This window comes from Phragmites australis, chromosome 5 (assembly GCF_958298935.1).
Source record: "Phragmites australis chromosome 5, lpPhrAust1.1, whole genome shotgun sequence".
NCBI classification, from domain to species: Eukaryota; Viridiplantae; Streptophyta; class Magnoliopsida; order Poales; family Poaceae; genus Phragmites; species Phragmites australis.
This window is the reverse complement of record NC_084925.1, coordinates 7558796-7628972: the sequence shown is the minus strand read 5'-3', so window position 1 is coordinate 7628972 and position 70177 is coordinate 7558796. Positions and strand designations below refer to the sequence as shown.

Sequence of the window (70177 nt, the reverse complement as noted above, 5' to 3'; positions counted from 1 at the left end):
CCGTCGCTTTTCGATGCCATTAAGGCGCTGACAACTTCAGTACCTACCGTACATAGTGGCCGGTGGCTACACTGCCGCGCTGCATGTTTTTCAGTAGGTGGCCATCGCGTTTCTCAACGGGGAGCACATGTTGCGCCAGCTCTTCACCTTCGCCTCTTTCTCCTCCTCTCTCTATTAAAGAGGAAGCCCGACCCTCCTTTTCTTCTCTTTTCCCTAAATCCTCTCTTGCCCAAATCTTCACAGCCGTCGTGGCCTCCCGCTCAGAGTTGAGGAGCAAGAAGGAGGAGGTTAGCTAGACCGTGTTGTCAGCTTAGATAGAGAGTGCTGCTGCCCGCCCCCTCGGGAGCGCCACGTCCTCGGAGCCCAAAGCAAAGGCCACCGTTGTAACCTCTGTCGTCGGTCACCTTCTCGCCCCTTCTAGCCTCTAGTGAGGACTCCCATGCCCCCTTCATCCTTCGGTGTTGCTAAGAGCTTGGAGTTGTCCGCCTTCACGTGGTTTGCGGGCTTGGAGCCAAAGTTGGCAGTGGCGGTGAATCCCTCATCGCCGGTGCTCCTTGCCCCCATCTCTATCCGGCCTTCAAGCTGCGTAATTGTGGCTTAGTTTATGTTGTCTTGCAGGTGGTCTAGAGCCTTAGGAATAGGGTAGGCACTACCTTATTTTCCCAACACCACTGTGACCTTCAGTCGCCGCCTGGGCAAGCTCTTGCAACCGCCCATCAGCGGGGACCGACAAAATAGGTTCGTGAGCCCGCATAGACCACCAGCCCCTATCCCTTGTCACAGCTCCAGTCCCGTAACTAATTTCGGCGAGAAGATCAGTGAGTCATCGCAGCGGAGCTGCGCCTGAGTCCTGTGCGCTGCTCCTTCTCTCTACGCCGGCAGTCGAGCAGCCCAGCGCGCCAACAGCTCGAGCCAGCCCATCATTCGAGCTAGGCTAGCCTGGCCTTCACCACGGGCCAGCCTACCTATTATGCCCCAGACCCAGTCCAGCCTAGGCCCAGCCCAGCCCAGCCCAGACGAACCCAGCCTAGCATTATACAGTGGGCCCACCTAGGTACTATATATTGGGCCCCACATAACTGTTTAGTGGGTCCCACCTATGGGCTCCACACATGAATAGTATCATTTTCTAATTTCTCGGTTTAATTCTAGGTCAAATCTTTTAGGAGTCATAACTTCTCCGTTATGACTCTAATTTTGGCGATTTTTTTTGCCTAAATTCATCTAAATTCAAGATCTATCTTTCTATCATAGTGTAACATTCTTTAGGGATCATTTGGTATTCAATTTAGTATTATTTGATTCTTCTCTAGTATAGGTCGTTGTTGATCATTGTCGTGTTTGCAGAACTAGAGGAGTTCGTTGAGGAACTTGAGAATCCTAACTTGACCAAGGGTTAGAAGAAGACTTCAGAGAAGCAAAGTTCTATCTCCATGATCATTTTAAGCCCATGTCTTGCAATAATCTAATTGATCAACTTAAAACATGACTTATTACCGCATGTGTTATGTATTGTACTATTTTCAATTGCTTGAAGTAGTTACACCCTATCAAACAATTGCCATGCCTTAAATGTCTTATCTAGAATACATATCACCCTAGAATTTACTTATCATTATATATATATATATATATATATATATATATATATATATATATATATATATATATATATATATATATATATATATTAACATCAGACGACGTCTTGCAATCTAGCATGCTTAGAATGGAATACATCTATTCGGAGATGTCGCTAGTGGAATACATGTCTTTGGAGATGTCGTTTCACTGTTTAATCAATTCAACTCATATGCCATGAATATTTGGTGATCATGGAATATTGGTGTGGGATATGACGGGTGGTGTGTAAAATAGGTGAAAACTGTTTTGGCGGGGGTAAGTAGAGTAGTCCTCCGGTAGAGGATACTCTTAGGGCTTGAGTTGCCTTTGTAGTATTTATTGCCAACTGAAGATGCATGTCCTGGCCGTATAAGTACTAAATAATTGTGCCGTCATGCTAAGCCACCCCATTGCAACCATGTTTCCTGTATGCATAGGACATAACTTTTCTTTCTCCCGATCGAGTTGGACATTCTACTTGGAGGGCGATGGCCAACGAGGACACAAGTGACTATCTGGCTCTCTACTTGAGGGTTATAGGAATGGTAAAAGTCTAAAGGGATTTGGCATCGGGTACGAGGTCTTTGGTACTTGACATGTCTCGAAGTAGTTATCTAGCAAGGGAAGGTGATTGAAGTATCTTGGTATGATTCGCTCCTGCACTTGCAACTGTTGGAGGCTGAGCATATCGTGTGTGTACAGTGTACAACATCTATAGAGTGTAAATCTATTCGAATAGCCGTGTTCACAGTCATAGACATGTAAAGCAATGATCTCACTTGGTTAGACTCGGGACATGTGTATATTTGATGCGTGAGTGTGCGGACTAGATGTCTGTGTGATGAGGTTATTGGCTCAATCAGCCATGAGCTGTGTGGTACTAGAGGTATACCAGAGACAATGATAAAGATTGTGGAGTGAGGTATAGCCCTTCCCATGACCGAAAATCCCCAGATATACATTGTTACCTTGTTTAAACAGTTTCAAAGTTATCAATAGAGAATACAACTAGATATCTGCATGAAAACTACTTTACATTGAAAACTAAATTGTAAAGCCTTATCCTTGCGAAATCCTTTATACATCTATCAAATCCCTTGCAATAGTATAGGACTTGCTAAGTAACTTCTGTACTCATTCTTGCTATCATTCAGATAAAAAAGTAGATACCAACTTCACTAGAGACGAAGGCGCAGATAAGGAGTAGATTTAGTAGTCACGTTCACATCCTAGCTGCATGTGGCTTTAGGTAGTTGTTCCGCAGTGCTTTTGATGGCCGGTATGCTAGGTTTGTATTATATTGTATGGTTTGAAGATATGTTGTACTCTGTAACCTTAATACTTTTATGTACGACATATAACTGTGATGTCACAATTCTTGTACTATGCATATCAGTTACTTGATTCAGAGATTAATACAGGAGGCATAGTAGATCCTGGGGAAGGGGTCTTATAGTCACCATGCAATGCCCTTGAGGTAACAGAACTTGAACTTTGCATGTTTTCCAATATGCCTTTCATCACCCTAACCATAGGATTCTTCCTCTTCAGGATATCATTATTGAAGCTATCCTTTCTCTTCAATGGCTTGCCATCCTCCTTGTTGAGATGGTTGTCCTCTTTGGCTATTTTCACAAGGTCATCCTCATCACTCAGTACGTTGTTGATATTATCTTCAACACCTTGACCCGAATGCATGTAGAGGAGCCATCTACATTACTCTTGTTAAACATGATCTCAAGCTCCTTGAGGTTCTCAGGTGGACCAATACGAAGCTTCTTCCATTTAGAATGTCCCTGAAAAGTGAAATGCATATATATTTTTTATGTGATATAAAGGTAGCCAATGTATTGTTAAATTGATGAGCACAAATGTGTACCTTTGTGTTCTTTGCCCACCAGTCCTTATCAGCCACTACCATTCCTTTGGATTGATCCGATCCTAGTCCAATTGCATTACAAGTAATAGAAACCCATAAGCCATTACAAGGTGCATCGTAGATGGAACCCTAGCCGTTGTCACCCTTCCTGCAAGTTGGATCGAGAGAATAGAAGACGAAGGGGGTGGGAGAGGAAAGATGGGCTACGACCTGGTGTATATAGATGGCAATTGCGGGTAGTTTCATCAAAATTCCAATGGCAACCTCATATCGCAGCCCCCATAATCCAAAAGCCAGAATCCATAAGCACCTCTGGACTGTATTTTGCCCCGCAATACAAATGGAGAGGTTGGATTCTGAGAAGCGATTTTAAAAAGCTACCCATTTGTTTCAGCTTCTGCTTAGTGTGGTAGAATCCATAATCACAAAGCCGAAACAAATATGTCCTAAGCTTAATCACCCAAGATTAAACTATGTACCACATGTCACACTAAACGCCACACATGCTTGTCCAAAGGCACACATCCACCACAAATGTGACAACCACATAAAGGGTTAAATCTAAACCACTGTTTAGATAATCTCAACACACTGAGCAGACTGTACTCACACACCCACCACACACTAAGCATATGACATGAGCACTTGATATCATGTGAGTTATGAATCCAGTAACCCCTTTTGATAGTACGGCTGTCAATCCTATAACCCGATCTCCCACCAAGCATCTTGAGACCGGTAAAACTAAAAAAACCTATTCTAGTTATACCTTTGCCTCGAGCCATCCCGTCGAACTCCACATCATCCGAGTCCCGATGCTTCTTCTAAGCTTGTCATCAACTATTCACTTGAGCTTGATGACGATGTTTATCCTCGCTTCCCATCTCGATCATCTCTTGATCTTTCAAAAGCTTGATAAAGTTCACTTCATTGCTTTTCATGCACCAAGCATGGAAGACTTCTCTCTTTTCACATCATCTTCATCCAATTCACTACTAAGACATGAACTATAAGCATCAAACATACAAGTTGTCCACTAAGATTATCTTAATATTGCTCTTCAAACTAGGCATATTGAATATCTCACTTCAATACTTGTCTTTATATGGAACCTATATCCACTCACTCAAGCACATAGTAATTTGGTTAGCCCATAAAAGCTCAATTGACAATCTCATACCTTTAGTCACTTGATCTCCACAAATGACTTAGTTTTCACGCTTATCATCAATCTTCTTGAGTCCACCCTAGCTCGCTGATGTGTCTTTTCACTTAAGCTTCTTCTTCATCACATGAGCATCACCTAGAGCTCAATGACTTCGATGCATCTCTTTGATCTCATGTCATTTCTCAACGAATACATAATTTATCACTTATGCATCTCCTATAAACAGCCTACTAACAATTCTTAACATAATTGTTAGTCCATATGTATTATCACCATTTACCCGAGAATCACCTAAAGCTCATTCATCTTGTTGCATTTCTCTCGATCATATAGCATTCCTCAATGAATCCATATTCAATTATCTATGCATCACCTATGGAAACAATTCTTAACATAATTATTAGTCCATATGTATTGTTATTAATTACCAAAATCATATTTAGAGGCTAGATAAACCTTCAGAAATGCAATATACAGACCCTATAGGCTATAGTGGTGAGTTGTTGGCCCAACAAGGCAACAAACAATGAAAGTGAAACAATGTCGACCACCCGTCGCTGGCCTAACTTAGTTCTTCTTCAACCACTAGACAACGAGACTACCAAATGCTGAGACCGACCGCCAAATCCATGGGGCTGCCAGGGGTGAAGGGTTCCGCCACCGGGTGTCAGACCCCTTTTTTAGGATCTCATATGCCTCCTATATTAGTCTCTAGATCAAGTAGTTAATACACATAGTATAACAGTTGTAGTATCACAGTCAAATTTCATACATAAAGTATTAAGGTTACATAGTATAAAAAGGTTTATAAACCATATTGTATATTATAAACCTGGCCTAACGGCCAACACAAGCACAACGGAAGACAACGACCCAAATCCACAAGCAACTAGGGTGCGAACGTGACTTCTAAGTCTACTCTTCATCCTCGCCTTCTCCTCCAGCGAAGTCACCTTTAGTCTCCTCATCTGAATGATAGCAAGAGTGAGTACAGAAGGTACTTAGCAAGCCTTATCTACTTCAAGTGTTTGATAGATGCATAAAGGTAGTTCAAGGATAAGTGTCGGAGGATTAACTCCTGTCGCAGGGATCCCGAGAGACCCCTTTTTAGAGATTCGGCCGGGGGGATTGTCGGTGTATCAGGAACCGGGGGTCCCTGAGTCCTGAGGCCAGGCCAGCTGTCCGCCACGTGGCACCACCCCGCGAGGTTCCCCCCGCGGGGTGAGGAAAGTCTAAGTCCCGGGAATAAAGTGCTCGGGGAGGCGCCTGGTCGCCCCCGAGCACCCTAGTCCCCCGACGATCAGAAGGGCTAAGCCCCGGGAGAGAGTGCTCGGGGGCTGCGCGCAACAGCCCCCGGGCGCACGGTTCCCCGAAGGTCAGTATAAACGCGCAACAGCCCCCGGGCCCATTGGCAGGCGATGGCACGGAGACTGCGGATGGGCCCTTCGTCGCGAACGAGGCCGAGGCTGGTGTGGACGCCACATCGCAAGCTTTCGAGAGGTGGCCCTTTAGATCCGGGCCTCCAGTACGGCCCAACGGGGAGATGAGTGGACGCGCGTCCATACAACTCCCGAAGGGCATGACAACGGGACGGGCGGCGCGCTCGGCTGCCGCGCAGATCGAGGAAAATACGTCTGGCAGCCGCTAACGCCGCAAGACCAGTGGGAGATTCGCCTGGCAGTTACGTCGACCGAGGAAGCCGTCCCACCGAGCGAACCGTTGGCAGGCGACGTTTGAACCTTGAGATATAAAAGGGGAAGAGGATTGATCCGCCCCCCCTCTTTACGCCTTCTTGCGATCTTGCTCTTGTCTCCTTCATGCTCCGGAGGCCTTAGAAACCCTTCAGGCGATCGGAGCGCTTCTCCTCCTTCCTCTCCACCACCAGACAACCTCCCCTCCCGTCGAGATGCCGAGAGCCGGGGGAGGTCACCGTGACAGGACTCCGGACAGCGTACTGCCGGAGTCTTGCCTGAAGAACGAGGAGGCGGCGGAGAAAATCAGGAAGCTGCTGGTCCCCGAGGGCCAGGAGGGGGCCGCGGTGGTGACGCCGGCGAACTTCCCGCCGGCAACAACCGTTCCCGAGCGCATCGTCTTGTTCACGTCTTTTGTGGCGGCGGGACTAGTGCCGCCGTTCTCAATGTTCTTCCTCCAAGTCCTCGACACCTACGGCATCCAGCTGGTGCACCTGAGCCCCAACTCCGTCGTAGTGCTGGCGGTGTTCGCGCATCTGTGCGAGATGTTCGTGGGAGTGGCGCCTTCGGTGACACTTCTTCGACATTTCTTCGTCCTGCGGTCGGCCGGGAAGAAGAGGGGGTACTCCACAGTGGATGTCGCGGGGTGCTACAATTTTCGGCTGCGAGACGGCCTGGGGGAGCAGTACATCCCCCAGGTGCTGCGCAGCAAGTGGGAGGAGTGGCGGTGGGACTGGTTCTTCGTCGACGTCGACCCCCATGATCGTCTCGTCCTACCGGAAGTGGCGGCGGAGTCCCATAAGTCGACGTGGGAGGTGCCGCCGCCGGAGGACGCGAGGCTGGAGCCGGTGTTCGAGCGCATCAGATTCCTATGCGACTCCGGGCTGACCTCGGTAATGGTGGTGGCGGACTTCTTGCGCCGCCGCCTGGCGCCCCTGCGGGAGCGAGCCCGGCCGTGCTGGCTCTACACCGGGCCCGAGGATATCACCCGAACCCAAATCGGCGCAAGCTGGGATCTGGGCCCAGCGGAGCTAAGGGGCATGACCTGAGTGGTGACCGGCGTGGAAGACATGAGCCGGGCGGAGCTCCCGTGGCCGGAAATGGCGCTCTGCACTAACCCCGAGCGCGCGGCGATCTTGGCGGAGTTGCCGGAGTTTGACGCCCAGGGGCTCGTGGACCGGCCAAGGAGCCGAAGCCCCGAGGCCCCCGAGCTTCCTGGGTTGGATGAGGTGGCCAGCGAGGAGACCGCGAGCAGCCCGGTGCGGGCCGGTGGCCCGGGCGCCGGGTGCAGCGAGCCGCAGGCCGGTGGTGGAGCCGCTGCGGGCAGCAGCCACCGCACCGGAGAAGAGGGCACCACCGACAACGCAGCGGTGGTGGCGCCGGGAGACCGGGGGAAACGCCCCCGAATCTACATCCCCGTGCCGGAGTCCCCACCGTCGCCATCGGCGGCGGCGGCGTTCCCGACCCTGGAGCCGCGCCTCATGAGGATGGGGCCTGACTCGGCACCTGGAGACCGCGCAGCGGCCTCGCCGAGCCCCCGGCGGAAGAGGAGTCGGGAGGATTCCGAGCCGGCACTGCCGGACCCGGAGTTCAGGCTCCCGGCGGCCAAATGGCAGTACCGGGGAACTTCGACCGCGTAAATTTCATTCTTCATTTTTTCCTGGGCGCTCTTCGCCCGAACTAGACTTCGGTTTTGACCTTCGCCTATCTCCCGCAGGCCACCCACGGGCACCGCCGAGGGCGAAGGAACGCCAGCGCCCGAGCCAAGCCCGCCGCCGAGCTGAGGCAGGCGAACGCGGCGATGGCGGGGGGGCCAGCGGACGCGGCGGCCGAGGAGAAGACGGTGGAAGCGGCGGCCGAGGTAGGGACGCAGTCGTCGCCCGAACCCTCGACGCCGGTGGAACCTACCCCGGGCGTGCAGAGCCCGGGGCAGATGATGGCGGAAGCAGCGGCCTTACCGGGGCCGGCGGATGCGGCGGCCAAGGCGGGAACGCGGTTGTCGCCCGAGCACCCGGCTCCAGTCGAACCTACCCCGGGCGTGCCGAGCCCAGGGCGGATGATCGTGTGGCGACCCTCGGGGACCCCGAACCTCCCGGAGGCGGATCGCGGGGAAACCGGCGCCCCACCGGCGCCCGGCCGGCCTGCCGACCCTTTCCTGGCCGCTGTTGAGGGCGTCCAGGCGGCGGTCGAGCGGCTGGGCGCGGCGGTGGACGCGAAGGAGGGGTAGCTTGAAGCGGAGCGCGCCCGGCTGGACTTGGAGAGGACGCAGCTTGCGAACGCCCGGGAAGAGGCCCGCGCGGTGGCTGCGCGAGAGCAGAAGCTTTTGGAAGATACCCGCGCGGAGGTCGCGCGGGAGAGGGAGATTTTGAAGACCGCCCGCACCGAAGCCGCGCGGGAGCGAGAAGACGCCACCCGCCTGGCTGAGGCGTCGCGGCAGCAGGCTGCCGAGGCCCTTGCCAGGGAGGCGCAGGCGCAGGAACGGGAGGAGGCGGTCGCCGGCCGCGAGAGGGCGGCGGAGGACCTCCGGGCTGAGCTAACCCATCGAGAGGGCGAGGCCGATCGGACGCGCGCCAGCCTCCAACGTTGGAAAGACGAGCTCCAGAGAATTGAAGGAGATATCCGACGGTGGGAGGAGGACGTCTCCATCCGGGAGGTCGACAACGAGATCACGGCGTCAGACTTGGGTGCCCGGGAAGACTCGCTGTCCCGCCGGGAGGGGGAGGCTGCCACGGCGGTGGCGGCCGTTGCCACCAGGGAGGAGGAGAACGCTAAACACGAGGTGGAGCTGACTGCCTGTGAGCGCGCTTTGTCCGAACTGGTGGCACGAACGAAGCAAGCCGCCGGCCCCGCAACTGACGCCGGCTCTTCTGGCGCGGCCGGGGGCCAGGGACTCGAGGAGCAGCTGCGGACCGCGAAGGAGAAGCTCGAGGCTGCCTTTGTCTCGCGGGTCAACCTGCAGCAGATGCTGGAGGACGTACTCCGGCGGATGCGGCGGGCCGTGGAGAGGGCCGGCCTTGGGCGGCTCGTCGCGGACAAGAAGAGCGATGCCCCCGGACGACACGTCCTGGGGCTTCAACAATTCTGCGAGCGCCTTGAAGCGCTGCCCTGGGCCGTCCAGGAGCTTGCCGCCCGGGAAGGGCGCGGGTTTGCCCACGCGGTGGCCGAGCATGTCTTAGCCTGCTACCGGAGCAGAGACTCGAACTTCCCGCTGGAGCCAGCGCGGGAAGGAGTAGTCGAAGCCGAGGAAGAGGCCGCCCGGGAAGCGGTTCGGAGCACCGCCGCTGAGGTGGCAGCCGGCTTCAAGCGGGAAGCGCCGCCACCTCCAGCCCCTGGGGATGGCCAAGATGATCCCGACGCCGACTCTGCCTCCGATTAGGCTTTTGTAGTAGTTTCCTCTTCTTTTATTTTTGTCTTGACTGGATGTAAATATGGGAGCGATCCCTTAGAAGTGATTGTATTCTCCTTGTGAATATAATGAAAGCTTTTCTTTGTGCTCGCAACTCCGGTGCTCTTGAGTACTTAGCGTTTCTTCTGATGCTTTGTCTTGAAGCCCCGGGGAGTACTCAGTCGGGTCGTACCCGACCTTTCCGTCCCCGAGAACGGAGTCGTCCCGATCGTTTGTCTTGGCGCGTTCGGCCCCCGAGCCCTCGCGAGTCCGCATCGACTAAGTCAAGAGACAAAGACACGAGCTTCCTTGCTCGGGAGATGGATCGATCCAGCACGGAACATGCCATGACCGGTGAATACTTTTTCACCTTGCGACCACTCAGTCAGCAGACCGGAGACACGCACGGGCGGGAATGCGACCAAAAAGTCCCCATGGTTCGGTGGTGCCCGGGCTTAAGACGGACCGGACCGAGCACCGACAGCCCGTCCCTGAGGCCTAGGCTCCGGACTACCCGAGCGGCTCGAGCGGTAGGATTACCCAGAGCACCCAGGGACTCGGTAGTGCTCGGAGCCCTTGAAAGCGGACCGAACACCACGACCACCATGAAAGACTTCGATCAGACATTACCGCACGCACGGCGCACCTTTCTGCGGACCGTTCTGTCGTTCTAGGGAAAAAGTAGACACGCGGTAGGGTTTTGTGCGCGAGGAGGCTATCTCACCGGGCAGATTAGAATGCGAGGGCCCCCGAGGATGACTCGAGAACAAAATATTATCGAATGTAAATTCCTCTGAATTTAACCACTCACCGAACAGCTGTCGGCCTTTCGGCCAACCGATCCAGGAGGGGCGTGCGCTCCGAGCTCAGGGTGCCCGGGGGCTTGGTTCCTTCATCCGGGGCGCCCGAGCGTCAAGGGGCACGCGAGGAAAATGGGGTCGGGTGATCTCGACCACTCATGCCTAAGCGGTAGGACCACCCGAGGATCCTTGGGGCCGATCAGCGACCTGGGCATCGAGGCCCTTGCGGTCGAGCTGCTTTTGATTGTCGACCTATGACTTAAGAGAGAATAGGGAATTTCTTTGCTTGGTGCGCTCTGTTAGTGCGGTACTTGTTATAGACTGCTCTCGTTTTCGACCCGAGACCTCTCGAATACCCAGACCGGCGGAAAGAGTGGGCAGAGGCATAACCCAGAGGTCCTATGGTTCGGTGGCGCTCGGGTATGACAGACCAGACCGAGCACCGACAGCCCGCCCCTGGGGCCTGAGCTCTGGACTACTCGAGCGGCTCGAGCGATAGGATTACCCAAAGCACCTAGGGACTTGGTAGTGCCCGGAGATCAGCCACGACACCGAACGCCACAGCCTACCATATCAGACGTAAGTCAGCGGCAGCTGCCCGCGCGCCTACCGATCGGGATTCTTTTATCAGCGGGGAAAAAATGAGAGAGCGAACTTTTCTCGCACAACCGAGCACCTCACCAGGCAGATTAAACATATGGAATCCAGAAAAAAGAAATTGACATATGATTGCATATTAATGTTTACATTGAATTGACAAATTTTACAAGGTTGGGTGACTTACCCAGCTAGTGGTAGCCCCCGGTTAACTTGGGCTGGTTGACCTGAGCCGCGAGCATAGCCATCTACGGGTAGAACCTGCGCAGGTGCTCGATGTTCCATGGGTTGGGAAGCGGTTGCCCGTCTTCTGCTGCCAATCTGAAAGAACCTTCTCGCGGGACCCCGATCACGGTGAAGGGGCCCTCCCACATAGGGGACAGCTTATTCTTTCCTTCGCGCGACTGGACGCGTCGGAGAACTAGGTCCCCCACCTCAAAGGACTGTGTCCGGATGTGGCGTTGGTGATAACGCCGCAAGCTTTGCTGGTACCGAGCCGCCCGGACGGCGGCACGCCGCCGGCGCTCTTCCAGGTAATCGACGTCGTCGCATCTCTGCTGATCTTGCTCACCCTCAGAGTATGCATGCACCCGAGGGGAGCCTAGCGCGAGCTCGGAGGGGAGGACCACCTCAGCGTCGTATACGGGGAAGAATGGAGTCTCTCCGGTGGCGCGACTTGGCGTGGTCCAATTAGCCCATAGCACGGCGGGCAGCTCGTCCACCCATCCCTTCCCGTGCTTTGCGAGCACGTCATAGGTCCGGGTTTGTAGGCCCTTCAGTATTTCCGCGTTGGCGCGCTCGACATGCCCGTTACTCCGAGGGTGAGCGACGGAGGCGAAGTAGAGCTTGATGCCGAGATCTTCGCAGTAGTCCCCAAACAGGGCACTTGTAAACTGGGTGCCATTGTCAGTGATGATCCGGTTCGGGACGCCAAAGCGACTGGTGATGCCGCAGATAAACTGGAGCGCCGTGTTCTTGGTCACCTTGATGACTGGGACCGCCTCCGGCCACTTGGTGAACTTGTCGATGGCGACGTAGAGGTACTCATAGCCCCCGATTGCTCGGGGGAATGGACCCAGAATGTCCAACCCCCAGACCGTGAAAGGCCATGACAGGGGGATGGTGTGAAGAGCCTGAGCCGGCTGGTGAATCTGCTTTGCGTGGAACTGGCATGCCCTGTAGCGCCGAACCAGCTCAGAAGCATCCTGGAGAGCTGTAGGCCAGTAGAAACCTTGCCGGAAGGCCTTCCCGACCAGCGTGCGGAACGATGAATGGCCACCGCACTCGCCCTCGTGGATCTCAGCGAGAAGCTCGCCGCCTTCTGCCCGGGAGATGCATTTCAGGAGGACGCCTCCTGCGCTACGCCGGTAGAGATCCCCATCTACTATGGCATAGCGTTTGGACTGCCGAGCAACTCTTTTGGCAGACGCCTCATCCCCGGGGAGGGACTTTTCCTTCAAGTACCCTCGGATGTCGGACATCCACGAGGCATCTTGAGAACATTCAGCAAGTGCAGCACCCTGACAGGGCTTCCCACTGAGGGCACCACCGGGGTCCCCTGAATTAAGTTCGAGGTTTCCCCTTCGTCCTGTTCGGCAGGCAGGACGGAAGGTCGTGTGAGTCTTTTTTCAAAGACTCCGGCAGGGACGCGCGCACGGGAGGAGGCCAGGCGGGAGAGCTCGTCAGTCAGAGCGTTGTCGCGGCGAGGGATGTACCGCAACTCAAGGCCATCGAAGCGCCTCTCCAGCTTCCTGACTGCTGCCACGTACGCCGCCATTTGAGGATCCGTACTCTGGTACTCTTTGGACACCTGGTTGATCACCAGCTGGGAGTCTCCCTTGACCAAGAGGTGACGAATCCCGAGCCCCACCGCAGCTCGGAGGCCGGCGATGAGACCTTCATATTCCACCATGTTGTTGGATGCGCGGAACTGCAGCTGTATAACGTACCGGAGTTCTTCACCCATTGGGGAGGTGAGAACCACTCCAGCCCTTGCGCCTTTCAGCGTGAGGGAACCGTCGAAGTGCATGACCCAGTATTCGGGCGCGTCATGCCCGGGATACGCAGAAATCTCTTCTGGGACGACCTCGGGGACGGGTGTCCACTCTGCCACGAAGTCGGAGAGCGCCTGGCTTTTGATCGCCTGGCGACTGACAAAGTACAGGTCGAACTCCGTCAGCTCCACCGCCCACTTGACAACTTGCCCGCTGCCTTCTCGGTTCCGGAGGATGGGTCCCAGTGGATACGTGGTAACCACCGAGACCTTGTGCGCTTGAAAGTAATGGCGCAGCTTCCGGGAAGCGATGAGCACGGCGTAGAGCAGCTTCTGAGCCTGGGGATACCTTGTTTTGGCCTCCCGAAGGACTTCACTGACGAAGTACACCGGTCGCTGTCCCCGGTGGGCCCAGACGACGGCTTCACCCGAGGGGCTGTTACAGCCCCCAGGCGCGGCGGCGTGGTCTGGGCTGGCCGGGTGCCCGGGCTCGACCCCCTGGCCGGGAGGAGCAGAGTGCTCGGACTCGACCCCCTGCTCGGGGGGAGCCAAGCGCTCGGGTGAGTGTTCGGGGGCCGCCGGGAGCTGGGACCCAGCACCTGGCCCCACGCATTCGTCGCGCTCCACCACCAGCACCATGCTCACGACCTGAGGGGTGGCCGAAATGTAAAGCAATAAGGGCTCGCCTTCGGAGGGAGCCACCAGTACGGGTGGTGAGGTGAGGTATTTCTTCAAATCGCGGAAGGCCTGCTCGGCCTCCGGCGTCCAGTCGAAGCGACCGGTCTTCTTCAGAAGCTTGAAGAGGGGGAGCCCCCGCTCTCCAAGTTTGGAGATGAAGCGCCAGAGGGCCGCCATGCAGCCGGCGAGACGCTGGACCTCCTTGAGTCGAGCCGGGGGTCGCATCTGCTTGATGGCCCGGATCTTCTCTGGGTTGGCCTCGATTCCTCGGCTGGAAACCAAGAAACCGAGGAGCTTGCCCGCGGGCACCCCGAAGACACACTTCTCGGGGTTGAGCTTTAGGCGGTTAGTGCGGAGACTGTTGAAAGTCTCAGTAAGGTCGTCGAGCAGGGTGGCGCGGTCCCGGGACTTGACCACGAGATCGTCGACGTAAGCCTCAACGTTACGGCCAACCTGCGAGCCAAGAGTAATGCGAATGGCGCGCTGGAAAGAAGACCCAGCCTTGCGCAAACCAAAAGGCATTGAAACATAACAATAAGTCCCCACCGAGGTGGTAAAGGCAGTTTTTTCTTCATCCTCTACGGCCATATGGATCTGGTGATACCCAGAATTTGCATCTAAAAAACATAAAAGATCGCATCCCGCGGTTGCATCTACAATTTGATCAATGCGGGGCAAGGGAAAAGGATCTTTAGGGTAAGCCTTATTTAGGTCGGTGTAGTCCACACACATGCGGAGCTTGCCGTTAGCCTTCGGGACGATAACTGGATTTGCCAGCCAGTAGGGGTGGAGGACCTCTCGGATAAATCCGGCGTCAAGGAGCTTGCTGACCTACTCCCGGATGAATTCTTGGCGCTCAGGCGCCTGCCGCCGGACCTTCTGCTTCACCGAGCGTGCGTCCGGGCGCACAGCCAAGTGGTGCTCAATCACCTCCCTAGGGATCCCGGGCATGTCGGACGGTTGCCACGCAAACACATCAGCGTTAGCCCGGAGGAAGGTGACGAGCGCGCCTTCCTATTTGCCGCCTAGGTCGCCGCCGATTCGGACGACCTGGGAAGAGTCTTCGCCCACCACGACCTCCTTCGTAGGAACAGAGGCGTCGGCGGTGAGTCGGGGTTTGGATGAAGAGGGTCCCGGGCCCCCTGTGCAGCCCTCGACCTCGGCCTGCGCTGAAACCAGAGCCATGTACGACTGCTCGGTGCAGGAGACGGCGCCGCCGGAGTCGGCAACCACGGAGATGGGGCCTGCTGGGCCCAGCATCTTAACCGTGAGATACGCGTAATGCGCGGCCATCATGAACTTGGCGAGCACCGGACGCTCGAGGATGGCGTTGTAGGGGAGAGGGAGCTCCGCGACGTCGAAGAGGACGTTCTCCGTGCGGAAGTTATCCCGACTCCCGAAGGTTACGGGCAGCTCGACCTGCCCGAGGGGCAGGGAGTGCCCGGGCGTCACTCCGCAGAACAGAAGCGACGACTTTAGGTGCCTGGAGGACACCTGCAGTTTTTCAAAAGCCTCCTTGGAGAGGAGGTTGAGGCCTGCACCCCCATCAATCAGCACCCTGCCGACCTTGACATTGCAGATGGTGGGGGACACCACCAAGGGTAGTCGCCCCACGACTGCAGTACTGAGGGGGTGGTCAGCTATGCTGAATGTGATCGGAGCGTCCGACCACTTCAGGGGCCTGGCAGCCTCTTCGCTCGGGGTTGCCGAGCACAACTCGCGCCGCATGGTCTTGATGCCACGCAGCGAGAAAGGCGTGTAAGTGCCTCCGTCGATGAAGGCGACGGTATGCTCGGGTTCCTGGAAGCAGAGCTCGGCATTACCGGGGGTGGCCTCTTCGGCGCCTCCCCCGCGGGACTCGTCGCGCTCCCGCTGGCGCTACTCGACGAGACCTTTGACCGTACGGCATTCCGTGAGGTCGTGCCATCTGGTTTGGTGTATGGGGCACCATTTGCGTGGCTCGAGCCCCGCGGGAGCGGGGACCCTCGCTGGAGCAGGAGCCCGGGCGGGCGCCGGGGCTCTTGCAGGAGCTGGTGCCCTTGCGGGAGCCGGGGCCCTTGCGGGCGCAGGCCGCCTTTCGGCGGCTGACCGGTGTTCTTGCCGGCGGTTGGGCCCTTGGGCTGCCCTATGGGCAGGGCCCTGGGCTGGCTCGACTGGAGCGGCTTCGCGCTTCCTTCTCTTCTTCTTTTCCCGCCTGTCGGAACGGGAAGAACTTGGCTGGTCGGCGGTGGGGCGCGGAGCATGCCACGCCCGGGCCTCCGCCGCCTTGGCGCACTTGTCGGCCAGTAAGAAGAGTTCCGCAGGGGTTTCAATTTTGTGCGTTCCTAGCTTTTTGAGCATCCGCTCATCGCGGACGCCCTGCCGGAAGGCGACGATGACAGCGTGGGGTGCTATCCGTGGGATGGTGTTGCGGACCTGGCTAAAACGCTGGATGAAGCGTCGCCGCGTCTCCCCCTCTTGCTGCTTGACGGCATGGAGGTCGCACTCCAGGCCGGGGCGCGTGAACGTGCCCTGAAAGTTAGCCACAAACTGGTGGTAGAGATCATCCCAGGAGCTAATAGACCCTGGGGGTAAGTTCATGAGCCAAGAACGGGCAGAGCCCCTCAAGGCAACATGGAAATAATTCGCCATCACCTTCTCACTGCCTCCGGCCGCCTGGACGGTCGTAGTGTATATTTGGAGGAACTCGACGGGGTCGATGGACCCGTCGTACTTCTCCAGCAGCTCAGAGCGGAACTTGGAGGGCCATTTGACCCGTCGGAGCTCGCTAGAGAAGGCACGGCAGCCAGTGCCGTACCCCGTGGCGCGGGCGGCGCCCCTCGGCGGCGAACACCGGTGAGCCGGGGAATCCTGGCGACCAGGGGCCTGAAAAGAGGAAACTTGGTCCTCAGCCTCAGCCTCCTGCCGGGTCTCCCACTGGCGCTCGAGGGTGACGCGCGCATCTTCGTGGCTCCTTCGCTCGTTGAGACGCGAGCGGAGGTCCCGGGCTTCGGACGTGGCCAGGGGGGTGGCGCTCTGCCTGGAGGCCCCCCGGCCTGCGCGAACGTTGCCCGTTGATTGGCCGATTCGGGTGGCGCCATGCTGGGTGGTGGCGCGAGAACCGCCGACCAGCACCTGGCGGCGAGCAGTGCCGACCAGGGCAGCGACTTCTTGAATCCAGCGACCCTCTGGGGTGTTCGGCGTCGCTTGGACAGGCGGATGCCTGAGGAGGGCATGCGCCGCAAGCAACGCGCTCCCCGGGCCGGCCTCGTTGAAAGCGAGTCTACGCCGAAGTGGCACCCGGTGCGGTCCAGGGGCGGACCTGGCGGCCGGAGTTTCGACCACCTGATGGGGGTGGGACGGTGCACCGACGGCGGCGACGGCGGCCCTGCTGGGCCCAGCGCCTTGGTCCCCTTGGGAGGGGAAAACCGTACGTGCAGATTGCGGCTGCTGCTGGGACGCAGCAGCGGCTAGGACCTCCTGTGCAAAGGGCTGCATTTCCTCGCTGGAAGTGGAGCCGGAACGCTGGAGGCGGTGGCCACCGGCCATTTTTTTTTTCCTGTGGAAGAAAACAAACAAACAGATTCAGGGATGTTCCCCCCTACCTGACGCGCCAGCTGTCGGAGGATTAACTCCTATCGCAGGGATCCCGAGAGACCCCTTTTTAGAGATTCGGCCACAGGGATGATCCTAAATAAGTTCGTCGGAGAAATAAATGGGAGTGGATGTAAATGCAACGGCCGGTGGATGGGGGATGATGGCCTAGTGCAAAAAGGAAGTAAATGCGCCGGGATTTAGATAGGTTCGGGCCGCACGGGGGCGTAATACCCTACTCTTGTATGAATGCAATAACTGTCCTGAGGAAGTCCCTCAAAGATGTTGCTGGTTACAAGAATATTGGCCTAACTAAGAGCTTGAAGCTCCTTGTTCTTCGGCAGGGGCTGTTCCTTGTGCCTTGTATGCTGTGTTGTTCTGCGTATCCTCTACTGTTTTTCTCCTCTGTGCCACCGGCTCTTTTAAGCATCCGCCGGCTGCGACATGCCCCGAACGGGAAGGAGGGGGCACAAGTTCCAAGACGCCACGACTGGGAAAGGCGTCATCATTTCTTCTGGGTGAAGTGACCGGGGGGTGGAAAATACGTCGCACGCCCGGTCACCTATCGCCATAAATGCCCTGGCAACGGGAGCCATGGAGAGAGCCCACCGGGCAGCCGCAGAGCAGCCCGGCGTGCCCGCCCTGTCTTGTTCTTCTGCCACAGCAGGGCGGCAGATGGAACGCGATCCTTGCGATGATACGGGTGATACGGGACGGGACCCGTGCAATTAATAGCCCCACGCCCCTCTGCCAAAGCATGGCAGGAACCGACGCTGCGGCGGGGGCAGTTGGATGTGTCAGGCCACGCACACTCATTAAATGCGACCTCGGACCTCTGACTGGCGGGCACCTCATCGGTGAGCCCCTCGGGGGCCTTTTTGGGTCGTCGGGGCACCGAGTGCTCGGGGGTACTGTTCACGTCCCCGAGCACTCTCTCCTGAGAATGCCTATCCTTGTCCTCGGGGTACCGGGTGCTCGGGGGTACTGTTCACCTCCCCGAGCACTCTTATACGAACCTTCGGGGAACCGAGTGCTCGGGGGCTGCCACGTGCAGCCCCGAGCACTCTCTCCCGAGCACTCTTTGTGTGAAACCTCGGGGAACCGAGTGCTCGGGGGTTACTGCCCGCAGCCCCGAGCACTCTCTCCTGGAACTTTAGCTCTTCTGATCATCAGGGGACTAGGGTGCTCGGGGGTGACCAGGCACCGGCCCGAGCACTTTCTTCCCGGTACTTAGATTCTGCGAATCATCGGGGAACTGGGGTGCTCGGGAACCACGGACTGTGGCCCCGGGCACCTTCTCCCAGGACTTGAGCTTTCCTCACCCCGCAGGAGGGACCTCGCGGGATGGCGCCATGTGGCGGATGGCTGGCCTGACCTCGAGACTCAGGGACCCCCGGTTCTTGATACACCGACAATAAGGCTTTACGCTTTAGTTTTAAGCGCAAAGAAGTTTATGCAGGGACTCAGTTGTATTCTCTACTGTTAACTTTAAAATAGTTTGAAGTAGTTCAAAACCAGGTAACAAGTCATATCTGAGGGTTTTCTGGTCCTAAGAGGAGCTATATCTCACTCTGTAGTCCCTATTATCACATTTGGTGTATCTCTATTACCACACAAATCCTGGTGGATTTAGCCAGCAACCTCATCTCACGGACATCTAATCTACATACTCACTCATCAAGGCACACGCACCCTGAGTCTAGTCATAAAGGTTCTGCCTTCGCATGTCCATGACCGTGGACACGAGCATTCAAATATTTTTACATTCTGCAGAGGTTGTACACTGTACCTACATGATATGCTCAGCCTCCAACCGTTGCAAGCGGAGGAGCGAATCATACCGAGACACTTTAATCACCTGTCCTGCCGGGCTTTTCTACGAGACACCTCAAGTACTAGAGGCATTGTACTAAATGCCAGGTTCTATTTTTAAGCACTTGCCGATCTCTGCAAATTCAAATAGAGGGATAGATAATCACTTGACTTCTCGTTGCTCTCAGCCTTCTAGTATGATACCCAACCCAGTCTGGTGATAGAAAAGTCAACTTTTGCCTATATAGGACGCATGGTTACACTAAGGTGGCTTAAACATGGCAACAAAATAACTCGGTCCTTAAGCGGCCACGACAGACATCTTCTGGCAATGAATACCACAAAGGTAACTCAAGCATGCAAGAGCATCCTCGTCCAGAGTACTAGTCTACATGCCCCCGCCAAAACATATTTCACCCATTTTTATACACCACCCATCATATCCCACATGACATCAATGATCTCACCACCATCACAGAATTCACAACCATCGAGGATTCATGGTATATGAGTTAACATTAATAACGATCAAGCGATGTCTCCGAAGAGACAAATTTTGAAAGCGACGTCTTCTGGGAGACGTATTCAATTCTAAGTATGCTAGATATCAAAGTGTCATCCGATATTAATATAGATAACGATAGATGCATCCTAGGGTGATATGTATTCTGGATGAGAACATTTAATGCACATCAATTGTTTGATAGGATTAATTATTATAAGCAGTTGTAAGCACAATACATAGTATATGAGATAATAAGTTCAGTTTTTTTAGTTGACCATGTAGATTATTTGAAAGCATAGGTTCAATATGATCAAGGAGATAGGACTTGCCTTCTCTGACATTCTCCTCTAATAGGTCATAATCAGGATCTTTCTCGCTCCTGATGTTTCTTGCACAGCATTCACAAAACTTCGCTAATTCTGCAAATGCGACTATGATCAATAATGAACTATACTAAAAAAAATCAAATAACACAAAATAGAAAGCTAAATGAATCCTAATAGATATCACATTGTGGTAGATAGGTAGATCTCAAATTTAGATGAATTTCGGTGAAAGAATCGCCGAAATCGGAGCTAGAACAGAGAAGTTATGACTCCTGAAATATTTAATCCAAAATTAAATTAAAAGATACAAAATTGTACTATTTATAGGTGGGACCAACTGAACAGTAACCCAGCCCAACTGAACAGTAACTCAGTAGGACCCACTACACAGTGCCGGGTTTGGGCTGAAATGGGCTCAGATTGGGCCTGGACCGCACGGTGCTGGGCTGTACAGTGGTTGACCCATTTGGGCTGGGCCGATTGGTGTTGTGGGCTGTGGAGCTGGTCGGCCCACTGGGGCACAACCCTCTGGTGGCTGGGCTGGCCTAGCAGGCCGGTTGCTACTGTGCCAAGCCACGACCTGCTTTGGCTGATCACGCTAGTAGGACAGGGCTGCCTTGCGCGCGCGTCCGCGCGGGCGTGCAACCGCTATGGGCAAGCGGAGCGGCGAAGGGGGGAAATGACGGTGAGCAATTGCGGTGGAGTTGTGCCGGTGAGCTCACTAGAATCACGTTCTCGCTAGAGTTCCGCAATGTGATGCTGCTGGTCACCTATGTGTTATGGGGAACTCGGTTATAGGTTCGTTGATGGGCAAACCATGACCGGAGCAACGCCAGATGGCGGACGAAGAAGGCGCAGCGGCGCAAAAAACTCGGCAGCACCTTCCCTATTCTACACGTGATCTACCTAAAAGGAAAAGGAGCCTAGAGCTCATAGGCTATACGGCACGATGGCCAGACCATACCCAAAGAGCATACGCATGCCGACGGCGACCGTGGCACAACGACGGAGGGAAAAATGCTTACACGACCGCGTGAAGAGAGAGCACTAGGACGGTGACATGCTAGCTAGGAGGTTGCGCACGGGGACGGGATGCTCACCGAGCTCAAAATCGTCAAGAAGCTGGACAGCGACCGGTGATGCGATAGAGCGGCTCGACTTCTGGCACATGCATGCTCCCATCGGGCTTTTGGGCAATGGAGGGTGGCACAGGGACGGTGGCGACCTCCTGGTGCTTCTCGGTAGCTCGTGGGGACGGAACGACGATGGCAAGGTTGCAGCAACGAGGAATGGTGATGCGGCGATTTTGTGGTGGCAGCTAGGTGCGAAAACAACAAAATGGAGGCTGAGCTGCCCTATTTATAAAGGGGTAGGGATGAACAGGGAGGCGGTGCGATGAGCTGTGCTGTCCACGGTGAACAGAATGACGGCAACGATCTTTTCCGCAGCATGGCGGCTCTGCGCCGACCACGCGCGTGTGCGGGCGCGGAAGTCGCACGGTGTCAGGTGCTCGGACAGCGTGCAGTGAGGGTAGAGAGTGAGAGAGAGAGGAGAGAGAGCGAGAGCAAGTACAAGTTGCCGGCGTATTCAATCGGGGAAGCGGCGATATTTGCCTAGGGGGATGGTGGCTGTTGCGATGGCGAACAACGTGACTGTGGTGCGCTGGAGGAGGGAGATGGCTTAGGCGAGCGGGCGGGCGGATGGGCGATGCATGGATGACTACGCGCACATGGGTGTGCGCAGCGGACGCGCATCGGTCGGGCTGCGCAACGTGGTTGCTGGGCCAAGCGAGGCGCGTCGGTGGGCCGAGCACAGGGAGGAACGGGGAAGGGAAGCCAGGCTGGTGGGCTGGTTTGCTGGGCCACGCAAGTAGAGAGGGAGGGAATATTAGGCCCAGGGAGAAAAAGAAAAAGGGGAAAAAGAAAAAGATTTTGAGACAAATTCGAACGAGAGATTTGAATTAGGTCTTGGCATAAATTCAAATGAGGATATTTGAATTATGAGATGTGAATAAAGCTCTTAGATTTGGAAGATGATTTGAATAAAAAAGATTTGAATTCAAATTGCATTTAAGCTGAATGGAATGTATGAATAGATTCAAAATTGAGAGACATTTAATTTCAAATCTTCACTTTAAAAAAAAATTAACCAAATATACATGAAGAAGTGTAGAAATTAAGTAGTATATTTTGAAATACTTAGCAAATTTAATATATATAAATATATACATACTAGTATATATATTTATATATATATTCTGGATTTGATTTGATTTAATTAATTACAAAAATAATTTAAAGTAAAAATTACTATTAATTAATATACTAAAACTAAAGATATTACACCAGACACTTTGGGTGGCCGCCAGAGCTCACCTTAGTGGTGGATCCACCCCTGGCCATGGACGACTGTGTTGGTGCCACGCACTTTTGTTGCTCTTTTTTGTCATGGCCTGTGTTGATCATTCACACTTCTGATCAAAATATATGTATACCGACCTAAAAAGTATTTTGAAAGGCACATACAAATATAATATAACATACATGATACAGTCATACAGATAATACAGATCGTAAAGCGCAATGGACGACTCTTATACTTAGGGATGGCAACGGGGCCAATCGCCGTTGGGGAATACTTCCCCATCTCCATCCCGATTTAACTATCGGGGGAAGATTTCTCCTATCTCTATCCCCGCGGGGAATTTTGCGAGGATCGAATTCTCAATAGAGATGTAAAATTAAATGATATTTGATTATTTTTATATATTAACAATGTATACATTGTATAATAAGTAATTTATTGATGCATACGAGGGTAATTAATGCAAGATTGATTAAATATCGTAGGTTAGACAAAAAGAATAAGAGTAATTTATTATTTACTCTACGTAATATAATATTTATATATTTATATACTAAGAAAAACGTGTATAATATGATATCGAAGATATAGCGGGAAGCGAGAACGAGGAGCACGTCTCCATCCCCATATAAATTCGCGGAGAATAAAATCTCTCTATTCCTATCTCTAATAAAGAAATTTCCCATAAAAAATCTAGAATCAGATCCCATTAACAACCCTACTGATACCGGAGAACAAATACTCGACTCCTGTGCTTAATTAGGAAATGGAAATTCCGTCTAAACCCAAACCCTCTCTGTTTCTAACTCGCTCTCGCGCACGACTCCTATAAAAGCCCCCGTCGCGGCTTCCGCGTCCTCGCCGCCGCCTCCGTCGTCTCATCCCCTCTCTCCTACACCCATCTCCTCTCTCGCCTCTCTCTCTCTCTAAACCCGCACCCGAAGCAGCGCTCCTAGGGTTTGCTCCAACCCCCAGTCCCACCTCCCGATCGCTCCGATTCCAAGGTAATCCACCCTTCCCCCTCGCCCTCTCCCCGGCCGCGAGCTAGGGTTTCAGCGGTTCCGCGAGTTTTCTCAGATTCCCTTGTTTTTTTTTTCTTTTTCGCAGGCGGCGGCTGCGAGCAAGCTTGCGGCATGGCGGGGTACCCGGAGGACAACCAGCACGCCCTGAACGGCTACGAGGAGGAGGAGGTCGACGAGGATGAGGGCCACCCCGGGAGGCGGGGAGGCCGGGATGGGGGCGCCGGGTACGGCGATAACGGCGGAGAGGACGGGAGAGGGGCGGGCGGTGACTCGTCGGGGTGAGCGATCTGGGCTCTAGGGCTTTGGTTGGTTCTCGATTTGGAAGGATGCGGAGAGCGGGGAGCTAATACTTGTGGCTTTTGCAGGAAGATTTTCGTCGGAGGTGTTGCTTGGGAGACAACTGAAGGTGAAATATTTTAAATCTATTTAATGCTGATTCGGCCTGTCCAGGGTTACACTTTCTTTAGTTTGATGTTACATTAGTTCGAGCTTCAAATAATAGCCAACAAATGTTGAGGCAGCCCTTCCTTGTTTGCTGTTTGATGTTTTGGGCTAGGGTAGTTTAATCTTATTCATGTGATTTGTTGTAGTTCGTGCTTGTTAGTGCTATTATTTTGTTAGTGTTAGCAATGAGTATCTTTGTATATCTAAGGAGACACTTCCTTGTAGAGCTGCTGCATAGATGGAAAGGTATGGTTGCATAGATGGATACAACAGATCGTACCCTGCCGATTAAATTCGGTTGTAATCTCCTGTAATAAATCCATTTTTATAAAGAAATCGCCCCAGCATTGTCAAGCCGTGTGGTGCTTCCCAAACTCACATTCTCTCGTTCATGGCATGTTATGTAAAGAGATGGAAAAATTACATTGCTTGACTTGCTTCTGTAATGGTATGATGGACACAGTATCTATGTTTCCATGTTTCTTTAATTGTGTTAATCAGAATAAGATATGGGATACCTGGGTGGCTGCCATAAAATTTATGTGCATACTGGCCTATGTGCTTAACATAAACATGTTTCTTTACTACTTTCTAAATAAAGGCTTGCACTGTTGACCATATTTTTAGTACAGTGCACTTGGTGTCTTTAGTCTAGAATGTCCCGCCCAAGTGAAAAATCTTTTGTCAGGTCGTCTTAGCATGCACTTTATCTTCATCAATTTTTGGCTCTTGTTTACAAAGTAAGAGTTCAAGGACATTATACAGAACTACCAAGATCCGAGCACATTAGGTACAGCATGATTGTAACTTTCTGCATCGTGTGTTGAATGTTGAGTGTTTCTACTCATTTTTTACTGCACTTCATTTTCTGTTGATTGTTAACCCAGTTAGGCCCATATATTCGGATAAAGAGTACGCCCACAGTAAAAGCCGATCCATCTTTTCTATACCGTGTGGCTCTTCTTCGTTCTTTTCTTCTAAGGAATTTTGGTCTCATTGTGCACAGTGGATTATCAGCTTAAAATTTCCATTTTGTGGGTAGTTAGGTGCACTGTACCTGGATATAGTGATCAAATTCAGTAAATGTAAGATCAAAGTAACAAAAAAGATAGTAGTAATGAAATAGCTTGGACATGATCATCCACCCCTTTGAATGCCCGGTACTTACATTCATTTGGTTCCATGTAAGAAGATTCATATTATTTCTGCTTAAATGAAACCAGTCATGAGAGCATGACTTTTGGGAAGTAGATTACTTGTAGACTTGCACTGTTTATCCATTGATGATGTTCTTGGTTTCTGGATAGAGATTTCTATGTTGGCTCGTCTTATGTGAAATATTTTTATCCTATCTTATCTTCAACTCAGTGTGATATTTTTTCAATGCTCTGTGTTTTGCCAGTTCTATTTCTCTTTGTGATTCTGTTCTTTGTTTTCCCAATTGACAAATATGTATGGTTTATTTGTTTGTATGTAGAAACGTTCTCCAAGCATTTTGAGAAGTATGGGGCAATAGTTGATTCTGTAATTATGAAGGACAAGCATACTAAGATGCCTCGTGGATTTGGATTTGTTACATTTTCTGATCCATCTGTTATAGACAAGGTTTTGGAGGATGAGCATGTTATAGATGGCAGAACGGTAGGGCATCTAAATTTAGATCGGCTGTAATGTGGGACCTCAGTTTGCAGTTCACACTTGAAGTTTGCAATTGAATTTTAAGTTTAGCTTCTCCCTACCCTCTCAACTGTATGGTCTATTCAGGTTGAAGTCAAGAGGACAGTCCCGAGGGAAGAAATGTCAACCAAAGATGGCCCCAAGACAAGAAAGATCTTCATTGGTGGGCTACCACCATCACTAACTGAAGGTAGGTATTTGCTACGAATAACAAACCTTGAACACTTTTTTTATACTGAGAAGGTATGAAATTTCAGATGATTTGAAGGACCACTTTTCCTCGTATGGTAAGGTGGTTGAACATCAGATAATGCTTGATCATAGCACTGGGCGTTCAAGAGGGTTTGGCTTTGTCACTTTCGAAAGCGAGGATTCTGTTGAAAGGGTCATATCAGAAGGGAGAATGCGTGACCTTGGTGGGAAACAGGTTAGATCTCCCCTTTATCAAGTTGTAGTGGTAGCTTGGTAGTTGTTAGTTAACCCTTGGATTTCCTTTCTTTCAGGTTGAAATTAAGAAGGCCGAACCAAAGAAACATGGGTCTGATCACAGTAGCAATGGGAGATCTAGTCATGGGGGTGGTGGCTACCGCAGTTCTTACCGTAGTGGTGGAGGTGGTGGTGGTAGTAGTGGCGGCGGCGGCGGCGGCAGCAGCAGTGTTGGTGGCAGTGGTGGAGGTTATGGATATGGTGGTGGTTATCGATCTGCTGCTGCTTCAGGTTATTATGATAGCGGTGCAGGTGCAGGAGCAGGATATGGCTATGGTAGAGGGTACGCCTATGGAGGCAATGCTGGGTTTGGGCCTGGTTATGGTGGTGGTTATGGCGGCTCCATGTATGGAGGTGCTTATGGTGCATATGGTGCCTACGGAGGGGGTGCCTATGGAGGGGTTGCCTATGGAGCTGGTGCATATGGAGCTGGTGCCTATGGTGGAGCCCCAGGTGGTTATGGTGCCAGTGGATATGGTAGTTACGGGGGAGCAGGTGGTGCTGGTGGCGGGAATGCTGGTGCTCGGGGTTCCAGCAGGTACCACCCATATGGAAAATAAGATACACACTTAATCAGTTCTTCAAGGATACAGGAGCGTGCGCATCATCCTGTTGTCTCCTAGAAATTCAGTTTTCATCCTTTGTTACCGAATCAGCGGCATCTGAACATTCTTGGGTTGAATCAAGGTCGTAACTGGAACAACTGTGTAATTGTAGTTGCTGAGCCTCCCCGCCTGCCCTAGTTTGCTGTAGAAGCTACACATGGAAGCTTTGTTGTATTCTTTAGCTTAATATGCAGAGCGCTTAGAACAAGCCTTATATGGCAGGAACAATATCTGGTGCGGTAGAACTATATTTTGTGCTGTAACATTGCCTTTGCAAGCAGGTAACTGTCGCCATCTGTGATGATTGGTAATTACAAGTAGGAACACTTAAAAGGATTTGGTTTAAGCTTCTGATTGACTGTTAATTCCCTTTCTGCGACAAGATATATATACCCATTGCGTTGCACAGGGAATCATGGGATGCGACCTGAAAGATGACCTAAATCTCTAAATGTTGAGATGCATGTTGTACATACTTGCAAAGACAACTTGTGTTCTGATGAAAAGATTGATTCTGTTTCCATGCTTCATTTGAACCTACATACATGGCACTCCTTCCGTTTGGAAATAATAGCCATATTTTTTTGAAAAAATTAAATAGTTCCGCGCGGTCTATCTCCGATTCCTGTTGTAATATTCCCTTTACAACAATGCAGTTGCCTGAGAAGGCCCTAAAATTGGATGGAATAATTGCATGCGAAATCTCAATCGGTTAGTCAAAGATGATTCTCAAAATGCATTGGGCCCGTGTTTGCAACAAGGATTGCAATCGGCCCATGTTCCCCTCCCTCCAGAATTCATGTACGCTATCTTATACGGGGATTACTTTTGCAAGTCTCCATCTCCGCTCGTGCAATACGCTCCGTATGCACTTCGGGCTGATATACGTTGATGTGTGTAAGTCGGGCTGATATACGCTCCGTGTGTAACACGGCACACCTTCGTGGCAAACAAAAATAGATTGTTGTGTGACAAAGTCCGATACATTTTATCACGGGAAAAAAATGTTACTATGGATATGGATATATTTGGTAGAGTTTTTACTGATTAAAATTTTCTGTGAAAAGTGGTTTTGGGAAGTGATTCTGTGGTTAAAAATAATTTTTTAGTGATTATCTAGAATAAATTATATGAAGAAAATAATTTTCTGAGGGAAGTGAATCAGAGAAAGGTATTTTTTTCAGCTGCTTAGCTTCAAGTTCATTTTATATAATCATATATACAAATTTTACTCATAAAATTAAAAGCTGAAAACTGATATTTAACAAGTTACTTCTAATATTAACTAAAAAAACCGGCTCTAAAAGAGCTACCGAACAGACTACCACATTTTCATTCGTCGTCTTCCTCCGTCTCCATCTCCATGTGCGTGTAGCCCACCAGCCTACCACGTTTTCATTCGTCGTCTTCCTCCGTCTCCATCTCCATGTGCGCCGCATGCACACTTGTGTTCACCGCCGTTAATTACCTCGCACCACACGGCTTTCTCCGTTTCACTTCCACGACATCCCAAAAGAGAACCCCAAAGTCTAAAACCCTCGACCCAAAACGACAGATAAAGCGGCGAGGAAAACTGACCGGAAAATCGATCGGTTGCTTGGGAGAGCATGGTGGGGGAGGCGTGCAAAGGTGGTTCACGCCCGGTGCTGTTCGTGCTCATCAACCTCGTCATCGGCATCATCGCCGTGGCCTCGAGGCTGATGTCGTCGTCGCCGGCGGCGGCCGAGGACGGAGGTGAGCGCCGAAGCCTCCTGCGCGCGCCGTCCCTCGCCGTCGACTGCCTCAAGCTGCTTCAGCTTCTCCCGCCTCGGTTTCGCCGCCGACCACGCGCCGTTCGACGAAGGAGCCGCGGACATGGAGCCGTCTCTACAGCGCCCGGCAGCGGGGGTAGTGGAGAGAGGTCACGAGCACGAGCCGGCGCGCGTTGAGAGGAGCAGGTCGGAGGCGGCGGCGGAGGCCCCTGTGCGGCGGCCGCGGGCGAGGGGGGCGCGGAAGCCGGCGAGCGAGGAGTCGGCATTGGCTCACCTCACACCTGCGGACGGCAAAGCGACGTCGACGGCGAGGGAGGCCATTGGGATCGTCGTCGTAGCCCACCACATCGACGGGGAAGGGGACAACGAGGAGCCTCCGGCGGTGGAGGTGGACGCGCGCGCGGACGACTTCCTCCGGCGCTTCCGGGAGCAGCTGCGGCTGCAGCGTCTCGATTCCATCCTCCGCTACAGACACACGCTGCGACGCGTCGGCGCTGCCTAGATTGATCGACGAAATACATTTTGCCAGAGGGGCCTAAATGAAAACGTGTGTTTTTTCTTCAAAAGAAAAGTCTGTACCTGTACGCTTTTTTCATTAGTTAGTAATTGATAATTATCGGCGTGTTGCAGGTTCCTTAATCTAATATTCATCCTTGTCAGCGCGCAGCCAATAAGGTTATATTTTAATATTAATTAGCTATTCTTTCTAATTCTACTCTCTAGTAACAAAAGAGTGTCATTTGGACATTGACACTATCATTACTTTAACCACTAATTAACTTAGAGTTATACACAAATATTAAGATGAATGATAGAATAACCATCTTACTCTCTTTTAATACTATTAATTATATAGTTGATCTATAAATAATAATGACATAACATGACTACTCAGATTCTATAAAAAGCAATTGGAGGGAACAAGGACATTACCAGTGCGAAATTTTGGAGCCAAAATTGAAACAAAGATAACTGACCCTAGAGCTAGGTAATTTTGAAGATAAGAGGGAAACTTTCAAAGTGAAAGAAAAAAATCAATTTTGGAGCCAAAAGGTAGTTTCATGGTGTATGAGCTGTGACTATATAAACAAGCATGTTCACACTGTAAGCAAGCGTCTCCACGCATGGCTTGTAAAGAGATATTTTCAATTGATTTAAACCTTGCATCTAATCAACATAAAGACAACAACTCAATAGCAGGCCATATCCTGATGCCTGACACAACTCAGTGATGGACTTGTATAATATATAATTATTAGTAATATATATATATATATACATGATAAGAAGGTCTTAATATTTTGAAACTATTTTTCAAGATAAATCTAACTATACCATTTTTAAAAATCAGATTTTTTTTAAAAAATATCAGTGACCAAAGTTTAAACATATTGTCTACACATAATCTAAAATAATACTCTTTTCTTACATATAACTAAAACCAATAAACTAAGTCGACACTCTTTTTTTTTTTTACATATGTACATTAAATCATAGTTATTACGACGATGTGGTGAGACACGGTGACCCACTACCTTCACATCTTTATAGCGTTTATGGCACGTGACATGACCACGCTATACACATATCAGCATAGCGAATACACACATCGTAGTCTAGGATAATATGAAATTATTTTGACAAATGGAAATATAAATATAGCTCAAAAGTGATAATCTAGGATTTTAGAAAATCAAAATAACAATGTATGCAGCACAAAATCAGCTCTGAGATCGGTCAGCCTCCATAGTCGGCCACGTACTATCATTTTTACCTTTGAATCTTGAGCGGCCAGTCCAGATCAACATCGAATTCATATACATGAAGCCCTAAACCTAATCCACTATATTCACCCTGTCTCCGTCGCTGCCATCTCCGATGGTGACCTCTACCACGCCTTCCAACTCTAGCTCGCCGCGGCCATCCAAGCTTCCCTTCACGTTCATCCCTCCTCTCTTCCAATGTCACCTTGTCCTCTTCATCACAATCTGCTCCCACGCTCGGTGGTAGGCAGGGCAACGACGGATGACCTCGATGGCAGAGATCTTGGTGGTGGGTGATGGTGGACGACCTCGGTGGTGGATCTCAGTGGAGGGCGACGGTGGACAGCCTCGACGGTGGACGGCAAGGAGCATGGGCAGGTGGACAAGGCAACACACGTCTCGGCTGTGGTGGTCCGGTGGCGTTGTGATCCGGTGATCTTCTCAAAGAAGCTTATGAGAAGGCTCAGTGTGATTGTGAGAGGCTTTGTGCACGCCTTGCTAAAGTGGTAAAGTACAACTCTAGTGGAATCGAGGAAGTGAGTGGTTCATTAGATTAATCTGGCTTAAGATCAAGTTGCTTGTGGTGAGCTTCTTCTCATGGTGAAAATTGCATATTTGATAGAGGAGCGATTAAAAGCTTGAACCCACCTCAATGTGGATTAGGGAAGACCGGTAAGTCTTCGAGACAATGGTAAAAAATCCGATGTCTCATTTGTGGTTTGCCTACTTAAACTTATTTACTTTGAATAATTTACATTTCTAGAATTATAATTGGTTACATGTCACCCTAGATTGCAAATCTTGACATAGATATAGAATTGATCACTTTAATTGATACATAGATTTTAGAGGTTTCATATGTGTTGTAATCATTTGTTTTTAATTCTACATCTTTATCGATTATATTTTGCTAGAAATTTTAGAACCGCTTATTCACCCCCCTCTAGTCGACCTCCTTGATCCTACACCGGTTGACTAAGGGGGAATACAAGCACAAAAAAATTCACATGAAGAATGCATTTTACTACAACAAGAGAGGCCTTGGATGCTTTCCCCAATCCAGTTGAAAAAGCCATCAAATCACCGGAGATCAAGAATTGCTTCATCAAAGAAGTTGGTACATATTGCCAGCGTTATCAAGTCACCGGTCACCACACAAAAGAATGTTTAATTCCTACCAAACCTCTCCCTACTTTGCCTTCTAAACACAAGTCCACTTTCAATAATCATCATTTTCTATTGCATAAGCTTAAGAGTGGAAAAATCATGGCTAAATTCATTAGAACTCAAGCTAAGGGCAAGCTTCTAAAGCAACTTTGGGTGCCTAAAGCTCTTGTATCTCACTTCAAATGTACCAAACTTGGTTGGGTACCTAAACAAAAATCTCGATCTCATGTGTGTAAGATGCAGAAGGTGACAACCATTTCGATGGAATGGGAGAAGTTGTGACAGTTTCTCATCGTCCTATGCCTAAACTGCAAGAGTTTCTTCAAAGTCATCAAGCCATTACTAACACGGAAAATCACTCACAGCTTCGCGATGATCTAGTCAAGCACATATGGGAAAAATATGGAGGGGTGTAGTATATGTAGTTGCACCAATATAGTCGCTACCTATCATGTACTGCTTTTAATTACGTATGCACTTGTAATAATGTAGTGAGTACTTATCATGTAATATTTTTAAGTATGTATGCAGTTGTAATAAAGTATGGTAATGTATGTAGCTTTTTCATCACATAGCAACATCGCTCATACAACTAACATAGATAGTCTATACAACTAACATAGAGTTCGTACAACATATATAGTCCATGCAACATACTTAAAGTGCAAACAAAGATAGTCCATACAACTAACATAGATAGTCCGTACAACATACTTAAAGTTCAATATATGAAGTAGCTCAACCCAAGCCTATGTCAAACTACCGAGCGATGATCTCATCCTGCAAGATCGTATAGTATAGTCGTTGCCACTCACTCATACTGAAAGTGCATCTAGGCCTCATAAGTGGGTTTTAGCTTATTGATGACAAAACGATTAAGGATCTAATATGTTTATCTAAGTCATGAACAAGTCTAAATCTAAATTGAGAAGACATATGATGTTTGACGCCCTTCGAAAAGAAAGGAGAAGCAACTAGGAGTACTCAATAGGATTTAAATTCTTTTATTCTTGAAATTGAGTCTAGAATAGCCGCTCTATTAAGAGGGTTGCATTTGATTGCTTGATTAGTGTCTCAATGCTCGAGATATCCTTTAGAACCAATAAGTTGAGAGACACACTCACCCACGGACATCGGGTTGTTTAGCAAAGTTCACTAAGTCCGGAGTCTCCGGTGTTCACCGGATACTCCGGTACTCAGTATTTAGTCCGGAGTCTCCGAGATAGACTCCGGCAGAGGGTGTTCGGTTCTGCTTTATTTTTGTTGAAAAAGACCGGAGTCTCCGGTGTTCACCGGATACTCCGGTAGTTGGTGAGTTTTAAGGCTGGAGTCTCCGAGTCTCCGAGGGAGACTCCGCCAGAGGTCGATCGGTTAGGCCTTTATTTTTATTGAAAAAGACCGGAGTCTCCGGTGTTCACCGGATACTCTGGTAGGAGAAAATGTTTTAACCGGAGTCTCCGAGGGAGACTCCGGCAGGGGTGTCTCGGTTAACATTTATTCTTTTTGATAAAGGACCGGAGTCTCTGGTGTTCATCGGATACTCCGATAACTGGAGAAGCCGGAGGGTCCGGCAAGTCTCCGGACTTAGTCTAATTGATAGCCCTGTCAGGACCGGAGACTTCGGTGTTCACCGGAGACTCCGGTAACTTAACATAATTGTAATGGCTAGTTCTGACACGTTCTGTGACCGTTTTGATGCTGATTTTGGATTTGGAACCGGATACTCCGATGTTCACCGGAGACTCCGATCAAGTCTGACAGAACAGTAACGGCTAGTTTTTGAGAGAGGGCTATATATACTCCCCTTGGCATTAAAGGCTTGCTGTTGCTGGTGAACTCTAGACTCCTTGAGCATTATATGAGCATTCTAAATCCCTTCAACCACCTATAGTGCTAAGTTTTGCAAAAATTTAGTGAGTTTGGGTTTGGAGTGAGATTAAGCCACTTGAGCATTGAGTTCTTCCTCGAGCATTCGCTGTGATCTTTACTCTTGAAGCTTTGTGCTTCTAGACGGTAAGGCGTCGCCCGTAGAGCACCCAATCTTTGTGGAGTGCTACGGGAAGTTTGTAATCGACTTCAAATTGAGTAAGGAAACTCTAGCTTGATCTTTGTGGTCGCTAGAAGAGGATAGGGTTGGAAAAGATTCGGCTCTTTGTGAGCTCCTCAACGGAGACGTAGGCACTTCTTTGTGAGGTAGCCGAACTCCGGGATAATCCCTTGCATTCTTGTTTGTGTAATTTACTTAATCGTATGGATTTGAGAATTTACATATAAGTTGCCTTAGTGATCATCTTGCTAGTATTAACTGTTATTTTAGCTTTGTGATATCTAGTAGACATAGCTTCACCTTTAGATTCTAGCTGCTCGCTTTAATTCATAGTTGTTCTTGATTTCCTGTATAGACCGGAGACTCCGGACCAGACCGGATACTCTGGACCAGACCAGAGTATCCGACCTTCACCGGAGTATCCGGCAGTTTTAATCCGCTGTTTTAGTTTTAATTTTCAGAAAAGTCTATTCACCCCACCTCTAGGCACTTTCACATACCACTAAGATCCATATTCATCACCTTATCATCTTCAATCCTTCTCCTTAATGCAATATCTTGCTCCTTCAGTTCAATCTTTTTCTTCTCAAGTGCAAGTCTCTCATCATAATGCTCTTTTTTTGCAACCTCTTTCAAGGCTTCTGCCTCTTTCTTCTTAGTTCACATGTTTTCTAACGCTTTCATGTAAAGATTATTTCCAGAAGAGATAGGATTTTTACCTCACCGCTGTCGCTCTTTCTCCACCTTTCTACCTCCTGGCCTAACCACGGGCTCGAAAGTTTGACTCTCCCCATCATCCTCTTCATGACTCGGTGGTCCGAGGAGTGGACGATGGACTTTCAATGACAGATGCCTTCTGTATTTTCTAGACACACCTATCCTTCCACTTTTGCTCGTGCTGCAAGATATTCCAACAATGCAACAGTCTGAATGATCTGGCCTTCGGGTCTTTTGACTTATACAATTCACATGCATGCATTACCTCCACATGTATATACGTGTTATTAGACTTGCACCAACATATGAAATGACAATCAAACAAAGAAGAGAATATTATACCTTATCTTGCTATGTCACTCTTCTTTGCCTCATGTTTTGAATCTGGACATAACATCCACAAAAGCGGTTAACACCTTCTAGTATGATAGACCAACAATACCGGGGAGAATTAGAATTACGATCAGACGCAAAGTCCTTATCCTCATGAAAATAATTAGTAATTCTTTGCCAGTACGTAGCACGGGATTGTTCATTCCCTTGTATAGCATCTAAACTAACTTCTAGCCATGCTGACACCAACATGTTGTCTTCTTTTACACTAATTTTTTTTGATATGACCTTTTTTGCTTTTTGGGACGCACCAGCTTCTACATGTGACAGTTGTTGCTCCTCAGGTGGGCTTATAAATTGAGTATCATTCCAATACGGCCTATTGTTTTCAATGTTTTGCTCACTCATCAATTCCAAAAAACCATCCATTGTTGTAACATGCACCTGCATAACAAAAATTGTATCATGATATTAATTTCTAGCATTGCAAATATATACTTAACCAATTTCTAGCATTACAAAATTTCTAATATTAAAATGATGTTGTTCGCTGTCCTCCCTCTTCTTCTCTCCTAGTTGGCCTCCATCTTTCTCCAGCTGGCTCCCTCTCTCCTAGTCAGCCTCCCTCTCTCTCTCCAGCCGGCCTCCCCTTGTGCCGGCCCTCTCTCTCCCCTGGCCCTCTCTCGCTCAGACCTAGGGGGCGGGGGCACTGGAGGACCCGAGGCGGCGACGCGGGCAGTCAAGGGGGTCGGCGATGTAGGTAGCCAAGGGGGCTGGCGGCGTGAGGCAAGCGGAGGAGCCGACGATGCGGGGCAAGTGGAGGAGCCGGCGACGTGGTCAGCGGTGGGACTAGGGCGGAGGTAGAAGGCGTACCTGGCGTGGTGAGCGAAGGAGATGTCAATGGCAGGAAGGAGTGTTCGTTGAGGGATAGGGAGCCGGTAGTCACTTCCTACATCTGACGATCAAGGGATGCAAAGTAGGGATCCTAAAAAATAAGAAGCCGGATGAGGGATCGGTTGGAGAGCCATTTGTGTTTTTTTTGCTAAAAAATAAGGTAAGAGGTGGGATGAGAGTTTGATTGGAGATGCTCTAAGACCATTTTTGATAAGTAACAAAAGAGTGTTGTTTGGACATTGAGTGGCCACTAATTAATTATTAGTATAATATATATGCATAATATAACAAGGTCATAATAATATTTTGATACTATTTTTCAAGACAAATTTAGCTATACCATTTTTAAAACTTTAATCAAAATATTACAATGCTTTTAGTGGTCAAAGTTTAAATATGTTGACTATATGTAATATAAAAAACACTCTTTTGTTACGTCTGTACATTAAATAATGATGACAGCAAACTAAGACGACAATATATAATCGTGCATTAAATAATTGCATGTGTTTTTTTCTTCAAAAGAAAAGTATGTACATGCACTCTCTTTTTTTCATTAGTTAGTGATTGGTAACTATCGGTTTGTTGCAGGTAGCTTAATCTAATATTCATCCTTATCAGCGTGCAGCCAATAAGGTTATATTTTAAAATTAATTAGGTATTTCATCTAAGGCCACTATATAGTTAAAAAAGAGTGTCGTTTTGGACATTATCACTGTAATTACTTTGACAGCTAATAATTAATTACTAGTATAATATATATGCATGATATAACAAGGTTGTAATATTTTAAAACTATTTTGCAAGAAAAATTTAGCTGTAGCGTTTTTAAAACTCCAATCAAAATTTTTAAAAGCTTTTAGCGGTCAAAGTTTAAACATATTGACTACTATTTTGTTCCGTACGTATAACTAAAACCATTAAACTGAGACGACACTCTTTTGTTACGTATGTACATGAAATAATGACGATTGGTAATGGTAGCTAGATCGTCTCGTCTCGCACAAAGCTAGCCTTAGCTTTTAATTTTTAAGGACGAAAGCTACACGCATTCAGTGGTCAAAGTAATTATCGGCCGTGATGCTGATGAATACAAATTTAAGGATGCCAGCCCACCTGGCCCATTTTTTTATCGTACGTATTATTTTTGGTGGACCTGGGCTTACCTTTTTTGAGAAAGGGGAGAGTGCAGGCGGCAGCAAGGAGGCGGCCCATCAGAATCAGATCCCCTCTCGTCGCCGGCTCCGGCGAGCGATCGTGGGGAGGGAGGGAGCATGCGGCAGCAGCACCACGCCTGCAGCCGGGCCCACCAGGTGGGCGCCCTCCTCCTGGTCGCCGCCACCTTCGTCCTCACCCGTCTATTCGACCGCCTCCTCCTCCCCGACACATCTGCTTCGTCATCGTACTCCTCCTCCTCCTTCTTTGGAGCTGCAGACGCCGCACTCCGCATCTATGTCTACGCCGAGGGCGAGATCGACGGCCTGCGCGCCCTGCTCCGCGGCCGCGACGGCACCGTCCCCGCTGCCACCTGCCTCAAGGGCCAGTGGGGCACCCAGGTACGGTACCCCCTGTTCTGCTCTGCTTTTTTTTTTTGGATAGGCCCTGCTCTGCCCTTTGGTACTACTCATCGTTGCTAATTACAGGGATACAGTCACTAGTCACTACAGTTGCTGCCCCTGCCCCCTACCACCTGTACACACACATTTTCCTAATTCAGCTCAGAGGTTTAGGCCCGGTTTGTTTATTATTCTGATTATGGATTCTAATCTCAAAAACAAAAGCAAAATAAACAGTCATAACATAAAAAGCTAATTCTCACGATCTACAAGCCAAATTGTACTATAAAATCCTACAATCTATAATCCGGTGGGAATGAGCTTCCACAGATTCTACGAAATGGACTGGAATTCTCACAATCTGAAGTAAAAACAAATAGACCCTTATACTATTAACCCTGCACAACACACCCAATCAATGTTTCAACCAAAACAGCATGCAATTCTACTCCTAAATTCAAAGGAAAAATGTAGTATTACTCTAGGTCATACAGCTTCTGCCGAATGTTATTCTTCTTGCCAGAGTAGCATTATAGCATAGCAGAACCTACTCGACCCTACTCTACCGAACTAATAATAACCTTATTCTTGTTAAAGCAATCGATTTTGGGTACCTGCGCTGCATTCACAGTCTGTGTCTCTCTCTTACACTCTACACAAAACGAAACAGGACTATCCTCATGTCAGTCCCTTTCCATTTCATAGGTGAAGATCCACCAGTTTCTTCTCAACTCAAGGTTTAGAACACTCAACAAGGACGAAGCAAATCTCTTCTTCGTTCCCAGCTATGTTAAGTGTGTTCGCATGACAGGGGCACTCAGTGATAAAGAAATCAATCACACCTATGTCAAGGTAAATGTAAATCCCCACATGATTTGCCTGAATCATATGCGCCTGGGCAACAGTTCCTTAGTGTTTCACCTTCATTCTCTGCAGGTTCTCAGTCAGATGCCATATTTCCGTAGATCAGGTGGGCGTGACCACATTTTTGTCTTCCCAAGGTACCGACTTTTTATTTACCGTTTGAAAACCTGGAAATAAACATATAATCGATTTTTTAAAGAATATATGTTGGGGTTTTACATTTTACTCAGTTACCTAAGAACACTATTCCTTTTCTGTCATATGTAGTGGTGCTGGAGCTCACCTATTTCGCTCATGGTCGACATTTCTGAATCGATCTATCATCCTTACTCCAGAGGTACTAGTCGTTTGTGGTGCTGTTTGCACATGCTTCATTTTTTTCCCACAAAAGGAAAGAGTTGTAGTGGTTTAAATTATCCAAATCTTAGGGCATGCCTCTAGGACTTCATTTGTTGTTTTCTCTTTAAGAGTCTTTCGTACATCATTCTTATAGTAAGGTGTTCTAATTCATAGTGCTACAAAGGTTTACACAATGCCATTACATCTCATGGTAATTATTACTCTTAGTGGCCTAAGCTCAGTGATCACACCCAACCAGCTAATGCCATTTAATTTGTTTATTTTTATTTATGTGTGATAGAATTGGGTCCCACTTTGTAATTGTCTTTTACTAGTATATCTCATCTACCTATACTGTATTTGTAGCTATATTTGCTCTACTACAACGATAACAGTGTTTCCTCGATCGTTAACATGAATGATGGTGGTTACACCTCGTCTAATTAAAACACAATTCATGAGGCATCGGCAATTTGTTTGCAAGTGAGTTGGAAAAAGGCCACTTCGAATTGACTTGGTTCATGCGTGTTGTGCCATCCTCTTTCCTATCAGTATAACTGAGCTTGCAAGCTACTTAGAATGACCTTATGTTGTATTTGTCAGGGTGACCGTACTGACAAACGAGGTACAAGTGCATTTAATACATGGAAAGATATTATTGTACCCGGTAATGTGGACGATTCTATGGTGAAGTCCAATGCGCGTGCTGTCCAACCGATCCCATTAACGAAAAGGAAATACCTAGCAAACTTCCTTGGACGTGCCCAGGGAAAAGTAGGCCGCCTTCGACTGGTGGAGCTTGCAAAGCAGTATCCTGACAAGGTTGGCTTCCATTTGATTTTTAAAAACAGTTTAACTTGGTATTACATTATCAATGCACAAAAGCCTTCCTTTGAACGGTTTACTGTAAAATGTTATTCTGTATAGGCACATTGCAATGCATGGAAGTTGTCATTGTTGGGGCCAAACATCCATATTTTATGTTATATTTCTCAGATTAGTTGTGGTTGCACAATTTTCTTTCGTTTTTTGGTTGCTGTTGGGGAGTGCTTCATACACTCAAACTGCATATGTGAATTGGTTTTGTGAACTTTCAGCTGGAGTCTCCAGAACTGAAGTTGTCTGGCCCTAACAAATTGGGAAGGATCGATTACTTCAAGCACCTGAGGAATGCAAAGTTCTGCTTGGCTCCTCGTGGCGAGTCGTCGTGGACACTTCGGTTTTATGAATCCTTCTTTGTGGTGAGCTCTCTCCTATTGGACTCTTAAAAGAAGAGTTTTTCAATGCATGGAAGTCATGAGCTTGTAAGAATGTTGATGACAGGAATGTGTGCCAGTGATCTTGTCAGATGAAGTTGAGCTTCCTTTCCAGAATGTTATCGACTACAGCAAAATATCAATAAAGTGGCCGTCATCTAGGATTGGGCCCGAGCTCCTCGGGTACCTTGAATCGATACCAGGTATCATATTGCATGCTACTCAGTTTGTACTACTAGTATAGAATAGAATATGGTACGTTAAGGCAGGCTGGCCTGGATCAAACAAAGTTAAAGTTGGTTGGTGTTGCAGATGAAAGGATCGAGGAAATGATTGGTCGTGGACGCGAGATGAGATGCATGTGGGTGTATGCGGTAGATGCAGAGCCGTGCTCCGCCATGAGCGGTATCCTGTGGGAGCTGCAGAGGAAGGTGCGGCGGTTCCATCAATCGCCGGAAACGTTCTGGCTGCACAACAGGTCGATCGTGAACAGAGATCTGGTTGAGTTCCACAGCTGGAGAAGCCCTGTTCCGTTACCATGAACCATTCATACATGAACTCTCAGCTAGTCGGCGGTAGCTGTCTTGTAGGTTGGCATTTTTGAGTTTTCCTTGTTTTATTTTTGTTAATCCGAGGAAGAAACATGGACATTACGCTGTAACGTAGAACAAGTTGTTAATCTGACCCAACTATCAATATAAACATGCATTCTACCTCCTAATTAGGAAAAAATCCATATTGTTTCCTTCAACTATTGCTCGAGTCTGTGTTTCCTACCCGAATAGCAAAATCAGATATCTCACCTCCTCTAACTATTAAAACTAGTGAAATTTATCTCTTTAACTAGTTTTGAGGGTGGTTTCGTCCTACGTGGCTTACACATGATGATGGGATCCACATGTCAGATGACATCTTCTTCATCTTCTCCGTCTTTCCTAGTCGGCCCCCATGGGCAGCGACCAGTAGGGCCTCTAGTTGATCCTCCCCTTAACGCCATGGGCAGCGGTAGCAAGGCCTCCAGTTAGTTCTCCCCTGCCTCAGTGGACGGCGACAACAACTCCGCCCTAATCATTCCTAGTGGGAGAGTAGCAGGGCCTCAGCGGGACGACAACATGGCTCGGCGAGGTGGCAGTAGGGCTTTGGCCTCCTCAATCCACGGCGATGGCAGTCCTTGGCATGACGGGATGCACAGCACAGCTCAGCGTGCTGCGGCAGCAGGAGCTCTGTCCCATGCGACGTCGGAGGAGACGACCGCAACCGACAATAATTCAATCTTCGTCGTGAGGACCAAGGCTGCAACAAGCGGGGAGGAGGAGAAGTACAAGTGGCGGACCTCGCAGGAGGAGGCGATGAAGCAGTTGTCGGTAGTGGTAGTGCCATCGACGCCGGTGCGCACATCGAACTACACCAAGGAGGAGGTGGACACGATCCTCATTTAGTGTGGTCACCTTAGCATAACCAACCATCTACTACCCTACGCAAGGAAGAAGGCGGTCTGGGGCTCACCAAGAAAGAGAGGCGACGACCGGAGTGGAAGAAAACTTGATGGAGTGGAACAGAGTGACGACGGGATACAAGGCTTGTGTGCGGTCACCACTGGTCCGAAGCTCATCCTTGGCATCAGTGTGTCTCAGTGGCTCCTCAGCTTGAGAAAACCATGATTAGGGACAGTTGGGATTTCGCCGCGAGGTTCTCCCCCGATACCTGCGATTGCGCGAGAGGATCACGAACGCATCCACCACAGAGAGGAGATAGTGCTCAATGCGCACGAAAGGGAAGCATGCTAGGGGGTTCTTGGGTCGAGGGCATGGTCGTGGCCCGATCGATGGTGTGCGGCTGAGGCGCTCGATCACCATGGAGAAGCGCGCTGGCGTTGGGCCGAAGGAAAAGCGACGGGCACAAAAGAAGGAGGAGGGCAAGGGGAAGCTCACTGTGTGTTTGTTTGGTCGGAAGGAGGGCTGCAACGGTGGCTCGATGTGCGATAGGATCGGGTGGTGGCTAGAGTTGGGGAAGATGAGGCTGATGCACTCAATTCATGTCTGGAAAGGGCTAAACGGGGCTCGAGCGCTATGGATGATGCTCGGTGGCAGCTCTGTGCTGTGCTTTGTGCTCTGGCGAGAGAGGGAAGAACAAGGGAGAGGGAGAGGAGGGAGGTGCAGCGCCCTTTAAAGAGCTTAGGACGACGGTGTCTGTGGGCTGGTGAGCTCTATTTTTTTTTGAGAGAGAGAAAAGAGGGAAGAAGAAAAGATGAGATATCATATGACAAGTGGGGCCCATTGCCACGTATGACCCACATCGGACAAAACCATTTTCAAAACCATGTGGGGAGGAAAAAAATCCGTTATACATAGTTGAGGGAGGTAAAATATCTGGTTTTGCGGTTGAGAGGAAAAACAAGCTTGGATAATAATTGAGGGAAGCAAATTTGACTTTTTCAGTATTTAGCCACTAGTCCACTAGCGAGGAACAATTTACAATATTCATCTCTAATTGGATGCACAGGGCCCATGAACTTGTCGGCGACAAGTTTCGATCCTACCCACTTTGTTGAATGGGTGACAAGTTTAGGCCTTGTCCAGTCTAGTGGTCCACGTGGATATATCGCCGGTTCAACGGGTGATAAGTACATTTATGTAACATTTCAAAATTGATGCACATTTTTGTTAATTTCGAAAATAAAAAATCCAGAAGGCCGACCGAAGTCCAACGACTCGCTTGCTGGCGCCTCAGCCCAGGGCCTGGCCCGTACCTAAACGGCTAACCTGGGTCGGGCCCTACTGGGCCAGACAGAATCTATCACAACCCAAGTCCAACTGGCCCAACATCCTCCTCGTTCGAGACCTGCTGCGAGTTTGGAGCAGAGCAGAGCAGCCTCAGATGAGATCCGGAATGGTAAGCGCGGCATGGATCAACCTCTCTCTCCTTCTCCTAGGGTTCCCGCTCCCTGTCGTCTGACCTCTGACCTGGTGGCGGGGTGGTGCGCGCGCGTGTTGTGCGGACGCGATGCAGGCGGCGACCTCGATCTCGAGCCCGGTGCCGGCGGCATGGTACCCCACGCTGGCCGTCGCCATGGTCGCCGTCGGCCTCATGCTCGCCGCCTCCTTCTTCATGTACGTGAAAAACACATGCCTCTCGTTCGGTTCGGTTGGATTTGCGGCGGCAGCAGCTAGCGTTCTCCTCTGTTGTCGCGATCGATTCGTGATTTGTCAAACTGCGGGTATAAGCAGAACCGTCCGCTGATTGTGGATTGCTAGGGTGTAGATTGGTTCAAAGTTTTTGTAGAGGTGGTTTCAGGTTAGGGACAGGTCCGAGGTCGACCTACTTAGACACAGGACATGGAAAATAGAGACTGAGCTACTTGTTTTAGAGCTTGCAACACAAGAATTTCACATGAAATAGTTCTACTCTCGTATGAGTTAGGTAAAATTCGCATGTTCCAAATGGGTCTTTAGGTCTGGAACTTTTCGGAATTGCCATCTCGGTCGTTTTGTGCATTAAGAATTTAAGATCCCTTTGCTTGAGGTTCCCTTTGCTTGTGTTACCCTAACATGGCTGCGAGTGTCGGGGTTCAACTCAGGTGCGCATATCGCAATTTTTTGGACACTCCAAACACCACTTGGAATTCAACATGGGGTGGGTGTCCGACTTGGGTAACACATTTATCGCGGATTAGTGTGCAACTCAACCTTTCTTGATTGTGAGGTGGTGGGACGGCTTCATTATTTGGTCATATTGAGTTGTCTTAGAAATCTACAGAATACAGAAGGTTTCTAGCTAGATATGTTGATTATGATCCAATTTTTTTAACCATTCTTTTTTTTGTAACAACTTGGTCCACCCTACCAGCTATGAAGCAACTTCATCCAGGCGCAGGCGCAGCTTTGCCAAAGAGATCACCACTGCAGCTGTTGCATCCGTCTTTCTGGTGAGTTCCATTAAAATGTCCATCGCTTCACGGTTCCGACAGAAGCTGTTTGATGTACGACTAACAAGTTTTCTCAACTTGTTCACAGGGCTTTGGATCTCTGTTCGTTCTCCTGGCAAGTGGCGTTTACTTCTGACGATGACAGCTTGCATATGCATGGTTTTGGCTTGCGAACTCTTACAGAAGCAGTAGAATATCTAAGATTTTGAGTTTAGTCTTTTGCCCCACTTGAGCTGAACCGGTGACAGTTAATCCTTTTTCTGATTATGTTATGGTGACATGCTTCATCAAGAAAGAAAAATGAGGTACCTCAAGTCCCTGCCTGAATTATGAAATTTTCATCAGTTATGAACTTACCTGCAACTTTTCTTTGAAACTTATTTATATGATTCATTAAGAAAGGAGTACGTTACGGAATCTCTTCCCATAATACAGAAAACAGATACATATTCTTTTCCTTTTCGAACCTACCTGCAACTTAACGGACATATGTGGTTTGCAGTTCGCACCATCTGTTGTGGTTAGAAGATTTTGCAACTTCTTTGTATTCATTCGCGACAAGTTGAATCATCGCTTAATATTAATTACCATGACAAGAAAAACAAAATACCGGATAAGCGAACAGAAAACCTTTCAATTTTCAAGGAACTACCGGATTCGAACCTCACCCAGTTTTAAAAAGTTGTATAATACTACATGGCCGGTGAACTAAAAGTTCAGATTTCATAAGACAGTTTGCATGATTTCCACCCTCACAAATATCCCAAGAAAATGAAGCCATTATACAGTTCTCTAGACACAACAGCAAAAGTTTAGCTGATCACATCACTTAAAACAGTTGCATATAGTCAGGTATGAGGGTAAGTTTCCTTGTAGCCTGCTAAAACTTGGGTAGATACCCTTAGGCTCAGTTCTGCACACCATAGCCCACCAAGAGGTCAGCGATATCGGAAGGTAGCTCGCCTACCTGGCCATTGCAAAATCTCTGGATGTCAAGGAGGATGCGCTCATCAACACGAGTTACGAAACTGATGACCACACCCTTCCTTCCAGACTGTCCACCTTGTTGAACACGACGGATGTATTTCACTGGTTGTGTGGGCAGATCATAGTTGATGACAACAGGGACCTGCACCACATCAGTGCCACGAAGGTCGGTGGCAATGAGAATACGGGATGATCCGGATTGGAACTCCTGGATGGCAGTGTCCCTGGCGTGCTGATCCATGCTGCCATGGCTTGCCGAGACAGTGTAACCCTTGCCTTTAATCTTTTCTATGAGCGACTTGACCTTGCGCCGCGTGTTCACAAAGATGACGCTTTGTGTGATTGCCATAGTGTCAAAAAGATCACACACTTTACCAAGCTTCACTTCTTCCTTCTCAACTTTGACATATAACTGCTTGACACTGATACTCCTTAGTTCTTCATCTCTTGGCACAATAATTGTCACAGGCTTATCCATGAACCTGCGGCTAAACTCAAGGGCTTCATTGGAAAAGGTGGCAGAGAGGAGTCCAACCTGGATTTTGGGTGGGAGAAGCTGGATAACATTACAAGTCTGCAAGAAAGATGGGTAGTCATAAGTTAATGAAATAGAGGCCATCATATTGTAGCATGAGCATAACTAGAGCTTATATTCGGATAACACGTGCTACATACGTAGGTTGTTCAACAGTCATTCATTGTGATTACCACACTTGAGCCAGTAGGTGGGTAAAAAACTAACCTGGTCCTTGAAACCTCCTGTGAGTAGTTCATCTGCCTCATCCAAAACAAACGTTCTAATGTGATCTGGACAGAGTGCTCGCCTTTGAAGCATGTCAAGAACGCGACCAGGAGTGCCAACGATGACTTGAACTCCGCTTGACAGAATTTGCTGGTCCTCACGGATACTAGTGCCTCCAGAACAAGCATGTGCTTTAACACCAAGGAACTTACCAAGTGCTCGAATAACTTTCTCGGTCTCCTGCGCCAAGTCACGTGTTGGTACAAGAACCAAAGCTTGGCATTCTTCAGATCCATAGTCAAGTTGCTGCAGAACTCCACAGCAAAGTGTAACAGTTGTTCCAGACAAAGCCTGCAGGATAACATCCAGACCCTTACATAAGGGAACAATTCCTCTTTGATGGATTGCAGAAGCCTTCTCCAGACCTTTAAACAAAATGGCAAGAAAATGGGGATAAGTACAGAGAGAGAGGGGGGGGGGGGGGTTGTAAAATGCTTTAAAACAACAAATAAAATATGAATTACCATAAGCATATATTCCCTTCAGTAGGTTTTCTGGAAGACCCATCTCACTGAAACTGTCACAAATATCATTGTGTGCGCTGAATTCTTTGGAATTTTGAGCAAGCCTATAGCACACAATGTAGGAAAATCAAATATTCTTGTCTGATGGTAAATGTGAATATGAATATGACGGCTAATGAGTAGATGAATAAGCTGAAATGTTGGATCCCATACCGTGCATCCACTTTAGAGGCATATTGCCTTTCATGGAACTGAACTCCTTCAGGTCCCACTCCATCCATGTCAACACCTTCAGATGCAGTGTCAAGTGTCAAATAAATTACCTCATAACAAAATATGTTCTAACCCATAAATTCTAAGAAAGGGGGAAGGTTAACCCTGTTTCACCAGAAATATTGTTTAAGTTTTACAGAAAAAAGAGGGAATAATACCCTCTTGCTTGTCCCAAACCCACCACGTGAAAATCAATGTCCCAAAGAATATCATTGCAAGAGTAATAAACCGATAAACACATATAAACAATGGTTTCAGAGTTCAGACTTAGCACAACAAAGCATTTGTTATTTAACTCCAGCACTAATTTTTAAACTGCAATTTTTCAATTTGGCATTTCAAAATGGTATCTTTTGTTATATATGTGGAGTGGAATTGCTTAATTGTAGCTGCAACTTAAACTCAGGTAGCTCTTCTTTATTTTTGGAACAAAAAGGAGTGGCTATAGTACAAACACCTTTGTCGGAGAAAGAATAAAATGAAGGTTAGAAAATTTTCAGCTTCCTTCACTTCCATCTGCTTCCAGAAAGTTGTAGAGAAGTGTTCGTAAAATTAGCAAATTTATATGTCAACCTAATACCAGCTGTGCTAGGATTATGGTACCAAAGCAACCTAACTTATGAGAAGAAATAATTTTTTTGGAAACTACAGTAACACATGAACACATCCCTAATGGCCTAGTTCCTTGTAATTACCATTATTCCCCCTAACTTCCTTTTATTAGATCCCTAGTACTTCATTTGTTTTAACCTACTATATGTTCTATAATCATATTCCTTTGTATTGTTCAGGAATTGAAAATATTGTCCGTATATTCATACATGCAACTATCCCATTCTTATTTGCACACCCACTGCTATATTTTCAATTATGCCTCTCCAAAATTGAGAATAAGTTTGTTTCTTCTTTTTTAGGATCATAGTCCAATACTATTTGTGCCTTTTCCTTCTAAACTAAAATAAAAATATTTATCCCATAGAAAATCTATAGGAATATGGGATAAACAATTAGACGCATAAAGGATTCGTACTCACCTTTTTTGTGTATCCTCTTAATCATGAATGTTGAACTTCCACTGATCAACTGTGTTGTTTCAGTTTTTGACGTGTCGTCTGTTGTTTGCTTCTTCTTAGAGTTGATTGTAGCAGCATCTGGAGCCTCATTGTTGTCTTTGTTCTCCCTATATGCTCCAAACTCTTCAACCGGCTTTGGTCTTTCCCCTGCTATAGCTTTTTCTGCCATATTCAGTTCCTTCCCATGTTCCTTTTCTGAACAACTTTGGAAATCCAACATATCGCACCCTGTCAAAGCTCCAATCCTTGTGGCATAACTGGTGCTATCTGGATCCATCCCTTTATCCAGTTTCTTTGATGAGCTGTTGTTTAATGCTTCATTAACTTTTTGCTCAATTGATCCTTGCTGTTTCTTAGCTCTTCTTTTGAACACATGTATGACAGGAGGCTTTGGTATACCTTCAGGGCAGTATCAACAAAAATGATGTCAACAAACAAAACAAAACAAAACAGCAACCAATTGTCCAACTGTTCCCAACACATTCACCTACATAATTTTTAAAATTAGGGTAAAAACTAAAAGACCCCCCTCCCCCCCACCCACACACACACAAAGAAGAAAACGCCTTTTTCCATCTTGCCGTGCATAACTCATTTTCTTCTACTCATACCCCCATAAGTGAATATGCTTTCTATAACACCCACCCTCTCTTGGAAAAAAATGGTCAACCTACCCCATTTTCTTTGCTATTTGTTGCAGTTTCTTGAGGAAAGGAACCATACTATGTTCAGCCAACTTAGTTTGACATGCAACCACCGACTGCATTGGATGTGATCTCGTCTACATTGAATGTCAATCGATGAGAATGATTTATGAGGGGCAAAGTGAAAAGAATAGGTAACTAATGGGGTGGTTCATGAACTTTGTCCCTCTTAGTTATATTTTTCAAAAATCGATAGTTTTTTTCCTTTTACATAAACAACTTTATCCCCATGTCCTTGAAAGTATTTTCCTTCCAATGGGCTTTAGAAATATATTTCTTGAGACAGTTTTAATGAACATAAGAGAACAAGTTTTTATGAATATAGAGTTCTCACTCACCTCTGAAGTGCTCTTCTCCAATCATGTTTGTTGAACTACCACCTATGGGGTGTGCCACTTCAGCTTTTGAACTTTTTTCAGTTGTTTTCTTGGAGTTTATCGTAGTGACTGCTGGAGCATTTGTTTTGTTTTCTTTGATCTCTCTGTCAAATCTTAACTCCTCAATAAACTTTGGCTCTTCCAGCAATATACCTGCTTGTGCTGTATTCAGTTCCTTTTTATGCACCTTGTTCGAGCAACCTTCCAAGTCTAACGCATGGTTGCCTGTTGAAGCTACAATCCTTGTGTTATGGCAGCTGCCTGGAGGCATCCCAATAGCTATGTTCCTTTTGTCTTCAGATTCCTTATTGAAGCCATCAAGACGATCTTTACCATTCCATTCTTCTAATTCCTTCCTTTGTTGTTCTATACTTTTTACTTTGTCCTCTATTGTGAACGTGACCATTCTAGAAGACCATCCAAACACAAAGTGATAGGAGAAGGGGGTTCCATCAAGATTTCTTAATGCTATCTTCAACCTAATAGGCTCCTTATCCTCAACTTCCAAACTTTCCTCATCCACCTCAACCAACACTCCAAATGCAGAGGCAACTTGATATAACTCCTTCCAGTTTCTGTATATTCTTGGCACCCCACACACTAGAAACCATTGCCTAATCAAGTCAATATTTTCCTCACCACCTTCCTTCCACCTTGTTACAGTGAATTTCATCTCCTTATCATCCAGCGATGTTTCCATTTCGGGATGCTTTAAACAGCTGATTAGGTCATCCTCCGAGCTGAAGGATGCTATGAAATTCTTTCTGCATTCTCTTCTTAATTCCCAGTCATTAGACAGCTTCCAAAATTTTTGTAGTTCATCTTTCACTCTACCCAGGTCCAAGTTACTGATATTAGATGTGATCAGCAGGCAGTGATGGTAAAATTTCTCTTTTGCAACTACCTCTTCTGAAGGTTGAATCATGTAAAATGGAAATCTTGTAGCATGGCCAAATAGCTCTGCCACAGTAACAAAACTTCCTTTTATCTTGCATTGATCCAAATTGTGCAATCTCTCATTACAAGCAAAGCACTTCTTTTTATCTGATAAAGTAGTTGATAGTTCTTTTTCCGGCGCAGCCTTCTTTTCTTGGCTCTTATGTGAAATATGCCCTTCAATCCTTTCCAAAACCATGTGCATGCCCTCTGGTCGCCCCATGTTACGTTACTGCTTATATCAACCTAAGTAAGCAGCTGATGTCCAAAGAAAAAAGGCAAAATCAATACAACATCCCTCTAAACAGGAAATAAGGGTGTTTTTTACTCTAGTTAAAAACAAATGAAACCCTTCTTTTTCAGGACACATCCACCATCAATAGCATAAGAGGATATTTGTGCAGGCAGGTAAATCCAAGCTTAAATCATTATTGTCTTGCAACATTATACTGTCTTCAATGTGGATTTCACTATAATAAAATGACTCGATTAGGGAAAAGTGGGAGTTTCAGGTTTCTCCAAACTTGGCAGAACATATCAACATAGTGATCATTACACACTTCAACATAAATAAATGAACCAATCAATCTGCAACCGTTTTTTCCTCTGCAATATTAGACGAACATTCGAGAGTATTGTTTATGTGCTCTCACAGAAACCAAATAACATAAAGCATCCACTTGACGTCATCAAACGAAACAGTGGAGATATGCCAAGCAAAGGAGTTAGCTGTTTCATAATTCAAACATAACGTATTTTGAATTGACACCAAAAGTACTTAAACACCTAGTCCCAAACTGCCCAATCGAGTTATTCTGCGATGTCCAATTCCAGCGGTCCGGAGACCAAGCTGTCATGTGAAGATGGTCTGTAGAGAGTATGGGCTAACAACTAAAAAACAAATGGAAAGTTTCTTTCTCCGGACACATCAACCATTAATAGCATAAGAGATGAAGGAAGTATAGTTGTGCAGGCAAATGAATCCAAGCTTAAATTGTTTTGTCATGCAATTACTGTCTTCAATATGGATTTCACTATAATAAAATGACTCGATCATGAAAAAAAATGAGAGTTCTGCATTTCTCGAAGACTTGGCAGAACAAATCAACATAGTTGCTACTATGCACTTAAAGAAAAAAATTATCTGCACACAATTTTTCCTCCATAATATTAGAGAATAATGTAGGGCCATGTTTCTGTGCTGTCACAAATACCAATCAAAATTTTCCTCAGCAATATTAGAACATTTTAAAGCAAACCAAAACCTGCGTAAATATCAAAGTAGCAGAGGTAGGATTATAGTAGTAGAAAGTATTGAAGCACTTCCTAACGTTTTATCCAATTCTAATACCAAAGCTCACCTAAGAACTCGAATATAGAAACCCTGCAAATATCAGTGACGGAATACCGTTACAATAAATAGCAAACCCCTATTAAATTGAAGACAGCTTTAGCATCTAAACATAAAGCATTCACTTGACAACATTGAGCGAAACAGCAGAGATATGCCCAGCAAAGGAATCAATTATTTCCCTATCCAAAAATAACATCTTCACTATTGACAGTCCAAGAGTACTTCCCGCCAAGACCAGACCCAGCCCCCAACCGTCCAATCAGGCTGGTACGGTTAATCAGCGCCGTCCAATTCAATTCCAACAGTCCGAAGACCAAGCTGTCGTGTGACGATGGTCCATAGAGAGTTTGGGGTAACGACTGCAAAACCCCCCTACAATCTCCTCCAACACAATAAACAAACAAGGGCAGGGACAGGAATCAGACCAATGGTCCCATATATCAAGTTGCATTGTATTGTACTTTACTCAGTTGTACATATCAAGATCAGGGTTTTGCTACCAGGAGTGGACTTAATTCTGTTGAACCCTAAAAAATTCCAGATTAGGGTAAGCTGTCGTGTGACGATGGTCCATAGAGAGTTTGGGGTAACGGCTATAAACCCTCCCTACAATCTCCTCCAACACAATAAACAAACAAGGGCAGGAACAGGAATCAGACCAATGGTCCCATATATCAAGTTGCATTGTATTGTACTTTACTCAGTTGTACATATCAAGATCAGGGTTTTGCTGCCAAGAGTGGACTTAACTCTGTTGAACCCTAAAAAATTCCAGATTAGGGTCAACCCAGGCCGATCTTGTGCGCGCCTAAGAAGAATCTAAAAAAAAAAATCCTAGAGCGGCAAACAAATCCGCGAGCAACTATGGCGGAGAGAAACAAAGAATCGGACTCCTTGAGCGGTCCAAGCGAGGTAGGGCTCTTCCTTACCAGCAGATGGGGTCATCCAAGTGCGGCCGGGCCTCCACTCCACGCGAGCGCAGTGATGGGGAGGAGGAGGACGACGACGAGTCTACGAGAGAGAGGAAGAGTTCGAGGTGGCGTGCTTCGGCGGGAGGAGGAGGCGGGTTCCGCGGCGCCGGCCAAGAGAGGGATCGCCGGCGGCGGGGGCTGGGGTCGCTGTCGTCTCGAGAACACCGAGAAATGGGAGTCGGTCGCTGTCGCCCGGGCGACGGTTTCATCGGACATACATATCGGGCCTAGGGGCATTTCGGTCACTTCCAGTGAAAAAACGACGGAATACCATCGAGCGCAGAAAATGGCAAATTTGCATTAATGGTAAGTTCCAAAAAGCATCTTCAAAAGACTCCTCATACAAAGAGTCATTCTAAAAAAAACTCCCTCTCTATTTTAATATCCTCTCTAACAGACTTTTTTACCCTAATCATTATATTTCAACAGCTCCCTCTCATGTCCCGTCGGCAATGGATCCTAGCTGTCAACTCTAAGTATTGGTACTGCCTTTCCAGAGAGAGAACTCAGACACCTCCGCTCTGCTCTGCCCTGCTCTGCCATCGGCTCCCCCTCCTCTGACCATTACCACTCCAAGAAAGCGAAGAAGACTCACGCTATGATGCCATGCTCTCACGGCTTGCCAACCCGCTCTGGATGCAGGAGGACGACGACCAAGAACAGGGTCACGACCATGAGCAGCAGCAGCACACGACACCACCGGCCATGGGGTTGGGGATGATGCCGGGGTAGGGGTAGGAGGACCAGAACCTTCTGGCCCTAACCGCCGCCACGTGGGACGGGGGATTCCGTGTGAAAGCAAAAGGAAGATGAGGATTTTGGCTCGTACACCCACTGGTGCCATATATTCTTATATATATAAATCTTGCCAATGCCGAATCACATCAGATCACAATCTTGATCAGTTGGCATGTTTGTTATAATAGATAGTAAGAGATAGAGCCTCTAGATATTTCTACAGCCCCTTTCAATCTGAAGCTCATACTATGTGAGATTAAGATTGTGCCTTAGAGCAGAAAACTGTCGAGCTGGTAAAGGCTTGGTCATGATATCTGCCACTTGATCTTGAGAGGATATAAACCTGATATCCAGTGTTTTATGTGCAACCCTTTCTCTCGCAAAGTGAAAATCTATCTCTATGTGTTTTGTGCGAGCATGAAACATTGGATTTGCCAAGAGATAAGTGGCACCCAAATTGTCACACCAGAGGACAAGACTCCCGGCTTGAAACACTCTCAGTTCTTGTAGAAGAGACTAAACCCAAGTCAATTTGGTTGTAGCGTTGGCTAACGCCTTGTACTCAGACTCAGTGCTTGATCGTGCCACTGTTTGTTGTTTCTTCGAACTCCAAGAGATAAGATTGCTTCCAAAGAACACTGCATAGCCTCCTGTAGAGCACCGGTCGTCCAGACAACCAGCCCAATCGTAATCTAAGAAAGCACTTAGTAGGGTAGAAGAAGATATCCGAACTTGCAGACCGTGCCTATTGAATATTTTGGATATCGTAGAATTCGTTTCACAACACTCTAATGTATAGTCGTGGGACATGATAAGAATTGGCAAACCTTGTTACTAAGTATGAGATATCAGGCCTTGTAATGGTTAGGTATTGAATGCCCAAACTATACTTCTATATTTGGAGCATTCTTCTTCTAACAAAGGCTCACCATCAGTCCTTGATAGCTTCTCAGTCTATGTCATTGGAGTTGTGATACCTTTGCAGTGTTCCATATTAGCCCGCTACAGTAAATCACTGATATATTTTGGCTGTGTAAGCACTATGCCCTCCTTGCATGGATTAACTTCTATTCCAAGAAAATAATGAAGAGCACCTAAATCTTTTACAGCAAATTCCTCCTGGAGCTTCCAGAGTAGAGTATCAGTTGCTTTCGCCGATGAGCTTGCTATTATGATATCATCAACATAGATAAGCATGTACATAGTCACCCCTGCTCGACGAAAGATGAACAATGAAGCATCAATTCTTGACAACACAAAGCCTAATTCTTGAAGTTTAGAACTAAGCCGAGCAAACCAAGCTCTCGAAGCTTGTTTAAGTCCATAAAGCGCTCTATCAAGCTTGCAAACATGTCTTGGATATCTCTTGTCTTCATATCCCGGTGGTTGTGTCATGTATACCTTTTCTTCTAGAAAACCATAAAGAAAGGCATTTTGTTGTATATCCAACTGCCGAAGTCCCCAACCTTGTGAAGTAGCAATTGAAAGAACCAATCGTATTGTCGCAGGTTTAACAACCGGATTAAAGGTGTCCTCATAGTCCAATCCATAACGTTGTTTGAACCCTTTTGCAAATAATCTTGCTTTATAGTGATCAATGCTTCCATCAGCTTTCCGTTTTATTTTGAAAACCCATTTGCAGTCAATTACATTTGTTTTTGGGTTCCGTGGAACCAATCACCAAGTCTGATTTTTAATCAGGGCTGAATACTCTGCATCCATAGCTTGTCTCCAGTTACTTTCACTGAGGACTTCATGATGATCATGAGGCTCAGTGTGACTCAGATGACTAACAAAGGCTCTGCGATTTGGGTCATACCAAACAGATCCAAAAGCGTGCTCTCTAGCGCAACGCTGGTGAGGAGGAGGACGACAAGAAGCGCAAGGCGGCGGCAGTGACGGTGGGCGTGTCCTCGGGCGCCGGCGACACAGTGTTGGATGACGCTGATGACGACGGCGTGAGCATCGATGCGTCCGGGATGAACTGTGACTCGGAGGACACGAGGGGCATCGAGGAGAGCAGCAAGAAGGACGACAAGGACTCAAACGCCAACAGCATGGTGACAGGCGGTGGTGTGGGCGACAGGCCGGCCAAGAACCTCATGGCCGAGCGTCGTCGGCGGAAGAAGCTCAATGGCCAGATCTACATGCTCCGGTCCATTGTGCCCAAGATCAGCCGATGACGGGAGCAGGTTGGTGGGCTCGGGGTTGGATAGGGAGCCAGGGTTGTTCCGTACAAATAGATAGTGAGAGGGATGATTTTGGAGTTGTTAAGTATTGGGAGTGGTATTGGAGAGCTGTTGGAGCTGAGTTTTAGGATAAAATTCTCTAAATTTGACTATATGGAGTGAGATTGGGAGACTCTTGGAGATGCTCTAAGGTGGCATTTCTGTAGACATTCAATTTTTTTCTCAACGATGGTGTGAGCGCGATGGAGTTGTGAATCTTTTTTTTAATTAGCAGTCATGACTAATAGGTTAGTTGCCAAACACAAATAATGGCCTCATGGATTTGAAGGACTTTCGACCGTTGGATACCTCTCTTTTGGTGCAAACCCATGAGATATGAACATCAAATAAATCTTTACTCATGCACTTCCCTATAAAAAAAAACACAATATTTGTTGTTTTGCCATCGATAATGGGGAGATTCTACTATTTACCACTGAATAAGTTGTCTGTTCTATGATATGCATATCGTAGAACAGGCACTTATTCAGTGACAAATCGTAGATTGTTCCTCGATAATGTTGTGCAGGGTGAGGTTCTATATGATGTATAGAAAAGAGGGCCAAAAGAATAATTTCGTAGGCCAGTAAAACTGAGGACTGTAATTTCCCAAGCAACTAAAAAATATCAGAGTCTTCATAAGATTTTTGCAACAGCATGATCATGCCATACTCGTGATCCATGTGTTTATTAGCAAGTTGATGTCCTCATCTCTGAGAGCATTGCCACACCACTGTTAGGTTTGGGTCAAGGGCCAATTTGCTTGGGTCACCTATAGAGGGGAAAATGTAGAAGCATGGTGGCAAACGATGGTGACAACAATGCTGTCAATTGGAGGGGACGGTGCATGATAGTTGGCTACCAGGACGAAAGGTCGACGACAAAGTTTTTCGAGGAGAGGTGGCCTATCTGACCATGAACCATCGTCGTGAGGGAACATTAGGCAGAGGGATGTGATGTTAAGGCAAAGGTCAAATTGAGGGTCGTCTCATGGTACTTAGACGATGCCAGCAACTAGGGGCAGCATCAGCATGGCCCTAGGTAGTGGCTCAAGGGTATAAAGGAGGGGTAATATTGGTTCGAGAAAGTAGGGGTAGGATGGCTAAGGTTTATGTGATGAGAGGAAGATAATATATATAGTAGGATAAGTGAATTAATTAAGAATGTTGGATGTCACTGGTCTAGAAAAGTGAGTGAAATTTAGAAGATTTTCAGACAACTAGTAATTATATGGTCCCAAACTAAAAATGATACAAAATAAAAAAGAATTGCAAATGACATTACATATAATGGGCGTGTCTACATCGCGCTCGCACATAAGGAGTGGAGCTCACGCACTACCCCTCCCCTTGAGCAAGCGTGTCGTGCAAGCATCCTCTTCTCCATACACGTCCCCTCCTCGCTGACTTTGAATTGAACTTTGAACTTGAACAGTCCTACTTTGTATTCAAATAAACGACTTTGTAATCAAGAAAATCGAGCTTTGAACATGCAAGCATGACCTTTCCACTCCCAATTTCAACTTTGTAAGGAACATTTTATTTGGATTCCACATTTTTTCCATTCTAGGGTTCCAAGGGAAAGGGTTGCAGTGGAAGAAGGGCGCGAGAGACCACATGGAGGGAGCAAAGGCTTGCTCGGATGCGATAAATCTGGATGGGAGGCGGCATATGTAGAGCGAGCATGTGCGTAAAATAGAAATTTCGTTACATAAATCAATTCTGGATGGGAGGCGGTGTCGGTGAATCAGGAACCAGGGGTCCCCGAATCCCGAGGCCGGGCCAGCAATCCGCCACGTGGCGCCCTCCCGCGGGGTCACCTCCGCGAGGTAAAAAAGATTAAGTCCCGGGAGAGGGCGCTCGGGGCCACAGTCAGTGGTCCCCGAGTACCCGTGTTCTCCGATGATCTGCAAAGACTAAGTGACCGGAAAGAAAGTGCTCGGGGAGGTGAACAGTGACCCCCGAGCACCCAAGTCCCCCAACAACCAGGAGAACCGAGTACCGGGAGGGGTGTGCCTGGGGCTGCGAGCAGTGGCCCCCCGGGCACCCGAGTACCCCGAGGACCCAAGGAAGGTAGTTCCGGGAGAGAGTGCTCGGGGCTGCGAGCAGCGGCCCCCGAGCACTCGGTTCTCCGAGGATCCGTACAGACACGCCCGGGAGAGAGTGCTCGGGCTATGGACAGTGGCCCCCGAGCACTCGATTCCCCGAGGACCAAGAAAAGACGTTCTCGGGAGAGAGTGCTCGGGGAGGTGAACAGTGACCCCCGAGCACTCGGTTCCCCGACGACCCAGGAAGCCCCCGTCAGTGGCCCCCACAGGGGTCCAGCGATGGGGTGTCAGTCAGTGAAAGGCCCGATGCCGCATTTAAGAGCACGCGTGGCCTGTCACCTCCAACTGCTCCCGCCACGCTCGGTGTCAGTTCCTGCCATACTCTGGTAGAAGGGCATGGGGACATTTAATGCACGGGTCCCATCCCGCGCCATCCGGCGCGCCTCGGGATAGCATCGCGAAGACCGAGGTGTTCCGTCTGCCGCGCTGTCGTGGCAGGTGAACAAAACCGGGTGGGCACGCCGGGCCGCTCTGCGGCTGCCCGGTGGGCCCTCTCCACGACGCCCGTTGCCAGTGCCATTATGACGACTGAAGACCGGGCGCGGGACGCGTTTTCAACCCCCGTCACTTCGCGCAGAGGCTATGATGACGCCCTTTCCATTTATGGCGCCTTGGAACTCGTGCCCTCCCTTTCGGGGTACGCTACCGCCGGCGGGTATTTAAAGCGACCGGCAGCGCGGCTAAAGACAAGTCTGAGAGGCAGATCGAACACGGTCTACGGAAAATTCAAGCTCAGACAAGCGCACATAGAGCCAACTGAGCCCAACAGAGATCGAAGAACACCTTCGTACGAGTATAGAAACCGAAGAACAAATAGCCCAAGACTCTAGGATAGACAGACATTCTTGTAACTAGCACATTCCTGAGGAACATTCTCAGGGCATTTATAGCATCCACACAGGAGTAGGGTATTACGCGCAGTGCGACCCGAACCTGTCTAAAAATCCCCCAGCGCATTTACTCTTTTCTGCATTAGATCATTCCACCCCACCTGCCATCGTATTTACATCCATTTATTTCTCCAACAAACATATTCAGAATCATCCCCAGGCTGAATTTCTAAAAAAGGGTCCCTCAAGATCCCTACGACAGGAGTTAACCCTCCGATAGGCGGCATATGTAGAGCGAGCATGTGCGTAAAATAGAAATTTCATTACATAAATCTAAAAGTCTCCGGAGTAGTATAGTATCTTTCTGCCAATTTTTTAGGTGGTATAGTTATTCCCAACAAAAAAGGAGAAAAAGAACTGGATGATATAAAGAACAGCAGACACATCACCACTACATCTTCTTTACACTTGGAAATAAATGCATGAAAACATTATTTGATGCACTCACAAAGGGAAAGTAAATACAAACAACACACCAGAGCATTTCAGCCAATAGGGCTTTCCAGTGTTGCATTGTTGTTGCTAAACAGTTCCTACAAATGAAACCGAAAGAGCTCTAGCATGGGATTTAAGTATACATGGCATAATGATAATATTACAAAAGCCGCCAGTGCACAAGGCGTGTGGATATAACTCGTGCCCTAAGACTGAAAATAATAGGATGACTACAGTAGCAAGAAGATACAAGTTTAAACTCTTCTCGATGTTATTCAAGCTGGTACTTGGAAAACTTCATGTGTGTGTGTGTTAGCTCTGGATAAATAGATCAATGGGCGGCATCCCTGCTGTAGTATTGATCCAAGGTCTTTGCAGGAATCCGATGGAGAAGTTCACGAGGGAAGATGCGAAGCAATGTCCATGCCAAATCAAGTGACTGAAAAATGTTTCGAGTGTCGTATGCTCCTTGTGTTACAAACTTCCTCTCAAACTTATCAAGAAATTCTAGATAGAGCTGCATAACAACAAAAAGCATAATGAATTGTTTTTTCGTCCTTGAAAGAATATCTGTGCATAAGTTAATTTCTAGTGACAGACCAGATCCTCGGATGAAAGGGCCTCCTCTCCAACAACAGCTTTCATAGCTTGAACATCCTTCCCAATTGCATAGTTGGCATAAAGCTGAACAGCAAGTCATGTTAGCGCATCTACATACATCAGATGCAGAATGAGACCTTATCAGTGCCCTCAAAATCTCAAACAGGTACCTGGTTGGACACATCTGAATGATCTCGGCGTGTCATACCCTCACCAATAGCACTCTGCAAGTGAACAATTATGACATGATTTCTCATTAATTTCAAATTAAGAGACACATTACCATAAAAAATTGTCATGAGTGGTACCTTCATCAAACGAGAGAGAGATGGCAGAACGTTGATGGGTGGGTATATCTGAAAAAACAACAAAAAGTCATCTATCTCATTGAGGCAAAGAAAGAGCACAAGGGGGATGCAATTGTTCCTTTATTAAAGTTCATTTTTTTCATGACATTAATATATTCAAGGAACAACCAATATATGTAAGACTATAACAGAAGGACATGGAAAAAACCTGTCTATTATGGAGCTGTCTATCAATGTATATCTGTCCTTCAGTAATGTATCCTGTAAGATCCGGAGTTGGATGCGTGATATCTGTTGAGGAAATAAAGACATAAGACAAAGCATTATACTTTGCAAGTCCAGAAACTAAGTGTTCACGGGGAAAGAAAACTACAGTCAGATGAGCATTTTAAGCAGTCCACCAGATAGGAAACAGAAGACACTCTGGCAGCTAATGGGCCAATCCAAGCAGGAGAGCTAACTGCTAAGATACCTGGACACAATGCCCATGCTAACTTTAGTAGATTTCTAGTTAGTTTAATGGCTTACCATCATTAGGCATAGTTAGAATAGGAATTTGAGTAATTGAGCCTTTTCTTCCTTCAATACGCCCAGCACGCTCATATATGGTCGCCAGATCAGTATACATATAACCAGGATAACCACGCCTACCAGGCACCTCTTCTCGTGCTGCTGATACCTGATTATAAATGCAATTCACTTGTAATTACAATACAAAATCCATTAATTATTGTATCATCAACAAAAAAATTGCAAGATGGTATTATGTTCCAAGCAATTCTATAGTTAAGTTCAAAGAGCAATTGTCAAAACTGATATAGGCTCATATATTATAAGAAAATATGGCGATACTACAGAGCAAAGTCAATACCTCTCGAAGTGCATCTGCATATGAGCTCATATCTGTCAGAATGACGAGAACATGCTTCCCACATTCATATGCCAAATATTCGGCTGTTGTTAGAGCAATTCGAGGAGTGATAATACGTTCAATAGTAGGATCATTTGCCTTCAAGTCAATAAAGAGAAGGGAGCAATATACTTGGGTTAACTTTAATACTAACACCTCATACATTTGATTGTTAAAGTAAACAAATGGTTGCTATATAACAATACCAGATTCAGAAAAAGAGTGACCCGCTCCATTGAACCGTTTTCTTCAAAGTCACGTTTGAAAAATTGGGCTGTTTCCATATTTACTCCCATAGCAGCAAACACAATGGCAAAGTTGTCATCTTCACCACCCTTAAGGTAAAACAAGAAAAAAAAAACGAGTGGTGGAATGAATAATCTGTTATGAAGAGCAAGATAAAAAACGAAAACTTTACCAAATTATGATTGGGTTCACACAGTATGAAAATAATCTAGAATTGAAAAATATCAATGTTATTCAATAGATTTTTTTCATAATTTCCAGGGATCAATTTGACCAAGTAGAAATACATAATAAATAGACCTTTCATTTATAAAATAGAAAATAAAAACGGTGAACACAGGCAATAGGAGCAACAGGATGTTGAAATCAAGAACCAAACATTGATTCCATGCATATGTAAGCAATAGTCAATAACCACATATAAGTGAACCAAACTTTCAATGGAACCATCAAATGATAACTTCAGTACTGTTTCAGTTCATATGCTTTTGAAACTTATCACTACCTCTGCATGCTTGCCAGAATTCTCCAGTCTTTTAACAAGACCAGCCTGACGACATATCTGAGCAGCAATTTCATTGTGAGGAAGCCCAGCAGCAGAAAAGAGAGGAATTTTTTGCCCACGTGCAATTGAGTTCATCACATCAATGGTGGATATTCCTGTTTGAATCATCTCTTCTGGATAGGTTCTCTCACTGGGGTTGATAGAACTTCCTGGGATAGCATCATATAAGCTTATCATAAGTAAAAACAGGGAGCCTTCCCAAAGAATGGATGGTTTAGCGCTTCACAAATCATTTTAGTGAGTGCCTAGACCATTTGTGTTTTTGTGTCCTCTAAACATGCACTCAGATACAGTTCTTAAAGTCTGCGCACTTTGCATGTAATGCAAAATAGCTCACCAGAAATATCCAGGTAAGCCTCAGGCAATATTGGGGGACCATTATCAATAGGTTTTCCAGAACCATTAAAAATGCGCCCAAGCATATCAAGTGAGACAGGAGTTTTTAGAACCTGTAAGAGAAAAGGAATGTATCATAAGTAAAGTAAAGGGACAAAGTAGTGAGAATGTGCTTCTTGGGCATATACGAAAATAGGAAAATACACTAGATTTTGAATGCCTAGCATCAATCTGCACTCCTCTGTGGTTTCCAATGTCATGCAACTATGCAAGTATCATACCCCTGATTGAGATGTCCCAACAAAATCTAAGCTCAACATTAGCCTTATCCAGCAGGAATATAGATAAGTTTGCTTTGCCTAAGTTCTACAATACCAGTTTCCATTGATTCTTGCACCCAAAAAGAAAATAAAAAAAGACAGATTCCCGATCCCCACATTGAGATGCATGTTATGCATTATCAAGCTCAAGAAATCTGGTGACTTGACCAACTATTTCAAACTTGTGTAAAAAAAGATCGATAAATCAAATTAAGAAAATCAGAAATAGAGATGAAAACAAAAGGATACCTCGCCTGTAAACTGCACAGTAGTATACTTGTTGTCTATCCCTGAGGTACCTTCAAAGACCTTAAGAGACAGAGTTCAGTATCCAGATAATGCAAATTAGTATGCAGTGATATTATAAAAAAAATTGACACAAGTGGATTGTAACTAATCATATTATGTAACATGGATAAAATCAAAAGTAAAATCATTAAAAACTTAATCAGCGTTCTTCAGTATTAAGTATAGAGTCCATAGGAGATAAGCAACCTGCACAACAGCCTTTTCACCATCGACTTCCAGGACTTGGCCACGACGAGTGGTGCCATCTCCCAAACGAATGTTCACAATTTCCTGATACTTTGGGCCCTAATATAGTTTTAAAAAGAAGGTAACATTGAGTACAAGAATGCAAACAGTTTCCTCCAAAAGGGAATTAGCAACAGTAAGCTGTGCTGAGCTAAAACTAACCATACCTTTACTTTGTCCAAGATAACCAGTGGCCCTGCCACACCAGAGACAGTTCTATACTCTGTACAGCAAGAAATACTTTAGTATAATATAGAAAAAATGTATCTTTGCTTTATCACTGAAAAATTATGTTCTTCAATATCTATGAAGTGACTAAATAGATTGGCACAGAAGACCAAAGGTAAGCAGGCTAGATTCCCAACAAAAGAATCATAGTATCTGCCACCATACCAATACGTACATTGGTGAAACATCAATTTGATCAGAAGGTTTACGCTAGCAATATGCCACTCCTCCAGTAGCTGCGAGTTTCAGATCACCTATTTTGACACTACTTGTAACACTGGGTACTGTGGAAGTCAAAGGTTCCTTTAACCGACTCACCATATCAACACACTGGCATGAGATCAAGCCCTAGACCACAGAACTTATACAAGATTCCCGAGTACAATTTGCCTATATTCATCCGGGATTCCGGATTAAGCAATTCGAGCACATCATGTGAAGTGATTCAGCACTTCAGACTGCGGATTAGGTGACAAATTAGTAAATAAAAAGAACATACATGACAAGTTGACAACACTAATGTAACCAACCTATCTATTGGCTATTTGGATAAAAAATGGAAATAACAACAAACTACAGAAGTAGCTAAAAGTAAGCTTGTCGTTGAATTTCTAGAGAAATGAAGAAACCACTGCCACAGTCGTTTCCCTCAAAAAAGATTGCCACAGTCGCAAGTCGCCACTTACCCATGCCGATCTCCAAGGTCCCCTCCTCCATCTCGGCGCCATCCTTCGCCAGCCCCATACTGGCGACCTAGCAAGCAAGTAGTAACGACCACCTGCGGGCAATGGCAGCATCAAGATCACCATAAAGAGAAGCAGAGGAATGAAGCAAAACGCTGATCAGAGGTCGAAGACCAATCTAGACTGGTCGATCACTCTAATCAAGCAGAATGAATCCGCACAAATTGGATGGATCCGAAGCATCCATCCAAGAAAGAAATATTTGGATCGAGGGCTCGCAGTGAAGAAACGATTCCGCCAGACAATTCGAACAATGCGATCTAGAAGGCTAAGAGGACTTCCTTACCGAAGGAACTAGAGATCAATCCAAGCCCGGATGGATCTCCACTCCGCGGGAGTCCAGGGAGGGTGACGACGAGGGAGTGACAGGAGACGAAGCTGCGGTGGAGACGTGGAGTCGTGGAAGGATGCCTGGATGTTGAGATTTTCTTTTTTGTCCATTCGAGATGAGATGTGGATTTTTTTAGCCCCTTCTTCAAAGTTAAAGTAGGTATATATATATATATATACATATATACATATATACATATATGTATATATATGTATATATGTATATATACATATATGTATATACATATATATATATACATATATGTATATATACATATATACATATATATGTATATATACATGTATGTATATATGTATATACATATATATATATATATATATGTATGTATATATGTATATACATATATATATATATATGTATATATATATATATATATGTATATATGTATATATATCTCGAGCCTATTCTGCGTTTATGCGCAATTACTATTCGTATTGCGCACATACTTCAGTTACAACTCGAAACACTGTCAGCTATAACTTATTAGGTAGATCAGTTACAACTTCATATTTAAAAATACATAATTATAATACGAGAATCTAACAATGTAAGTTATAACTTGTTATTTAGGATCCGCATAATGAAAAGACATCTGGATGGCAATCCCAGGATCGAACACGGATGAGTAACCTATTGACGAGCAACGCTACAGCAACTCGATGTCAGATGACATGTGGATTTGGAACTAGATGAGTATTTAGCGTTGTTGTAGCGTTATCTTTTCATTAAAATTCAAAATAAATAGTCATGTAAAATTCAAAAAAATTATAATATATCATTTAGCTCTCATAAAATTTTCAACTTAAAAAAAGAGATAAATTTCTGCTGAGTATTTAATGAATTTCAACATCTCTAAAATTTAGAAGATGGGCCGGCACGGATACTAGGCCAACGACCAGCTGGAGAGGCCCATATGGTTTCCTTTTTCTTTGACTCGTCTCAGATGGATTTTGGGTCAGAACAGAGCGGTTTTCCTATTGAAAAGATAATGCTAATGAACTGTAGAAATTTCAGGAGTAATCAGATAAATACGATGAATAATTCTTGGAAGCTCAAAAAATTGGAATGCACACTTTGAAAGCAAGTTGTTGGCCAGATGGATTTTTTTCCGACTCGGCCCAGATGGATTTTTTTTTTCCGACTCGGCCCAGATGGATTTTGAATTTTGAGTTGGTTTCTTCGGCTGTGGATGACTTTGGCATGGCGCATCATCTCCGGTGTCTACACTTACCGGGGCAGAGCTCTCTAGAAAGGGCTACAGTAGAGAGATTCGGATGAGTCTCTCATCGTAATAAAGATCTTGCTATAATCTCTAGTTTTTAGCTGGTGTAGGGTTGTAGATCTGGGTTTGGGTGCGTTGTTGATGGCGCCGACTCACTGGATTTTGTTTCTTGTCGTTGTCTCCGGTGGAGCTATTGGTATAGATGAGCTCGCTAATGACTTTTGTGTTAGGTTTGTTTGTTGGGTTTATGCGTTTAGGGAATGCTTTTGATCCACTGTTGTTTGTTGGTGGATTCGGGTCTCTGGGATCTGCTCTGGCGGAGGTCATGCTGTTGTTGGGTTGCCAGGGCTTGTTCTAGTGGTGGTCATTTTGGTTTCCTCTACCGACTTTGACGTCAACACCGTCGATTTCCGTTTAGCATTCAGATACGTCCTAGCTCGTCCCGGGGCGTTGGCTCTTGCGGCTTCTTCCAAGTTTTATGGCTCGTCGCCAAGGTTGGTTGGAGGGTTGAGCTACTACGTTGATAGCTACTTTGTTGTGTCTCAACGACGGAGGGTTGAGCTATTGGCCGGAGGGTTTGCTCCAAGGTTCCCTAGGTGTCCTTTTTAATTAGTGCATTTTCTTCCATTGTCCTGGTTGTAAGTTGGGGTTGTACTGTACTTTCAATTTAATATAATTCTCACCCCATTTGCAAAAAAAATCTCCGGTGTCTACGTTGCAATCTGTGATGACCATGTTGTTAGAATCCGTGATGTCAATGCCTTCATTGCTGGGAGTGTTAAAATCCCCAAGTACGGACACAATGCGAATCACTAGAGTTGTCACCCCTGAGGCCCTAACAAGGTGAAGAACCCTGGTGTTCTTCTTCTTGCTAGGCATGACCATGAAATGAGATCTTTTGACTTCATTTTAAAAAAACAATTATTACCAGGCCCCTTTACCTAGAGGCTTTTTTAGCCTATTTCTAAAGGAGGCGTGCGGGAGAGGAATCGAACCCCCCGCTCACCTCTCCTATAAGAATTTGTCATTAGGCTATCATGCTCTCTGCATCCTTTAACTTCACTTGAAGTCAGAATAATCTTAAATCGCTGTGAGCCGTTAAATTTAAAATGCACAGATCATATTTCATATTATAGTAATTTTGCATAGGATTTGAATCCGACCACGACTGCCGCCGTTGATCTCACAGTCCCAGTGATGCCCGCGCCTACCACAAGCACGACTCGTGTGGGTAGTCCGACTACCTGGTCCCGCCCAGCACCACGCCCGAGCCGAGGTGGACCATCGCCGTCAGGTAGTCCCCAGGCACCGGGAGGAAGATGCGGGCCCCACCCGCCGCCGCATTGTCGTAGCAGTGCCGTCGCCCGCCGCGCCGTAGTCGACCACTGAGAAGACGCAGCTGGACCGAACGAGGCGCCATGGCGACGTCTGGCTCCAAAAATCACTCTCTTCTTCTCCGCAAGTTATCTGCTTGGAGTCTTGCAGCTTGGAGTCAGAAGACAATTCCAATTGAATTGAAATGTCTAGCAGTTTTTTGTCAGATAATATCCTAGACGAACATAGTCCCTTCCATTTCGTAAAGGAATTTGAATGATGGCAGATGCCATGAATCTAATGGCTGCGCAACATAGCGAATCGGGCCGGATGAAGCTTCAGTTCGAAATGTTCACTTACTGAGTACATTCCCACCAAAAATATGTTCAATGTACGTATAGAGAATCTATACGATAATATGTATAATATATATATATATATATATTTAAATTATTTTATCGTCTTTATATGTGTCTGTTTGATCTATGTTAAGATAGTGGCTCAGGCTATTTTCTTTAATGTTCGACGGCGGCACATCTCCTTTTATCATCTGGATCGGATCGACGGTTAGTGATACTATCTCTTTTTGAAAGTTCTGCATACGACGACGAATGGTTAAGTATTCTATATATAGAGAGAGAGTCGAGAAAGGAGAGAGATAAATTGAGATAATCAGGAGAGAGTTGATAGATAGAATACATATATATATATATATATATATATGTAATATTGTAATTAAGTACATTATGATTATATTTTTTAAAAAATCACATCTTACATAGCAAATAGGCATAACGATATTGACAAGTGATACGTTGATCTTATAAGTCACATTATCCTTATTTTTAAATTTAGTCAATTTTTACTTGATTTGAATAATTTGACTGTTGTATGCCATAACAACTTCATGTTTGGACATATATCTTTGTAACATGCTCCTTTGAATATGTAGCATGGCTCCTAACCGGAGAATATTCTACTTTACCAATCACGATGGACAACATACTATACTATAGCTGTTCTAAATTTTAGAAAATATAAAAAAACTGAGCAGTGACTATTAACATCAAGATTTTCTAAGGATAAATATAAAGGTGTACAAATAGAACAGTGATAATAATATCAAGTAGCCAACACTTCTGATACGTATACAACCATGCAATAACCTAATATTATTTGATTGATCCGTATCAGATTATAGAGATAATTATATATAACTGCAAGCTCGATTGGGATAGTGAAAAGACATACAAGATGCATGTGTAATAACCATTTCAGTCGAACTTTGTAGTCAAATGAATAGTAAATAGTTATCTCCTTTCATTATTTGCTCATATGTAACTGACAAACAGTGAGTAAAGAAGAAGCTACAAACATGAAGAGAAGCATTAAGCGCACAACAAAGCAGATTTCAATCATAAGTATGGGAGTTTATGACATTTTTAGTTCAAGTATATGTATTTTCAGTGTCTACTCTGAACAAACTAGATTTCAATTGAGGCACTACATAAGCACCTATTCTTCAGGAAAAGTACTATACTGATTTTTTAGGAATCATTAACTAAGTTGCATGTTGGCAATACAAATTTCTTCATATGAACAGAATCTCCTACTAAGCTAGGTTGCCATTTCTTTCAATGTATATCAGTATATATGGCTGGCATGCCATGTGATTAAAACTCTGAGAATCATGGAGGTAGGTATGGATCATTCAGAGGCCAACAAAAAGCAAGATTAGCGCACTAAGAATAAACTTCAAGTTTGATTATGCATCAGGCATACTAAGATAAGATAGAGCTAGGTAAAGGGGCAACACACCTTGCTTAGATCCTGTAACATTCTGAGTTTTTAACATGTTAATTAATTATAAATTTTACTCTAAATTAAAACTTTTTTAATTAATTAAGTCAACTAAAATCAAGAAAAAATACATACTCATATATATTAACTTGACTAGATATTCCAAACTGCACTAGGGTTTTTTTTTTTAAATGATCCTTGCATTAAATTGGTTCATATGCATTGTTTTATGGTTTTTATGGTTCTTTGTGTGGAGATTTGAAATTGAATATCTCTCAATTTTAAATCTATTCTTAAATTCTATTTAGCCCAAATTCAAATTGAATTTGAATCTTTTTTATTCAAATCATCTTCGAAATCTCAAGATCCAAGTCCAAATCATAGTTTAAATATGCTTACTTGATCCTAATCCAAAATCAAGTCCAAATTCAAATGCCTTAATTTGAATTTAAACTTATTTCTTTTTTCTTTTTTCTTTTTCTTTCTCTCTGGCCGAATCTCCCTCCCATCTCTCTATTCTGGCACACAGCAGCTAGCCCGGCCTCTTTTCCCTTTCTCTCTCGCGCAGACCATTGCAACCTCACGCGGCCAAACTCCCGCGTCCCCGGCCCGCTCACCCGTGCGCGAGCTTAGCTGTCCACATGTCGGCCATCTGCGCCCGTGCCTCCATCATCTTCCTCCCTCCTCCAGTGTGACACAGCGTCACGTTGTCCCTTGCCACCACGCTAGTCGCCTTCCCCCAGGAATATCACCGCGACACCCTCTGTACTCTCGCCCTCTCTCTTCTCTCTCTGCCCATGCTCGCGCTACCCATGCCGCTGCAGCCGCATGCCTTCCGCGCCCATGCATGCGCGTGGACAGCGTAGTGCATCCATACTGTACGGATTAAGGTGGGCGCCGCCTCACCACCTCACCATCGCTCGGCTCACCGACAACCGCGTGACGCAAGTCGCACCACCTCACTGCTCCCTCTCCCTCTATAAATAGCGCTACTGGTCCTCTCTCCCCCCTTTTCTTCCCACCGCCACACTATTGCCATTCACCATCGCGGCTCACCGTCATTAGTTCGCCACCCACGTGCTGGCAAGGAGCTCCAGGAGGACGACACTGTCCCAGTGCCGCTCTCCGTCGACCAGAAGCCCGACGGGAGGCCGTTCGAGAGTTTGACTAAGCCACTTTACTACTGCCTCTTCGACGAATCACCGGTCGTAGCCCTGCCCATCGTTGTCTTTGCTCTCGGTGAGCCTCCTAGTCCCCTCATGAGCCCTCCTAGTTAGCATGTAGCCATCTCCGTATTTCCTTCTCGCAGATAGCAGCGTGCCGCCAAGCTTTTGCTCCACGTTGTCCTTTAACTCACCGCCGGTGTGCCTTATGCCTCTGAGTATATGGTCCGACTGTCATGCCATGTAGCCAGGAGCCCTTGGCTCCTTTTTCTTGTAGGAAGAATGCGCGTAGACTAGGGGAGGTGCTGCCCATTTTTCTTGCGCCACCGTCGTCTCCTCTGGTCACCATCTGGTGTCATTCCCGCCACTGGCCACCGTTGATGTGCCCCTAGCAAAGTTCCCATCGCGCGTAGATGCTCGATGTTAGCTTCCCACCATGGAACCCTGGCGACAACACATCACCGAATCGCACGCCACCAACCCAATTTTCCCCCATCGCCGCTCACTTCATTTGCGCACCCCCGCACGCACGTGGCCAGGCCGCCATCCACACGATGTGTAGCTCGGCCGAGCCGGCCAGCCCAGCCGCCCACATGCCGCACCCTAGTGGACCGGCCTAACTTCGAAGCCCGCTAAACCGGCAAGCCCAACCTGAGTGGGCTAGCACTGTGCTGCCCAAGCCTGACATGTCCCAATCCGAGCTCAATTCGGCCCAACTGGGTATTGTTCATGTGGGCCCCACCAGTTACTGTTCAGTGGGTCCCACCTTTGGGCCGACCCATGAATAGTAACTTTTCATATTTCTCGATTTATATTAGATTAAATCTTTTGGGAGTCATAACTTCTCCATTGTGACTTCGATTTTGATGATTATTTCTCCAAAATTCATCTAAATTTGAGATCTATCTATCCATCATAGTGTGATACTACAACTGTTATATTGTGCGTATCAGCTACTTGATACAGGGACTGATACGGGGGGCACATGAGATCCCAAATTGGGGTCTTACAGGAGTGGTATCAGAATCATGTTTGGCTGTAGGACGTGACCTTAGGATAGACTTACTCGTGTCTGTTTATTTTTTAAAAACAATATTATCAAAACTACTTCCGTACTTACCTTCTATCTTTTTGCTTCTGAAACCTCTTTTATGTTGGTTCTAAGCTAACCCCTTTTACCCACCAGATGGAAAACAAGGACTGGAACACTGTACGTTGTCTATGAGTGAAGGGCTTTCCAAAGTTGATGTGGGAAGCTTGTTGCCACCTGGGGTACAACCGGCATCCCGACTACACCGGGTGTGAGTACAACGAGAATGGTTTCTATAAGTGCCAGGTTCTTCAATAGATCTTTGACTACCCGAGGCACCCGAGCTAGCGGTCGTGGCACGTCAACACCACTGGAGTATGCTACCCTGACACATACCAGTCAGCAGTCTACGAGGCGCTTCAGTAACTATGCGGTTTCAGAGAGGTTGCACACACTCTCATGAGGCACTTTCCAGCTGCCGCTGGACACCAAGTCGCTTAGTGTGCACACCTAACCGCCATGGAGGATGCAGGACAAGAGGAAGAGAAGGATGACACCACCGTAGCAGTCACAACACAGTACCTCCATGCCTTAGAGCATATGCAAGACGTGACCTACCAGATGCTCCAAGCTAGTCGCCATAGGACAGAAGACACGGGAGAGAGCCCTCCGTGTGATGCTAGATCAAACCAGAGTCTAGACCACAGCTACTGAAGACACCACCGTAAGGAATCACCGAGGATGGCAGAGAGTATTACATGCGCACCTCAGGGATCTTAGTAGATAGAATGCTATGGATGGCTCTCAAGTCAGGTGGACTGTGAGGAAGAGTACCTTCATGCTACCCACGAGTTAGAATTGCCATGTTGTCCTGGCAGGCGTTCCTCTCCTACTAGTGCATATTGTAGCAGCCATAGCAGATGGCAG

The 70177-nt window shown here is 46.9% G+C and overlaps 5 protein-coding genes across 9 annotated transcripts; 3 read left to right on the top strand and 2 right to left on the bottom strand.

The window, feature by feature from the left end:
* Nucleotides 1–23236: 23236 nt before the first annotated feature.
* LOC133918649 (uncharacterized) lies at nucleotides 23237–26979 on the top strand. Its single transcript, XM_062362622.1, has 7 exons — nucleotides 23237–23398; nucleotides 23502–23694; nucleotides 23782–23822; nucleotides 25338–25501; nucleotides 25625–25727; nucleotides 25795–25964; nucleotides 26041–26979. Exons 2-7 carry the CDS (start codon nucleotides 23528–23530, stop codon nucleotides 26581–26583), a joined length of 1188 nt encoding a protein of 395 aa, XP_062218606.1. The 5' UTR covers nucleotides 23237–23398; nucleotides 23502–23527; the 3' UTR covers nucleotides 26584–26979.
* A 9487-nt stretch (nucleotides 26980–36466) lies between these two features.
* LOC133918648 (probable beta-1,4-xylosyltransferase IRX10) lies at nucleotides 36467–47759 on the top strand. 5 transcript variants are annotated; one of them, XR_009909825.1, is made up of 10 exons: nucleotides 36467–36856; nucleotides 37562–37708; nucleotides 37793–37857; nucleotides 37988–38057; nucleotides 38663–38881; nucleotides 39157–39300; nucleotides 39383–39518; nucleotides 43162–43240; nucleotides 43329–43545; nucleotides 47540–47759. XR_009909825.1 is itself a non-coding variant. In XM_062362620.1 (9 exons), the coding sequence occupies exons 1-9, from the start codon at nucleotides 36575–36577 to the stop codon at nucleotides 43447–43449; spliced, it is 1263 nt and encodes a 420-aa protein (XP_062218604.1). In that variant the 5' UTR covers nucleotides 36467–36574; the 3' UTR covers nucleotides 43450–43592. The 5 variants fall into 5 exon arrangements, 3 of the variants coding, with proteins under 3 accessions (XP_062218604.1, XP_062218605.1, XP_062218603.1); XR_009909824.1 differs by lacking the exon at nucleotides 47540–47759 and adding an exon at nucleotides 44696–44851; XM_062362620.1 differs by lacking the exon at nucleotides 47540–47759 and having other exon boundaries at nucleotides 43329–43592.
* LOC133918647 (ATP-dependent RNA helicase drs1-like) lies at nucleotides 43913–51412 on the bottom strand. Its single transcript, XM_062362618.1, has 7 exons — nucleotides 51140–51412; nucleotides 47882–49114; nucleotides 46801–47238; nucleotides 45707–45782; nucleotides 45494–45597; nucleotides 44970–45394; nucleotides 43913–44801 (listed from the first exon to the last, which is right to left on the bottom strand). The coding sequence occupies exons 2-7, from the start codon at nucleotides 49077–49079 to the stop codon at nucleotides 44148–44150; spliced, it is 2895 nt and encodes a 964-aa protein (XP_062218602.1). The 5' UTR covers nucleotides 49080–49114; nucleotides 51140–51412; the 3' UTR covers nucleotides 43913–44147.
* Nucleotides 51146–54102, top strand: LOC133917789 (transcription factor ICE1-like). Its single transcript, XM_062361642.1, has 2 exons — nucleotides 51146–51358; nucleotides 53767–54102. Exons 1-2 carry the CDS (start codon nucleotides 51146–51148, stop codon nucleotides 54100–54102), a joined length of 549 nt encoding a protein of 182 aa, XP_062217626.1.
* Nucleotides 54103–57536: 3434 nt separating this feature from the next.
* Nucleotides 57537–62820, bottom strand: LOC133918646 (V-type proton ATPase subunit B 2). Its single transcript, XM_062362615.1, has 15 exons — nucleotides 62656–62820; nucleotides 62313–62404; nucleotides 61566–61621; nucleotides 61360–61458; nucleotides 61114–61173; nucleotides 60546–60657; nucleotides 60149–60357; nucleotides 59604–59732; nucleotides 59359–59496; nucleotides 59016–59166; nucleotides 58696–58778; nucleotides 58488–58535; nucleotides 58350–58403; nucleotides 58180–58263; nucleotides 57537–58096 (listed from the first exon to the last, which is right to left on the bottom strand). Exons 2-15 carry the CDS (start codon nucleotides 62368–62370, stop codon nucleotides 57911–57913), a joined length of 1467 nt encoding a protein of 488 aa, XP_062218599.1. The 5' UTR covers nucleotides 62371–62404; nucleotides 62656–62820; the 3' UTR covers nucleotides 57537–57910.
* Nucleotides 62821–70177: the final 7357 nt, after the last annotated feature.

Bases quoted from the DNA above. Each gene is read 5' to 3' on its own strand.
- LOC133918649 (XM_062362622.1), top strand. From the start codon at position 23,528: ATGGCGGGGTACCCGGAGGACAACCAGCACGCCCTGAACGGCTACGAG. The intron at 23,695-23,781 runs GTGAGCGATCTG...TGGCTTTTGCAG, and splicing joins GCGGGCGGTGACTCGTCGGG to GAAGATTTTCGTCGGAGGTG. The intron at 25,965-26,040 runs GTTAGATCTCCC...CCTTTCTTTCAG, and splicing joins GTGACCTTGGTGGGAAACAG to GTTGAAATTAAGAAGGCCGA.
- LOC133918648 (XM_062362619.1), top strand. From the start codon at position 36,575: ATGCGGCAGCAGCACCACGCCTGCAGCCGGGCCCACCAGGTGGGCGCC. The intron at 37,858-37,987 runs GTACCGACTTTT...TGTCATATGTAG, and splicing joins CACATTTTTGTCTTCCCAAG to TGGTGCTGGAGCTCACCTAT. The intron at 39,301-39,382 runs GTGAGCTCTCTC...TGTTGATGACAG, and splicing joins TTTATGAATCCTTCTTTGTG to GAATGTGTGCCAGTGATCTT.
- LOC133918647 (XM_062362618.1), bottom strand. From the start codon at position 49,079: ATGGGGCGACCAGAGGGCATGCACATGGTTTTGGAAAGGATTGAAGGG. The intron at 45,598-45,706 runs GTATGGGATCCA...TGTGTGCTATAG, and splicing joins GCCTCTAAAGTGGATGCACG to GCTTGCTCAAAATTCCAAAG. The intron at 44,802-44,969 runs GTTAGTTTTTTA...TCTTTCTTGCAG, and splicing joins CAGGAGGTTTCAAGGACCAG to ACTTGTAATGTTATCCAGCT.
- LOC133917789 (XM_062361642.1), top strand. From the start codon at position 51,146: ATGGGGTCATCCAAGTGCGGCCGGGCCTCCACTCCACGCGAGCGCAGT. The intron at 51,359-53,766 runs GTCGGTCGCTGT...CGTGCTCTCTAG, and splicing joins GAGAACACCGAGAAATGGGA to CGCAACGCTGGTGAGGAGGA.
- LOC133918646 (XM_062362615.1), bottom strand. From the start codon at position 62,370: ATGGGGCTGGCGAAGGATGGCGCCGAGATGGAGGAGGGGACCTTGGAG. The intron at 59,167-59,358 runs GTATTGACTTTG...ATTTATAATCAG, and splicing joins ATGCAGATGCACTTCGAGAG to GTATCAGCAGCACGAGAAGA. The intron at 58,404-58,487 runs GTACCACTCATG...GTTCACTTGCAG, and splicing joins CTCTCTCTCGTTTGATGAAG to AGTGCTATTGGTGAGGGTAT.